Source organism: Salvelinus namaycush, chromosome 1 (assembly GCF_016432855.1).
Source record: "Salvelinus namaycush isolate Seneca chromosome 1, SaNama_1.0, whole genome shotgun sequence".
In the NCBI taxonomy this organism is placed as follows: domain Eukaryota; kingdom Metazoa; phylum Chordata; class Actinopteri; order Salmoniformes; family Salmonidae; genus Salvelinus; species Salvelinus namaycush.
Window position 1 is genome coordinate 2,294,706 of NC_052307.1, and position 72,089 is coordinate 2,366,794.

Below are 72,089 nucleotides of genomic sequence, written 5' to 3' on the forward strand. Positions count from 1 at the left end.
TGCATACTACCAGAGGAATATCCACTACCAAACGCTGAAGATCTGTTTGCCACTCTAGCTGGTGGGAAGGTTTTCAGTAAGCTGGACCTGGCATTCGCTTATCAGCAACTGAAGCTGGATCCGGAGTCAGAACAGTATCTGACCATCAATACACACAAGGGGCTATTCAGATTCAATCGCTTGGCCTATGGAATCTCGACAGCTCCAGCGATATTCCAACACACAATGGATCAGATCTTGGACGGTATAGACAACGTTGTGTGCTTCATGGACGACATCCTCGTGTCAGCACCAACCATTGGAGAGCACCTGGTAGTGCTGGACAAAGTGATGTCAAGACTGGAGAAATACGGAGTGAGAATGAAACGCAGCAAGTGTGAGTTCCTCCAGGACTCAGTGGAGTATCTCGGATACAAGATTGATGCACAAGGCCTGCACCCAACCAACAGCAAGGTGGAAGCAATTGTAAACGCACCAGCACCCACAAATATCTCAGAGCTGAGGTCATTTTTGGGGCTCCTGAACTATTACGGAAAGTTTGTGGCAAACATGTCCACATTGTTGCATCCGCTTCACCAACTGCTGCAAGCCGATACAAAGTGGAATTGGTCCCCGCAATGCGAAGAAGCATTCAAGACTTGCAAACAGCGTCTGCTAAAGAGCAAGTGGCTTGCCCACTACAACACAGAGATGAAGCTGAGACTCGCGTGTGATGCATCTCCATACGGAGTAGGAGCCGTCATCTCACATGTTCTATCGTCAGGTGAAGAACACCCTATTGCATTTGCATCACGGACTCTGTCACCAAGTGAGAAAAATTATGCTCAAATTGAGAAGGAAGCCCTGAGCATAATATTCGGAGTGAAGAAGTTTCACAAATACCTGTACGGAAGGAAGTTCCAACTGCTGACAGATCACAAGCCTCTGTTGGCCATCCTTGGACCAAAATCAGCTATACCAACCCTTGCTGCACTTCGAATGCAACGTTGGGCTCTGATATTGTTAGCCTACGACTACGAGATTGAGTACAGACGATCCAGTGATCACGCAAATGCAGATGCACTATCAAGACTACCATGCAATAGTGACTCCGACAGTGAAGATGATAGAGCAGTCTTCCAGATCTCTCTCATTGACGAACTGCCCATATCTGCTTCAGACATAGCAGAGGAAACAAGGAAAGATCCAGTGCTTTCCAAAGTCTTGGACTTAACATTAGGAGGTTGGCCAAACTTCGTAAATGACGATAACCTTCGTCCATTCATCGACAAGAAAGACCAGTTGTCCACTGATCAAGGATGTGTTCTGTGGGGATCAAGGGTGGTGGTACCTCAAAAATTCCAGAGGAGACTGCTATCTGACCTGCATGAGGGACATCCAGGGATCACTCGAATGAAAGCACTCGCTCGCAGTTATCTGTGGTGGCCTGGACTGGATCAGGACATTCAACAGCATGTAGGCCACTGCTCACCTTGTGAAGCTGTTCGCAACAAGCCTGCTGCTGCACCTCTTCATCCATGGTCCTGGGCTGCGACACCTTGGGAACGCATCCATGTGGATTACGCCGAGATTGACAAGCAACATTTCCTTGTTGTCGTCGATGTCCATTCCAAGTGGATGGAAGTGTTCCCTACTCAACTGACCACAGCTGAGAAGACCATCAATCTTCTCAGACACCTGTTCGCATCCTTTGGACTAGTCAAGGAGCTCGTATCGGACAATGGCCCTCCTTTCACGTCAAACGATTTTGAAATGTTTCTCAAGAACAATGGAGTAAGGCACATCCTGTCACCACCTTACCATCCGGCATCAAACGGAGCAGCGGAGAGAGCCGTGCAAACCTTTAAGAAGGCCTGGACTAGACTCGAGGTTCAGTCTGTGCCCACCCACCAAAGGCTTCCCCGGTTCCTGTTTACTTACCGTAACACACCACACACAGTAACGGAATGTACACCAGCTGAACTGTTTCTGAGACGCCAACCACGTACCCGCCTGACATTGTTGAAACCAGACTTGTCAAGCACTGTGGCAAAGCACCAGCTACAGCAGAAGAAAGCTCATGACAGACACTCAAAGACTGTCAGAGGATTCAAAGAGGGAGAGAGGGTGATGGTACGTGATTTCAGACACCCCAAGAGCCTGTGGAACTCAGGTGTGATCTTGCAACGCAAAGGACCTTTGACTTACCAAGTCCAAATTGGTCATCGCCAGGTCAACGTTCATGTGGATCATCTGCTACGGTCCAACGCCCCAGCAGAGACACGCCGAGAGAACAATAACGACCCCCAGGACTATTCTCCTGACTGTGGACGTACGGGAGAGACAGAGCCTGACCTTCCACCCGAACCTGGCCCACTACCGGAAGCCCAGGAGGAGCGGAGATATCCTATTCGACAGCGAAAGGCACCTCAAAAGCTTGACCTATGAGTTGAGCTGTTTAAGGTAACAGACAGTAAAACAAACAAACACTTTAAGATGTCCTAGATAAAAGGAAAGAAAAAGGACATTACCTGGGTTAGTTATTAGGACACAAACTCCATCTTCGGGGCAGAATAATCCCCTGGATTTGTGCTGGGCTCTGAAAAGTCTGCTTCAACCCAGTAGTTGAAAAATGTTAAGAATGCATTGTTCAGATATTGCATTAGTAGTTCCCTAATATATTTACCTTGTTCTCTGGGAGTTAAACACTATGGGGGAGGAGTGTAGTATCTGGGATCTACATCTGTTTATATTAGTTACTATGCTGTTACTAAGCAGTGATGTGTTACGACAGTGTACGTTACTACACCTAATAGGAAATGCACATGCGCACTAGTGTGCCCGGGAAACTGTAGAGCAGGAGAGGTTTTGACTAAACGAAAACTAACTGTACTCCGTCTCCTGCCTTGTTATTTCTCCACAACACAAATATTACAGCCTCCAGGATACTTTCCTGCTGGGTTCCACAGTAATGAGAGCTCTAAAAAGCTTCCTCATGCTTTCACCCAGTCTTCCCCTTTAGGCCCCAGGTTCTGAGAGGTGGTCCCAAGTCATGTCACTTTCACTTTGTTCCCCATTCCTCCATTTCACCTGATAGGCACGTCACCTGATATGCAAGTGCGTATCCCTAATCCACATTACATCCTCTTGAGGTAACTCAGCACTGTATCTGCTTTCACATCAATGCCTTCAACATGTTGTTCACAGTACAATTACCCCTCTATCCTCTATCATATGATGCATTAACCCATAAAGCTGCTAAACCCCAAACCAGCTATGATGTTTATAGTAGTTCCCAGACCCAACCCATCTGTATGTCTTACAGTGGAATCTAGTCTCTCTCTCTCTCCACTTCCTGTGTCATGGTGTCTTCACTCACCCATTATGCAGCTGGACTTCACTTCACGTGAGAACTATGCCCCCCCCCCCCCCCCCCCCCACCAAGGAGAGACACTACGATCTTAACCACTGCAGGTACTGTACGGAGTAGTGTGTCTCTCAAACCAACACTGTCCCAACACCTCCTCCCCCTGCTACAGAGACACTACGATCTTAACCACTGCAGGTACTGTACGGAGTAGTGTGTCTCTCAAACCAGCGCTGTCCCAACACCCCCTCCCCCTAATACAGAGACACTACGATCTTAACCACTGCAGGTACTGTACGGAGGAGTGTGTCTCTCAAACCAACGCTGTCCCAACACCCCTTCCCCCTGCTACAGAGACACTACGATCTTAACCACTGCAGGTACTGTACGGAGTAGTGTGACTCTCAAACCAACACTGTCCCAACACCCCCCCCTGGTGTCTCTTGATGAACACTCAATCTCCAGAATTCAGCCTGTGCCCTTGGTTATATCTCTGCTTTCACCTGAGGATTTACACACTGCAACACATGGGTCATTTCCTGACAACATCATTTGTGATATTTGAATAACCGCATCCCCTGTTCTCCCATTGGTCCCCCTAGTTACCAGTAACCAATCCATGTGACATGAGTCTTCATAACTGATATCCCTACAATGCTACTACAGTAACCACTGCTACTTCCAACATGACACATGACTATAGTCTCACAATACCCCTCATTTGTGTAGTAGTCCAGTTCCATGCTATCAATATAGCATCCTACGCTACTAGTACTGCTCCTTCAGTTACTGTCCCTACAGCTCCTTCAGTTACTGTCCCTACAGCTCCTTCAGTTACTATCCCTACAGCTCCTTCAGTTACTGTCCCTACAGCTCCTTCAGTTACTGTCCCTACAGCTCCTTCAGTTACTGACCCTACAGCTCCTTCAGTTACTGTTCCTACTGCTCCTTCAGTTACTGTCCCTACAGCTCCTTCAGTTACTGTCCCTATTGCTCCTTCAGTTACTGTCCCTATTGCTCCTTCAGTTACTGTCCCTACTGCTCCTTCAGTTACTGTCCCTACAGCCTCTGTCGTGAGAATACCTCCTGCATGTAATCTGTCAAATGTTCACCGGCTGTTAGAAATTGGAGAAAAATGAATGAGTTGTTAATAATATCCAACCTAACAAAACTCACAGGTGTCCTGAAGGTTTACCATAGTGTCTGAAATGCCACTGGTATCTCTTCTACTCTCACCATGATCTAGGTGTGTGTAATGTTCAACTAAATACCCATATTGTGTACAGTTAGCTGCTCTCCCTCTTCTATGAGCTATTTCCTGTAGCAATATACAGTCTCTGGGAATGATACTCCTCTATCACTACATCTAACCCATAACACACTATACTCTATCATTACATCTAACCCATAACACACTATACTCTATCATTACATCTAACCCATAACACACTATACTCTATCATTACATCTAACCCATAACACACTATACTCTATCATTACATCTAACCCATAACACACTATACTCTATCATTACATCTAACCCATAACACACTATACTCTATCATTACATCTACCCCATAACACACTATACTCTATCATTACATCTAACCCATAACACACTATACTCTATCATTACATCTAACCCATAACACACTATACTCTATCATTACATCTAACCCATAACACAATATACTCTATCATTACATCTAACCCATAACACACTATACTCCTCTATCAATACATCTAACCCATAACACACTGTACTCTATCATTACATCTAACCCATAACACACTATACTCCTCTATCATTACATCTAACCCATAACACACTATACTCTATCATTACATCTAACCCATAACACACTATACTCTATCATTACATCTAACCCATAACACACTGTACTCTATCATTACATCTAACCCATAACACACTGTACTCCTAATGCATTTTCTACAGTTATAAACATACTAACACATTCTCAAATCAGTTAGTCAATATACATCATTCCCTCCTCTGGAACAATGAACACCCTCATGTTCCACGAAACCTGAAAACATATTGACTTGAAAAGAAAAGAGAAACAAAGTACATGTTTAATAACTTAGCACCACTCATTGATGTGATGTAACATAAAAACTCTGAATACAGGGTCAAATAAAAAAACTTTCATGGTTGTCCGAAGCTGTCATCCAGTGATTCCCCCAAACAAACTACCTCCCCTCACGATGACACTTAGAGATAAGTGTCTGGAGACTCTCTGGGCCCCACCCCTCATCGTGCTTCAGCAGTTCTCTCTCGCTGTATCCCAATCACAACTAAAACATTTGATAAATTATCTTAGCTCTGAGACTAAGGATCATATTCCAGCTTATCAACTTCACACATCATCCCTGTTAGAACATACATTTATTAACAACTTTTTCTTCTCTCTTCTTCGTCTTCTTCTCATTTCTTCTCATGTCCCTGTTTCCCTGTCATGTTTTCCTGTTCAAAGGTAGGATTCATTCTGGTAGGTTAGGTAATACCTGGCAAAAGTCAACATTAACCGATACAACTACCTAGTAACGTTAACACGTAACACTCCCCTGTCTATTATTAGTCTATCTAGCTAGCTATGTTATCGTGTGTTATTTTACAGTTTGTCCGTTCCAGTAAACTAGGCCTGTCTAGTATTAGTCTATCTAGCTAGCTATGTTATCATGTGTTATTTTACAGTTTGTCCGTTCCAGTAAACTAGGCCTTTCTATTGCTATTATGTTGTGTTATGATGCTGACTTTTTCTTCAAATATCGCTTGAACATGAAGCGTTGTTGGACTGGACTGAACAAACTAAGGTTAGCTAGCTAACGATAGCAGCAGCTACCGTGGGGTGTGTGAGTCTGGGCGCCGTCGATTAGGCTGAGTGTCATTATTGTAACTTTTATAACGTTTGCACATGTCAGATTTCAGTCGTTCAGGAAACGGAATAATGCTGGAATCCAAAGGCGTCAACCCGGGAGAAGCAGGCTGATAACTATGAGGGTTTGTCTGATCGCTGAGCCTAACATCCAGCAGCTGAACAGGAGAGGTACATTTTCCCTTTATCCCTGCAGTACATGAGGACACAGTGTGGTCCACAGTGCTTGCTTTGTAAGTAAGCTAGGTGTGAATCTATCTTGTGATTTAACATAGACTTATTGAAGGTCATTTTATTGATTTAAAGATTATGGACCGTTTCCCTGTTTTAGATTAGGATGTTTTTCATTAGATTTAAATCATGTTTCCAAATCTCAGTATCTTTAGAGTCTCCTGTGAGGCAGATCAAGTTGCACTATGGTCAGGAGGAGATCAGCTTCTTGAAGGTTTTGGGGCAAACATTCCCCCAAATGAATCAAAATGTAGAGGCCTTTAAGACAGACAGGAGGAGGAGGCTCGTTCTCCTACAGCTGGACAGCATGTGTCCAGCAGCAATCAAATCAGCTGGACTATGGAGGTCTGCCCTGTACTTAAGATTGAAGGTATTTGATAGTTTATGTGTTAGGAATGGGGAGGTAGATTGAGATGGATTATGTCATGTGATGAATGTCAGAGGTAATGATTTAATTCTAAAAGAAACTGGAATGAATTAATTTGAAAATTAACTGAATTTCCCTCTGTATACAAACATTATAAAGTAATTGATCAACTGGTGATTTCTTGTATTTTAATGTTAAAGGAAACTGTAAGGGAGGACAGAACCTCGGAGACAGAGACTCCACCTCTGGAGACAGAGACTCCACCCATGGAGACAGAGACTCCACCTCTGGAGACAGAGACTCCACCTCTGGAGACAGAGACTCCACCTCTGGAGACAGAGACTCCACCTATGGAGACAGAGACTCCACCTATGGAGACAGAGACTCCACCCATGGAGACAGAGACTCCACCTCTGGAGACAGAGACTCCACCTCTGGAGACAGAGACTCCACCTCTGGAGACAGAGACTCCACCTCTGGAGACAGAGACTCTACCTATGGAGACAGAGACTCTACCTATGGAGACAGAGACTCCACCTAAGGAGACAGAGACTCCACCTAAGGAGACAGAGACTCCACCTATGGAGACAGAGACTCCACCTATGGAGACAGAGACTCCACCTCTGGAGACAGAGACTCCACCCCTGGAGACAGAGACTCCACCCCTGGAGACAGAGACTCCACCCCTGGAGACAGAGACTCCACCCCTGGAGACAGAGACTCCACCTCTGGAGACAGAGACTCCACGTATGGAGACAGAGACTCCACCTATGGACACAGAGACTCCACCTATGGAGACAGAGACTCCACCTATGGAGACAGGCCTCCCTGTTGACTCACCACAAACTTCAATGACACTAGAGGTTTGGAACAATAAATGACCTTTTCCACTTTTATCATTACATTTACATTTACATTTAAGTCATTTAGCAGACGCTCTTATCCAGAGCGACTTACAAATTTATCATCAAATGATAAAGTATATTATTAGTTCTAGGATTCTCATTGTAACTTAACAATCAGAATGGCTTTATTTATTACTGTACCTGTATTGATTTCAGTCTCTAGTGGAAATGCAGGAGATACGACGTCTCCAAGATGAGGCTACCATCTCTCTCTGGCTGCAGACCAGGAGAAGGTATGTATATAATATAGCTGAGTAAATCTGTTCAGATCACATCAACGGCATTCCAACAGGAAACACTTACTTTTTCAGACACAAAACAGATGAATTCAATACTTATTATTTGCCACAGGAGATTAAACGTTGTCGTTTTGAGGAGTAGGAGAGCAGGCGGAGGAAGGTAAGGGATTTCACCAAGTTGATATCATCTGTATATTATGTAAGAGATAAACGCAGACGTTCTGTACATTACCTTGGAGATAATGGACGACGCAGCGGGACAAGGTGGAGCCGAGTCCCTTTGTGGAGTTCATTTTACCAAGGTAATGTACAGAAAGGAGGCGTTTATCCTGCTAATACTACAGTTACCAAAGACAATAATACTAAAGCACACATTTATCTGCAGAAATCCTGCTGCTGCTTGCTGCTACTGCTACTATGGACTGGCTTCTTGCTCCCAGAACCACCCCAGACTCCACCTGTTAGGTTCTGGGTTCCTGACGGGGGCTTTGGTATAGCTTCCCACACTCACTGCTGTAGGCTATTTTATATTGACGCTTTTGTTCATCAATTTCTTCAACAGATGATCAGGTCTATCTTATCAGCAATTAAAATCTCAGAAGTGGGTTTGACTGAAACTTGACCTTTCATCACCAGTATCGGGTCATAACAAGGTGAACGAGTCCAAGCATCTTCTGACAGGTGTCTGTTTTCATCAGGCCTGCTGCAGCCTTGTGTTCTCAGACAACCAGTCGTATTGTCAGAACCTCAGATAGCCAGGTGGGGTCCAGACAGGAGGAGTATGAACGTAGGCTGGTTTCTACCTTCTGATAGTGTCTGAAGTGCACAACACTCAGAACAGGTGTTAATACACACACAGAGGTCTCCTAGAAGAGGAGACCTTACAGTTTATCATAACACCATTTATTAACCCTTTAAAAGGTATGAGACCTTGGTCCCCTTCACTTTGTTTGGGCAGTGAGCCTCCCTGAATGAGCAGAGCCTATATCACCAAGGCATTATTCATTACTAAATAAATGGTTAAATGTATTTCTACATGCTGTTTTCTTTCTGAACTGGTTTTAATGCCCATTCTAGAAATCAACAATGCTGTGGTATAAATATATTTATAACTCAACACTGACAGTAATGCATATTGTAGTCAATAGAGGAGAGAAGACAGAGGGTGGTCTCTCATCCAGAGCAGCCTGATGGAGGGCCCTTTAAGATCAAATACCAGGATGGAGCGGATTAGGAGATTCCTGCTCTCTGAATCCATTCAGGTAAATCATTACTTTACTTGTTGATAAACTCACTACTATTAATGTACATTTCAGGATGAATTACAATTGTTAATGTTGGTCTTTTGTTATATAGATGTTGTTTGAGTTTGTGGGGGAGGATGATGCCTGGAGTGAGGTTTTTACCCTCCAGGCAGCAGCGGGCTTCACAACCCTGAAGAGCACCATTAATGGGTCATTGGAGGACCATGACATTAGGGAGTCCACAACACTGTATGTATTGTGGTTGTCTGTGGAGGATGTACAGGTCACTAGCATGACAATACTTAATAATAATATATTTGATGTTTGTATCAGACTACATTTGAACTACTTGATAGTTATAACCTTTGTGTGTGGTTGTTTCTGTCCATTTACAGGCAATCCTATTGCCTCATCTCTCACCTGCCCCCTCTCCACACTTCTCACCTGTCCCCTCTCCTCACCTCTCACCTGTCCCCTCTCCTCACCTCTCACCTGTGCCCTCTCCTCACCTCTCACCTGCCCCCTCTCCTCACCTCTCACCTGTGCCCTCTCCTCACCTCTCACCTGTCCCCTCTCCTCACCTCTCACCTGTGCCCTCTCCTCACCTCTCACCTGTGCCCTCTCCTCACCTCTCACCTGCCCCCGCTCAACACTTCTCACCTGTCCCCTCTCCTCACCTGTCCCCTCTCCTCACCTCTCGCGTGTCCCCTCTCCTCACCTCTCGCCAGCCTCCTCTCCTCTCCACTCACCTCCTTCATCCTTTCCTTCTCATCACCCCTCACCCTGAACGTCCTCACTCTTTTCTTCTTTCCACCCCTCACCTTCTAACTCATTTTCTCCCTCACCTTCACCTCCCTCATCTCCATCACTTATGTTTTAGTGGTGTGTGTGTTTGGAGTATTCAGGAGTTGTGTTTTAGCTGTGTTTGGAGTATTCAGGAGTTGTGTGTGTGTGTGTGTGTGTGTGTGTGTGTGTGTGTGTGTGTGTGTGTGTGTGTGTGTGTAGGGTAGGTTAGGGCAGGGCAGGGCAGGGTAGGATATCGTACAGGTGTAGACAGATGTGGAAAGTGAAACTATTTAAATCATCATTATCCTGCCTTTTAAAATCATATAAAGAAAATGTGGCACAATCAGAATGTGGATCAGATCAAGACAAAGTACACATGTTAGCACCAGGTATAAACAAGGCTTTGGTGGCAGTGTGTCTGACAGTATCTGTGGTTGTCTTGGTGACAGGTGTTCCATGGTAACATTGACAACAACACCCACAGGAAGAACTTCATCCAGCCGCCCATATATGGACGTAAAGGTCACAGTAAGTGATTTGATTGGTTTATGTTATTTATTTATTGGCTTGTACAGTGCTGTACTTCAGCTCTTTAATGTTTTCCTTTATTGTGCTTCTGTGAGATACCATTTCCAAAAGTTGTAAAGTATTGTAATACCAAAACAATACAGGGTTAACTTTTCCATGGCCAACCTTCGACTGTTCCCTCCCCGATTACTAAGGGCCACAGATTCTGATGTAAAAACAGCCCTCTCAAAGGACAAAGCTCCACTAAATAACCAGAACATTTAAAAGGGGACATCTTACATACATCGTAAATTAACAGTTACAACATTATTCACACTATATTGTGAGTATCAAGGTATTTTTGGGGGACAGAAAATGTAATCCAAAGTGTTCTTACTACTGTACAACATAACCACTGATATGGTATTTAGTGATACTGATGTAATACAATATTGTTGAAGTAACATATACTATGTGTGATACAAAGCAACAAAACACTTTCTATATAGTAAAACAAGCAACATAATACTGATATTTCTCTGTGTGTCTGTTTGGATATCCAATAAAAAGAGTTGGAATCAAGTTTTGGAGTCAGGTGTTGAATGGACAACTGCTAGTGGTTAGAGCGTTGGACTAGCAACCCGAATGGTTGCAAGATCGAATCCCCGAGCTTACAAGGTAAAAATACGTTGTTCTGCCCCTGAACAAGGCAGTTAACCCACTGTTCCTCGGCCGTCACTGAAAATAAGAATTTGTTCTTAACTGACTTCCCTAGTTAAAAAAAGGTACAAAATAAATAACAAAAAATAAAGGACTATATTCATCTGGTTTCTCTCTGCTTCAACTCTGGCCTCTCCTTCATAGTTCTCCATCATCTCCTCTATCTCCTGTCTGTGTCTCTCCTCCATCTCCCTCCTCTCATTCTCTCTCTTCTCTTTCAATCTCTCCAGCTTTCTCTCCATCTCCTCCCTCCTATCAGACTCCCTCTTCAGCTCCCTCTCCAGTTCTATTTTCTTCTCCTCATCCCTCTCTTCTTTCACCTGTCTCTCCAGTTCTGTTATTCGTTCTCTGAGAATTCTGATATCTCTCTTGAGCTTCTGGATCTCTCCATCTTTCTCCTTCAGAGAATCCTGCATCTCCTTCTCAAGCCTCTCTCTCATCTCTCTCTCCTCCCTCTGTTTCCTCTCTCCTCTCTCTCTCTGGATCTTTCCCTCCATCTCTCTAGCCTGGTCCTCTGCCTCCTGGTAGGTCTGACTGCTGTAGAATCTCTCTCTGTTTCCTGCCACCATCTCCTCTACCTGATCCAGCAGCTCTGATAATTGAGTGCCATGGGCCCTGTCCTTAATGTTGAGGACATGGTACCTGCTCCCACATTTCTCTACAAGCTGCTGGAGGTCCTGACTTCCTGCTTGGAGAAACTCCTCAATGCTCTGCTCTTTCAGGCCATCATCATGAGTGAATAGAATCACAGTGTGTTCCCAACAACCCTCCCCAAACACCTCCTCTATTCTCTCCAGCACCCCTCTCTCCTCCCCCTTAGAGGGCTCCACTGGTATGACCAGGAGGAAGGCGTGGGGTCCCGGGGCAGACAGACGGACACAGAGCCCCACATCCTGTCTCATCTCCTCCAGAGAGAGTCCAGGACAGAACCAGTCTGGAGTGTCCACCAGCACCAGCCGTCTCCCACACACGTCCCCCTCTCTCCTCTTACTCCTCTGGGTCACTGCAGAGGGGCTGGCCTGGGCCCCAAACTCCTCTCTGCCCAGGATGGTGTTTCCTGCTGCACTCCTCCCAGCCCCAGTCCTCCCCAGCAGCACCAGTCTCAGCTCAGACACACTGGGAGACACTGGGGAGTCTGGACTGCTGCTCTCTCCTCCCACTGCAACACAACACACAGCACTGATCAACACACTGACTCTCTGGAGGATGTACAACAGAGTCAAATATAATATAATCTACATCCATAACTCACTATCTGGAGGATGTACAACAGAGTCAAATATAATATAATCTACATCCATAACTCACTATCTGGAGGATGTACAACAGAGTCAAATATAATAAAATCTACATCCATAACTCACTATCTGGAGGATGTACAACAGAGTCAAATATAATATAATCTACATCCATAACTCACCATCTGGAGGAAGTAACTCCATGCTGTTTGTCCTCCTCAGTGGAAGTGTGGGGTCTGTATCTGAGGTCTCTCCTCCCACTGTAACACAACATAGAGAACTGGTCAACATACTGACTCATCAGAGACACATTTAAAACATAGTATAAACAAACTACAAATACATTACACATCATAGTGAAATATAGATTATTGGAGAAAATAGAGAATATCAAGATTGATGACAGTTTGAGACAACATGTATAACTCACTAAGTGAAGGATGGTCCACTATAAACTAGAAACAGTAGGAGACAACAGGACAATATTGATAACTCACTAAGTGAAGGATGGTCCACTATAGACTAGAAACAGTAGGAGACAACAGGACAATATTGATAACTCACTAAGTGAAGGATGGTCCACTATAGACTAGAAACAGTAGGAGACAACAGGACAATATTGATAACTCACTAAGTGAAGGATGGTCCACTATAGACTAGAAACAGTAGGAGACAACAGGACAATATTGATAACTCACTAAGTGAAGGATGGTCCACTATAGACTAGAAACAGTAGGAGACAACAGGACAATAGTGATAACTCACTAAGTGAAGGATGGTCCACTATAGACTAGAAACAGTAGGAGACAACAGGACAATAGTGATAACTCACTAAGTGAAGGATGGTCCACTATAGACTAGAAACAGTAGGAGACAACAGGACAATAGTGATAACTCACTAAGTGAAGGATGGTCCACTATAGACTAGAAACAGTAGGAGACAACAGGACAATATTGATAACTCACTAAGTGAAGGATGGTCCACTATAGACTAGAAACAGTAGGAGACAACAGGACAATAGTGATAACTCACTAAGTGAAGGATGGTCCACTATAGACTAGAAACAGTAGGAGACAACAGGACAATATTGATAACTCACTAAGTGAAGGATGGTCCACTATAGACTAGAAACAGTAGGAGACAACAGGACAATAGTGATAACTCACTAAGTGAAGGATGGTCCACTATAGACTAGAAACAGTGATAACTCACTAAGTGAAGGATGATCCACTATAGACTAGAAACAGTAGGAGACAACAGGACAATATTGATAACTGACTAAGTGAAGGATGGTCCACTATAGACTAGAAACAGTGATAACTCACTAAGTGAAGGATGATCCACTATAGACTAGAAACAGTAGGAGACAACAGGACAATATTGATAACTGACTAAGTGAAAGATGGTCCACTATAGACTAGAAACAGTAGGAGACAACAGGACAATATTGATAACTCACTAAGTGAAGGATGGTCCACTATAGACTAGAAACAGTAGGAGACAACAGGACAATATTGATAACTCACTAAGTGAAGGATGGTCCACTATAGACTAGAAACAGTAGGAGACAACAGGACAATATTGATATCTCACTAAGTGAAGGATGGTCCACTATAGACTAGAAACAGTAGGAGACAACAGGACAATATTGATAACTCACTAAGTGAAGGATGGTCCACTATAGACTAGAAACAGTAGGAGACAACAGGACAATACTGATAACTCACTAAGTGAAGGATGGTCCACTATAGACTAGAAACAGTAGGAGACAACAGGACAATACTGATAACTCACTAAGTGAAGGATGGTCCACTATAGACTAGAAACAGTAGGAGACAACAGGACAATAGTGATAACTCACTAAGTGAAGGATGGTCCACTATAGACTAGAAACAGTAGGAGACAACAGGACAATAGTGATAACTCACTAAGTGAAGGATGGTCCACTATAGACTAGAAACAGTAGGAGACAACAGGACAATATTGATAACTCACTGTCTGGAGGAAGGTCCTTGCTCTGTCTCCTCCTGACTGGGAGTATGGAACCTGTATCTGACGTCTCTCCAGGTTCTAAAATAATAGAACAACCATTTAGAATGGGAACATTTACCTCAGTGACACATGAAGGCACATAGACATACTGAAGGGGAGTTCTGGGTTTCTATTGAAATGTTAAGTATCACATATCTCACTCACCAGTCATCTGGCCTGAGATCTCTCTTCTCAGTCTCTCTACCTCAGTCTTCACATCACATATCTGTTGAGCTGAAATAACAAACGAGGACTAGGATCTGAATTCTGTGTTAAAGACTTTAGACAGAAATATGATGCAGAGGGAAAGTATGAAGTGATGTAAAACAATATTCACAACTCAGTGGAGAGTCGACAATAACCTGAGAATTGAGGAAAGTACAGAAGACTAAATGTATTAATGGTGTGAATAATCTTACCCAGTTCAGCATTTTTATTGTTGACATCCTCCAGCTGTTTGTCTCTTTCCTTTAACTGCTTCTCTCTCTCCTCTAGTAGGTTATCTTTCTCTTCTACTTCCTGCCTCCTCTCTTTTAGTTCATTTGCTTTTCCCTCCAGTTGTCTGTCTTTCTCTTCCAGTAGTTTCATCATCTCTTTTTTAAACATCTTCAACTCTGAGAGTAATTAACATATTTAATTGGTTGTTTGAATAAGTAATGTATTAATTCATTCAATAGTATGCCTATAAAGACATTATCATCTGATGGAGGTCGTACATTTATTAGTAAGTATTTCCTTCAGTCAACAGTTATCTGAGCTGAACCAATCATCAACTGGTCTATTGACTATTTGATACATTACAAATGAATTAGTCTGAAAAACTGAATGACATCACTCATGTTCCCTGATTCAATCCTCTCTCCTCCAGACTCTCTCATACTTACCAAGCTCACCAGCTGATGCCTCCCTCTTCAGCTTGTCCTCCTGGGTCTCATGTTGGAAATACCATGAAACTGAGTCTATGGTGTAAAACAGAGAGGTGAGGTCTGTGTGGTAGACTATATCACTATGTACAGAACAAACAGGACCAATCAGATTTCTCCTGTCACCCTCCCTCATGTAGGGACTGTGGGCACCAATGATATCTGGTTAACTTCATATATAATGTTGTTTTGTTATTGTCCTATCTCTGATCAAATTATTATGTTCATTGTTAGTGATAACTAATGCATTGGGCTCTATGGCAGATACAGGATATTGTGTCAGGAGGCAGGGTTCTATGGAATATACATTCAGTAGAATCTGAAGAACATCTGACATCATAATCCAACCTACCTTGAGAACATTTGGTGAGAGTATTGATGAATGTAAAGAAACGTATTTAATTTGTAGCCTTGAAGAAGACACACTGCTGTTCACAAGGCCTGTAGTTTTTATAGTATCAGATTAACACTCTGGTCTGTTCTTTGTCTTGTGTTATTGGTTGTCAATAAACAAAACAGACAAATAAGTAATTACTTACCCCGTTCTGATCATCCATTATCCAAGATGGAGAGTCATGAATAATGATCATGTAAAACAGAATGCATTAGTTATTATTGTTCGAAAAAGGAGGAAGGGAAGCGCTACTAAGGTACACTATAGTATATTTTGGTAGATAGAAGGTGCTCTTTGGTAAAAGGTGTAAATTGGTCATCAAAAAGAACGGAGGACCAAGGCACTCTTCATATAATTAATTAAAATGCCTTTATTAGTATGGCATGTTCAATAGAAACAAAGTTGTTTAAAAACCGACGCGTTTCGGCTGCATGGCCTTCGTCAGGGAGTACAAAAAAAGAGAATACAATGTCCTCTTTTGAAAGGCTTTTCCAATTAGCCCTAATTAGAAGAGGGAGTGGTTACCAAATTGGACACACCTAGTAAGCAATAATATACACATGAAAAGGTGAACTACTGTAGCTATGTTATCATGAGCATACAACTCCAAGCTAGAAGCATCAGAACACCCAGAGAGGCAGTTCCAACCCTAACCATGACTGGGAGAAGTGTCCAGAACAAGAAAGCAATATATTCCACAGTACACCAGACCACAGCAAAACATGAACAACAGTCCAAACATAGTTGAGGGCAATTTGAGCAAAATGTCCACTAGATGACAGCAAATGGACCCATCACGACCCTACAGGAAGGGTGAGAAATCCATATCTTCATTTAAACCAGGGTACTTAGTGGCCTGTAGTTTGTAAATCCAAAAACTTTCCCTTTGGTTTAACTGTTTAAGACGGTCCCCTTTTCTAATAGAGGCCGGAACATGATCAATACCCATAGCTTGTAGGGAGGCAGGGTTACCATGGTGTAAGGACTTGTAGTGCCTTGCCATGGGGTAGTCTTCATTGCCTACCCGTATGGCGTACTTGTGTTCCGCCAATCGATCTTGAAGGCGTCTCTTTGTCCGTCCAATGTAGAACACCTTGCACTGTGGACATTCCAATCTATAGATGACATGAGTGGTTTTGCAGTTAATAAAATGCTTGAGGTAATACTCCATTTTAGAAGCATTTTATTAACTGCAAAACCACTCATGTCATCTATAGATTGGAATGTCCACAGTGCAAGGTGTTCTACATTGGACGGACAAAGAGACGCCTTCAAGATCGATTGGCGGAACACAAGTACGCCATACGGGTAGGCAATGAAGACTACCCCATGGCAAGGCACTACAAGTCCTTACACCATGGTAACCCTGCCTCCCTACAAGCTATGGGTATTGATCATGTTCCGGCCTCTATTAGAAAAGGGGACCGTCTTAAACAGTTAAACCAAAGGGAAAGTTTTTGGATTTACAAACTACAGGCCACTAAGTACCCTGGTTTAAATGAAGATATGGATTTCTCACCCTTCCTGTAGGGTCGTGATGGGTCCATTTGCTGTCATCTAGTGGACATTTTGCTCAAATTGCCCTCAACTATGTTTGGACTGTTGTTCATGTTTTGCTGTGGTCTGGTGTACTGTGGAATATATTGCTTTCTTGTTCTGGACACTTCTCCCAGTCATGGTTAGGGTTGGAACTGCCTCTCTGGGTGTTCTGATGCTTCTAGCTTGGAGTTGTATGCTCATGATAACATAGCTACAGTAGTTCACCTTTTCATGTGTATATTATTGCTTACTAGGTGTGTCCAATTTGGTAACCACTCCCTCTTCTAATTAGGGCTAATTGGAAAAGCCTTTCAAAAGAGGACATTGTATTCTCTTTTTTTGTACTCCCTGACGAAGGCCATGCAGCCGAAACGCGTCGGTTTTTAAACAACTTTGTTTCTATTGAACATGCCATACTAATAAAGGCATTTTAATTAATTATATGAAGAGTGCCTTGGTCCTCCGTTCTTTTTGATGAGTTATTATTGTTCATTGAATTTCTGTCTCATGACATAATTTAATGAAATACCATACATCAAATTGGAATGACTGTTCATCACATTCATTACTAATGTAAATCTAGGGAAAGGGCTGTAAGCAGTGCTACTATTGGAACAGTCTAAACATCACAGATTGATTCATACTAGGATATCAAACTGAATTCAAGCTGATTCCATGTTCATTTTGGAGTGTTAAATGTTGACCTCTATGGCAGATATATTGTGGGAGGGCTATGTGAAATGTTGACCTCTATGGCAGATATTTTGTGGGAGGACTATGTGAAATATTGAACTCTATGGCAGACATATTGTGGGAGGACTATGTGAAAGGGAAAGGAAAGGGGGGGATACCTAGTCAGTTGTCTAACTGAATGTATTCAACTGAAATGTTGAGGGCAATGTACAATATCGACCACTATGACAGATGTATTTTGTGGGAGGACTATGTGAAATATTGAACTCTATGGCAGATATATGATCATCCATTATCCAAGATGGAAAGTCATGAATAATGATCATGTAAAACAGAATGCATTAGTTATTATTGTTCATTGAATTTCACTGCTATGCGGATGACACACACCTGTACATTTCAATGAAACATGGTGAAGCCCCAAAATTGCCCTCTCTAGAAGCCTGTGTTTCAGACATAAGGAAGTGGATGGCTGCAAACTTTCTACTTTTAAACTCGGACAAAACAGAGATGCTTGTTCTAGGGCCCAAGAAACAAAGAGATCTTCTGTTGAATCGGATAATTCATCTTGATGGTTGTACAGTCGTCTCAAATAAAACTGTGAAGGACCTCGGCGTTACTCTGGACCCTGATCTCTCTTTTGACGAACATATCAAGACTATTGCAAGGACAGCTTTTTTCCCATCTACGTAACATTGCAAAAAATCCGAAACTTTCTGTTCAAAAATGATGCATAAAAATTAATCCATGCTTTTGTTACTTCTTGGTTAGACTACTGCAATGCTCTACTTTCCGGCTACCCGGATAAAGCACTAAATAAACTTCAGTTAGTGCTAAATACGGCTGCTAGAATCCTGACTAGAACCCAAAAATTTGATCATATTACTCCAGTGCTAGCCTCCCTACACTGGCTTCCTATTAATTAAGGCAATGGCTGATTTCAAGGTTTTCCTGCTAACCTACAAAGCATTACATAGGCTTGCTCCTACCTATCTTTCCAATTTGGTCCTCCCGTACATACCTACACGTACACTACGGTCACAAGACGCAGGCCTCCTAATTGTCCCTAGAATTTCTAAGCAAACAGCTGGAGGCAGGTCTTTCTCCTATAGAGCTCAATTTTTATGGAATGGTCTGCCTACCCATGTGAGAGAAGCAGACTCGGTCTCAACCTTTAAGTCTTTACTGAAGACTCATCTCTTCAGTGGGTCATATGATTGAGTGTAGTCTGGCCCAGGAGTGTGAAGGTGAACGGAAAGGCTCTGGAGCAATGAACCGCCCTTGCTGTCTCTGCCTGGCCGGTTCCCCTCTCTCCACTGGGATTCTCTGCCTCTAACCCTATTACAGGGGCTGAGTCACTGGCTTACTGGTGCTCTTTCATGCCGTCCCTAGGAGGGGTGCGTCACTTGAGTGAGTTGAGTCACTGACGTGATCTTCCTGTCTGGGTTGGCGCCCCCCCTTGGGTTGTGTCGTGGCGGAGATCTTTGTGGGCTATACTCAGCCTTGTCTCAGGATTGTAAGTTGGTGGCTGAAGATTTCCCTCTAGTGGTGTGGGGGCTGTGCTTTGGCAAAGTGGGTGGGGTTATATCCTTCCTGTTTGGCCCTGTCCGGGGGTATCATCGGATGGGGCCACAGTGTCTCCTGACCCCTCCTGTCTCAGCCTCCAGTATTTATGCTGCAGTAGTTTATGTGTCGGGGGGCTAGGGTCAGTTTGTTATATCTGGAGTTCTTCTCCTGTCTTATCCGGTGTCCTGTGTGAATTGAAGTATGCTCTCTCTAATTCTCTCTTTCTCTCTCTCAGAGGACCTGAGCCCTAGGACCATGCCTCAGGACTACCTGGCATGATGACTCCTTGCTGTCCCCAGTCCACCTGGCCCTGCTGCTGCTCCAGTTTCAACTGTTCTGCCTGCGGCTATGGAACCCTGACCTGTCCACCGGACGTGCTACCTGTCCCAGACCTGCTGTTTTCAACTCTCTAGAGGCAGCAGGAGTGGTAGAGATACTCTTAATGATCGGCTATGAAAAGCCAACTGACATTTACTCCTGAGGTGCTGACTTGCTGCATCCTCGACAACTGCTGGGATTATTATTATTTGACCATGATGGTCAGTTATGAACATTTGAACATCTTGGCCATGTTCTGTTATAATCTCCACCCGGCACAGCCAGAAGAGGACTGGCCACCCCTCATAGCCTGGTTCCTCTCTAAGTTTCTTCCTAGGTTTTGGCCTTTCTAGGGAGTTTTTCCTAGCCACCGTGCTTCTACACCTGCATTGCTTGCTGTTTGGGGTTTTAGGCTGGGTTTCTGTACAGCACTTTGAGATATCAGCTGATGTAAGAAGGGCTATATAAATACATTTGATTTTGATTTGATTTGTATTTCTGTCTCATTACATCATTTTATGAAATACCATACATCATTTTGGAATGACTGTTCATCACATTCATTACTAATGTACATCTAGGGAAAGGGATGTAAGCAGCACTACTATGTGAGCAGTCTGAGAATGACTGAATGCTTCATAATAAGACATCAAGCTAAATTCAAGCTGATTCAATTTTAATTTTGGTGTGTGAAATGTTGAGCTATATGGCAGATATATTGTGGGAGGTTTATGGGAAATGTTGACCTCTATGGCAGATATATTGTGGGAGGGCAATGTGAAATGTTGACCTCTATGCCAGATATATTGTGGCAGGACTATGTGAAATGTTGACCTCTATGCCAGATATATTGTGGCAGGACTATGTGAAATGTTGACCTCTATAGCAGATATATTGTGGGAGGGCTATGTGAAATATTGACCTCTGTAGCAGATTATATAGAGGCCGGACTATGTGAAATGTTGACCTCTATAGCAGATATATTGTGGCAGGACTATGTGAAATGTTGACCTCTATGCCAGATATATTGTGGCAGGACTATGTGAAATATTGACCTCTATGCCAGATATGTTGTGGCAGGACTATGTGAAATGTTGACCTCTATGCCAGATATATTGTGGCAGGACTATGTGAAATGTTGACCACTATGGCAGATATATTGTGGCAGGACTATGTGAAATATTGACCTCTATGCCAGATATATTGTGGCAGGACTATGTGAAATGTTGACCTCTATGCCAGATATATTGTGGCAGGACTATGTGAAATGTTGACCTCTATAGCAGATACTTGTGGGAGGACTATGTGAAAGGGGGATACCTTGTCAGTTGTCCAACTGAATGTATTCAACTGAAATGTGTCTTCAATATTTAACTCAACCCCTCTGAAATATTGACCTCTATAGGATATATATTGTGGGAGGGATATGGTATGTAAATTCTGGATAATTTGAAGAACATCTATACATCTTAATCCAACCTACCATGAGAACATTTGGGGAGAGTATTGATAAATGTAAAGAAACTGATTTAATTTGTAGCCTTGAAGAAGTCACAAAGCTGTTCACAAGGCCTGTAGTTTTTATAGTATCAGATTAACACTCTGGTCTGTTCTTTGTCTTGTGTCATTGGTTGTCAATAAACAAAACAGACAAATAAGTAATTACTCACGTGAAACTGATCATCCATTATCCAAGATGGAGAGTCATGAATAATGATCATGTAAAACAGAATGCATTAGTTATTATTGTTCATTGAATTTCTGTCTCATTACATAATTTAATGAAATACCATACATCATTTTGGAATGACTGTTCATCACATTCATTACTAATGTACATCTAGGGAAAGGGATGTAAGCAGCAATACTATGTGAGCAGTCTGAGAATGACTGAATGCTTCATAATAAGACATCAAGATAAATTCAAGCTGATTCTTTTTTCATTTGGTGTGTGAAATGTTGACCTCAATGGCAGATATATTGTGGGAGGACTAGGTGAAAGGGAAAGGGGGATACCTCGTCAGTTGTCCAACTGAATGTATTCAACTGAAATGTGTATTCTGCATTTAACTCAACACCTCTGAAATGTTGACCTCTATGGCAGATATTTCATCTATACATCTTAATCCAACCTACCTTGAGAACATTTGGGGAGAGTATTGATAAATGTAAAGAAACTGATTTAATTCGTAGTCTTGAAGAAGACACACTGCTGTTCACAAGGCCTGTAGTTTTTATAGTATCAGATTAACACTCTGGTCTGTTCTTTGTCTTCTGTTATTGGTTGTCAATAAACAAACAGACAAATAAGTAATTACTCACCCTCTTCTGATCATCCATTATCCAAGATGGAGAGTGATGAATAATGATCATGTAAAACAGAATACATTAGTTATTATTGTTCAATGAATTTCTGTCTCATTACATAATTTAATGAAATACCATACATCATATTGGAATGACTGTTCATCACATTCATTACTAATGTACATCTAGGGAAAGGGATGTAAGCAGCACTACTATGTGAGCAGTCTGAGAATGACTGAATGCTTCATAATAAGACATCAAGATAAATTCAAGCTGATTCTATTTTAATGTTGGTGTGTGAAATGTTGAGCTATATGGCAGATATATTGTGGGAGGTTTATGGTAATGCTCCTGATCATCCATTATCCAAGATGGAGAGGAATGAATATTGATAATGCATAACAAAATGTATGAATAATTACAGTTACATTCAATCCAATTTCAGTTACATTACATTATTCAATCAAATACCATAGATCATATTGATATGACTGTTCATCACATTCATTACTAATGTACATCTAGGGAAAGGGATGTAAGCAGTGCTACTATTGGAACAGTCTAAACATCACAGATTGCATCATACTAGGACATCAGAAATATTGACCTCTATGCCAGATATATTGTGGGAGAACTATGTGAAATATTGACATCTATGGCAGATATATTGTGGGAGATCTATGGTAGGAAAATTCTTGATAATTTGAAGAACATCTATACATCTTAATCCAACCTACCTTGAGAACATTTGGGGAGAGTATTGATAAATGTAAAGAAACGGATTTAATTTGTAGCCTTGAAGAAGACACACTGCTGTTCACAAGGCCTGTAGTTTTTATAGTATCAGATTAACACTCTGGTCTGTTCCTTGTCTTGTGTTATTTGTTGTCAATAAACAAAACAGACAAATAAGTAATTACTCACCCAATCCTGATCATCCATTATCCAAGATGGAGAGTCATGAATAATGATCATGTAAAACAGAATGCATTAGTTATTATTGTTCATTGAATTTCTGTCTCATTACATAATTTAATGAAATACCATACATCATATTGGAATGACTGTTCATCACATTCATTACTAATGTACATCTAGGGAAAGGGATGTAAGCAGTGCTACTATTGGAACAGTCTAAACATCACAGATTGATTCATACTAGGACATCAAACTGAATTCAAGATGATTCCATGTTCATTTTGGAGTGTGATATGTTGAGGTCTATGGCAGATATATTGTGGGAGGACTTTGTACAATATCGACCACTATGCCAGCTGTATTTTGTGGGAGGACTATGTGAAATGTTGACCTCTTTGGCAGATATATTGTGGGAGGGCAATGTACAATATCGACCACTATGCCAGCTGTATTTTGTGGGAGGACTATGTGAAATATTGAACTCTATGGCAGATATATGATCATCCATTATCCAAGATGGAAAGTCATGAATAATGATCATGTAAAACAGAATGCATTAGTTATTATTGTTCATTGAATTTCACTGCTATGCGGATGACACACAGCTGTACATTTCAATAAAACATGGTGAAGCCCCAAAATTGCCCTCGCTAGAAGCCTGTGTTTCAGACATAAGGAAGTGGATGGCTGCAAACTTTCTACTTTTAAACTCGGACAAAACAGAGATGCTTGTTCTAGGGCCCAAGAAACAAAGAGATCTTCTGTTGAATCGGATAATTCATCTTGATGGTTGTACAGTCGTCTCAAATAAAACTGTGAAGGACCTCGGCGTTACTCTGGACCCTGATCTCTCTTTTGACGAACATATCAAGACTATTGCAAGGACAGCTTTTTTCCCATCTACGTAACATTGCAAAAAATCAGAAACTTTCTGTTAAAAAATGATGCATAAAAATTAATCCATGCTTTTGTTACTTCTAGGTTAGACTACTGCAATGCTCTACTTTCCGGCTACCCGGATAAAGCACTAAATAAACTTCAGTTAGTGCTAAATACGGCTGCTGGAATCCTGACTAGAACCAAAAAATGTGATCATATTACTCCAGTGCTAGCCTCCCTACACTGGCTTCCTATTAAGGAAAGGGCTGATTTCAAGGTTTTCCTGCTAACCTACAAAGCATTACATAGGCTTGCTCCTACCTATCTTTCCAATTTGGTCCTCCCGTACATACCTACACGTACACTACGGTCACAAGACGCAGGCCTCCTAATTGTCCCTAGAATTTCTAAGCAAACAGCTGGAGGCAGGTCTTTCTCCTATAGAGCTCAATTTTTATGGAATGGTCTGCCTACCCATGTGAGAGAGGCAGACTCGGTCTCAACCTTTAAGTCTTTACTGAAGACTCATCTCTTCAGTGGGTCATATGATTGAGTGTAGTCTGGCCCAGGAGTGTGAAGGTGAACGGAAAGGCTCTGGAGCAATGAACCGCCCTTGCTGTCTCTGCCTGGCCGGTTCCCCTCTCTCCACTGGGATTCTCTGCCTCTAACCCTATTACAGGGGCTGAGTCACTGGCTTACTGGTGCTCTTTCATGCCGTGGAGGGGTGCGTCACTTGAGTTGGTTGAGTCACTGACGTGATCTTCCTGTCTGGGTTGGCGCCCCCCCCTTGGGTTGTGCCGTGGCGGAGATCTTTGTGGGCTATACTCAGCCTTGTCTCAGGATGGTAAGTTGGTGGCTGAATATATCCCTCTAGTGGTGTGGGGGCTGTGCTTTGGCAAAGTGGGTGGGGTTATATCCTTCCTGTTTGGCCCTGTCCGGGGGTATCATCGGATGGGGCCACAGTGTCTCCTGACCCCTCCTGTCTCAGCCTCCAGTATTTATGCTGCACTAGTTTATGTGTCGGGGGGTTAGGGTCCGTTTGTTATATCTGGAGTACTTCTCCTGTCTTATCCGGTGTCCTGTGTGAATTTAAGTATGCTCTCTCTAATTCTCTCTTTCTCTCTCTCGGAGGACTTGAGCCCTAGGACCATGCCTCAGGACTACCTGGCATGATGACTCCTTGCTGTCCCCAGTCCACCTGGCCGTCTGCTGCTCCAGTTTCAACTGTTCTGCCTGCGGCTATGGAACCCTGACCTGTTCACCGGACTTGCTATCTGTCCCAGACCTGCTGTTTTCAACTCTCTAGAGACAGCAGGAGTGGTAGAGATACTCTTAATGATCGGCTATGAAAAGCCAACTGACATTTACTCCTGAGGTGCTGACTTGCTGCATCCTCGACAACTGCTGGGATTATTATTATTTGACCATGCTGGTCAGTTATGAACATTTGAACATCTTGGCCATGTTCTGTTATAATCTCCACCCGGCACAGCCAGAAGAGGACTGGCCACCCCTCATAGCCTGGTTCCTCTCTAAGTTTCTTCCTAGGTTTTGGCCTTTCTAGGGAGTTTTTCCTAGCCACCGTGCTTCTACACCTGCATTGCTTGCTGTTTGGGGTTTTAGGCTGGGTTTCTGTACAGCACTTTGAGATATTAGCTGATGTAAGAAGGGCTATATAAATACATTTGATTTTGATTTGATTTGTATTTCTGTCTCATTACATCATTTTATGAAATACCATACATCATTTTGGAATGACTGTTCATCACATTCATTACTAATGTACATCTAGGGAAAGGGATGTAAGCAGCACTACTATGTGAGCAGTCTGAGAATGACTGAATGCTTCATAATAAGACATCAAGCTAAATTCAAGCTGATTCTATTTTAATTTTGGTGTGTGAAATGTTGACCTGTATGGCAGATATATTGTGGGAGATCTATGTGAAATATTGACCTCTATAGCAGATATATTGTGGAAGGACTATGTGAAAGGGGGATATCTAGTCAGTTCTCCAACTGAATGTATTCAACTGAAATGTGTCTTCAATATTTAACTCAACCCCTCTGAAATGTTGAGCTCTATAGCAGATATATATTGTGGGAGATCTATGATATGTAAATTCTGGATAATTTGAAGAACATCTATACATCTTAATCCAACCTACCTTGAGAACATTTGGGGAGAGTATTGATAAATGTAAAGAAACTGATTTAATTTGTAGCCTTGAAGAAGACACACTGCTGTTCACAAGTCCTGTAGTTCTTATAGTATCAGATTAACACTCTGGTCTGTTCTTTGTCTTGTGTTATTGGTTGTCAATAAACAAAACAGACAAATACGTAATTACTCACCCCGTACTGATCATCCATTATCCAAGATGGAGAGTCATGATTAATGATCATGTAAAACAGAATACATTAGTTATTATTGTTAATTGAATTTCTGTCTCATTACATAAACTAATGAAATACCATACATCATATTGGAATGACTGTTCATCACATTCATTACTAATGTACATCTAGGGAAAGGGATGTAAGCAGCACTACTATGTGAGCAGTCTGAGAATGACTGAATGCTTCATAATAAGACATCAAGCTAAATTCAAGCTGATTCTATTTTAATTTTCGTGTGTGAAATGTTGACCTCTATGGCAGATATATTGTGGCAGGACTATGTGAAATGTTGACCTCTATAGCAAATATTTTGTGGGAGGGCTATGTGAAATATTGACCTCTGTCGTGTCTTTGCTATCATTAAATTGAAGACTTATATTTTTATCAAAGATTCCTGTAATTAGGGATTACGTGATCAACTGAGTAATAACGTAACTAATTAACTATGAATTTGGGAGCACCAGGGAAAGTAGTCAGATTACAAAGTTATAATTTCCCAATATAACCTTTCAGATATTTTCATATCTGATCAATAGTCTTCTGATTAATGATTTATTTATTTTACCTCACGTTAGTCTCATTCCAAACGTCGTAAATTGTTGGTTATCTGCACGAACCCAGTCTTCACTATGAGTCATCCATACATCAATTGTCTTGAATCATTTATTTATTACTAACTAATTAATTCACAGAAATGCATAAACAAACAAACAAACTTAAAATGGTTACATGAAACGATGGGAGAAATATGCCCTAGTGGGCTGAACCGGCATGGCGGCTTGTTAGACAAAGGGAAAATTGGGGGTCGATTCAGAAGTCACTAGAGTTCATAATTATAACAATTGACATGCTAATCCTTACACATGAACGCTCACTCATTCGGGAACAACTGCAATCAATATATATATATTTACGCTCGATGTGTCGTCTTCACCGCTGGAGAAAAGTTAGTTTCTGTTGGAGTTCCTCCTGTCTCTGTCCTGGTTATTGTGGATAGTTCAGAGTGACATTCGTTATAGAATGGATGTTTCGGCGGTTGTCTTTCTTCGCGATCAATGATACCGAATTCCTAGCTGCAGACTAGTAGTCAATATCAAAGACTTGTTCTTATTCGTCTAAGAGTTTAACCACGTGTTATGGTTAAAGATTCAGCAATTGTACTTAACCTTCGTTCTCCTCCCATGGAGAGAAACATGGTGTAATGATCATTTCTCAGAGTTGGTTTTTATTCGGATAGCAGGAAGGGGCTGTCCTTGGATGTCTGACCCTAACTGGGCTCAGGGGCGGTCCTTGGATTTAGTTCAAATACAAAAGGGATTTGTATTTTTCTTCATTAAACAGTCCAAAATCATATTACACAATTATACAAACAGTATCATACTCACTCATTCATTTTATACAACAAACAGATGTAAACCTCATATCTGAGGTTATTATATAAACAGCGGTATGGTAATGTAGTCCCACAGTCTCACATGAGTTTCCCACGTGGTGACAAATGGGCACGTTAATAGCTGGACTCTCCACCGATCTTTAATACTTTTGCAGGAACATGAAATCTGTTCGTTCCTCAAGTTCTGTGAGGTGGAAGAAAATTCCTTTGTCCTGAAAGTTTACCCTCTCTCTAATACTGTTCGGCCATGAGGAGATTCTCAGGAATTTACGACGTCTCTCTGTGATCACAGCATGGGTTGAAGGAGGAAAGGGAGAGGCAGGGAGAGGGGGATGGGGTTTGCTATACCCAAGCAGGCAACGTCATGACACCTCTATGGCAGATTTATTATGTAAGGACTATGTGAAATATTGACCTCTGTAGCAGATTATATAGAGGCAGGACTATGTGAAATGTTGACCTCTATAGCAGATATATAATGGGAGGACTATGTGAAACAACCTAGTCAGTTGTCCAACTGAATGTATTCAACTGAAATGTGTCTTCAATATTTAACTCAACCCCTCTGAAATGTTGAGCTCTATAGCAGATATATATTGTGGGAGGGATATGGTATGTAAATTCTGGATAATTTGAAGAACATCTATACATCTTAATCCAACCTACCTTGAGAACATTTGGGGAGAGTATTGATAAATGTAAAGAAACTGATTTAATTTGGAGCCTTGAAGAAGACACACTGCTGTTCACAAGGCCTGTAGTTTTTTATAGTATCAGATTAACACTCTGGTCTGTACTTTGTCTTGTGTTTTTGGTTGTCAATAAACAAAACAGACAAATAAGTAATTACTCACCCCATCCTGATCATCCATTATCCAAGATGGAGAGTCATGAATAATGATCATGTAAAACAGAATGCATTAGTTATTATTGTTCATTGAATTTCTGTCTCATGACATGATTTAATGAAATACCATACATAATTTTGGAATGACTGTTCATCCCATTCATTACTAATGTACATCTAGGGAAAGGGATGTAAGCAGCACTACTATGTGAGCAGTCTGAGAATGACTGAATGCTTCATAATAAAACATCAAGCTGAATTCAAGCTGATTCTATTTTAATTTTGGTGTGTGAAATGTTGAGCTATATGGCAGATATATTGTGGAAGGACTATGTGAAAGGGGGATACCTAGTCAGTTCTCCAACTGAATGTATTCAACTGAAATGTGTCTTCAATATTTAACTCAACCCCTCTGAAATATTGACCTCTATGGCAGATATATTGTGGGAGGACTATGGTATGTAATTTCTGGATAATTTGAAGAACATCTATACATCTTAATCCAACCAACCTTGAGAACATTTGGGGAGAGAATTGATAAATGTAAAGAAACTGATTTAATTTGTAGCCTTGAAGAAGACACACTGCTGCTCACAAGGCCTGTAGTTTTTATACTATCAGATTAACACTCTGGTCTGTTCTTTGTCTTGTGTGTAACGTCCTGACCAGAGTTCTTATGTGTTTTGCTTGTTTAGTGTTGGTCAGGACGTGAGCTGGGTGGGAATTCTATGTTGTGTGTCTAGTTTGTCTGTTTCTGTGTCCAGCCTAATATGGTTCTCAATCAGAGGCAGCTGTCAATCGTTGTCACCGATTGAGAATTATATATAGGAGGCTTGTTTTGTGTTGGGATTTTGTGGGTGATTGTTTCCTGTCTCTGTGTTTGTGTTCTGCACCAGATAGGACTGTTTTCGGTTTTCACATTTATTGTTTTTGTTGTTTGTAGTGTTCACACATTCTTTATTAAATATGTTGAACACTAGCCGCGCTGCATTTTGGTCCTCTCCTTCACCAATGGAAGAAAACCGTTACATTGTGTTTTTGGTTGTCAATAAACAAAACAGACAAATAAGTAATTACTCACCCAATCCTGATCATCCATTATCCAAGATGGAGAGTCATGAATAATGATCATGTAAAACAGAATACATTAGTTATTATTGTTCATTGAATTTCTGTCTCATTACATAATTTAATGAAATACCATACATCATAATGGAATGACTGTTCATCACATTCATTACTAATGTACATCTAGGGAAAGGGATGTAAGCAGCACTACTATGTGAGCAGTCTGAGAATGACTGAATGCTTCATAATAAGACATCAAGCTAAATTCAAGCTGATTCTATTTTAGTTTTGGTGTGTGAAATGTTGAGCTATATGGCAGATGTATTGTGGGAGATCTATGATATGTAAATTCTGGATAATTTGAAGAACATCTATACATCTTAATCCAACCTACCTTGAGAACATTTGGGGAGAGTATTGATAAATGTAAAGAAACTGATTTAATTTGTAGCCTTGAAGAAGACACACTGCTGTTCACAAGGCCTGTAGTTTTTATAGTATCAGATTAACACTCTGGTCTGTTCTTTGTCTTGTGCTATTGGTTGTCAACAAAGAAAACAGATAAGTAATTACTCACCTAATCCTGATCATCCATTATCCAAGATGGAGAGTCATGAATAATGATCATGTAAAACAGAATGCATTAGTTATTATTGTTCATTGAATTTCTGTCTCATTACATAATTTAATGAAATACCATACATCATATTGGAATGACTGTTCATCACATTCATTACTAATGTACATCTAGGGAAAGGGATGTAAGCAGTGCTACTATTGGAACAGTTTAAACATCACAGAATGCTTCATACTAGGACATCAAACTGAATTAGGACATCAAACTGAATTCAAGGTGATTACATGTTCATTTTTGGAGTGTGAAATGTTGACCTCTGTGGCAGATATATTGTGGGAGGGCAATGTGAAAGGGAAAGGAAAGGGGGGGATACCTAGTCAGTTGTCTAACTGAATGTATTCAACTGAAATGTTGAGGGCAATGTACAATATCGACCACTTTGACAGATGTATTTTGTGGGAGGACTATGTGAAATATTGACCTCTATGGCAGATATATTGTGGGAGGGCTATAAGAAATATTGACCTCTATAGCAGATATATTGTGGGAGATCTATGATATGAAAATTCTGTATAATTTGAAGAACATCTATACATCTTAATCCAACCTACTTTAAGAACATTTGGGGAGAGTTTTGGTAAATGTAAAGAAACTGATTTAATTTGTAGCCTTGAAGAAGACACACTGCTGCTCACAAGGCCTGTAGTTTTTATACTATCAGATTAACACTCTGGTCTGTTCTTTGTCTTGTGTGTAACGTCCTGACCAGAGTTCTTATGTGTTTTGCTTGTTTAGTGTTGGTCAGGACGTGAGCTGGGTGGGAATTCTATGTTGTGTGTCTAGTTTGTCTGTTTCTGTGTCCAGCCTAATATGGTTCTCAATCAGAGGCAGCTGTCAATCGTTGTCACCGATTGAGAATTATATATAGGAGGCTTGTTTTGTGTTGGGATTTTGTGGGTGATTGTTTCCTGTCTCTGTGTTTGTGTTCTGCACCAGATAGGACTGTTTTCGGTTTTCACATTTATTGTTTTTGTTGTTTGTAGTGTTCACACATTCTTTATTAAATATGTTGAACACTAGCCGCGCTGCATTTTGGTCCTCTCCTTCACCAATGGAAGAAAACCGTTACATTGTGTTTTTGGTTGTCAATAAACAAAACAGACAAATAAGTAATTACTCACCCAATCCTGATCATCCATTATCCAAGATGGAGAGTCATGAATAATGATCATGTAAAACAGAATACATTAGTTATTATTGTTCATTGAATTTCTGTCTCATTACATAATTTAATGAAATACCATACATCATAATGGAATGACTGTTAATCACATTCATTACAAATATACATCTAGGGAAAGGGATGTAAGCAGCACTACTATGTGAGCAGTCTGAGAATGACTGAATGCTTCATAATAAGACATCAAGCTAAATTCAAGCTGATTCTATTTTAGTTTTGGTGTGTGAAATGTTGAGCTATATGGCAGATATATTGTGGGAGGACTATGGTATGTAAATTCTGGATAATTTGAAGAACATCTATACATCTTAATCCAACCTACCTTGAGAACATTTGGGGAGAGTATTGATAAATGTAAAGAAACTGATTTAATTTGTAGCCTTGAAGAAGACACACTGCTGTTCACAAGGCCTGTAGTTTTTATAGTATCAGATTAACACTCTGGTCTGTTCTTTGTCTTGTGCTATTGGTTGTCAACAAAGAAAACAGATAAGTAATTACTCACCTAATCCTGATCATCCATTATCCAAGATGGAGAGTCATGAATAATGATCATGTAAAACAGAATGCATTAGTTATTATTGTTCATTGAATTTCTGTCTCATTACATAATTTAATGAAATACCATACATCATATTGGAATGACTGTTCATCACATTCATTACTAATGTACATCTAGGGAAAGGGATGTAAGCAGTGCTACTATTGGAACAGTTTAAACATCACAGATTGATTAGGACTCAAACTGAATTAGGACATCAAAGGACATCAAACTGAATTCAAGCTGATTACATGTTCATTTTTGGAGTGTGAAATGTTGACCTCTGTGGCAGATATATTGTGGGAGGGCAATGTGAAAGGGAAAGGAAAGGGGGGGATACCTAGTCAGTTGTCTAACTGAATGTATTCAACTGAAATGTTGAGGGCAATGTACAATATCGACCACTTTGACAGATGTATTTTGTGGGAGGACTATGTGAAATATTGACCTCTATGGCAGATATATTGTGGGAGGGCTATAAGAAATATTGACCTCTATAGCAGATATATTGTGGGAGATCTATGATATGAAAATTCTGTATAATTTGAAGAACATCTATACATCTTAATCCAACCTACTTTAAGAACATTTGGGGAGAGTTTTGGTAAATGTAAAGAAACTGATTTAATTTGTAGCCTTGAAGAAGACACACTGCTGTTCACAAGGCCTGTAGTTTTTATAGTATCAGATTAACACTCTGGTCTGTTCTTTGTCTTGTGTTATTGGTTGTCAATAAACAAAACAGACAAAACAGTAATTACTCACGTGGTGCTGATCATCCATTATCCAAGATGGAGAGTCATGAATAATGATAATGTAAAACAGAATGTATTAGTTATTATCATTACCTTCAAATCACCATCTATCACATTATCCTCTCAAATACCATAGTGATGTGATGTACATCAGAGGGGTATGAGTGTTCATCACGTTCATTACTAATGACAATCAAGGGACGTGACAGTAATGTTGGAATGGTTCTAATGCTTTAGGACCAGCTCAAAGCTCAGAGTGATGGTAATATGCATTGTAACTAGTTGATATTCAGAATGAATCTAGTCTATTCATACATTTACATTTAAGTCATTTAGCAGACGCTCTTATCCAGAGCGACTTACAAATTGGAAAGTTCATACATATTCATCCTGGTCCCCCCGTGGGGAATGAACCCACAACCCTGGCGTTGCAAGCGCCATGCTCTACCAACTGAGGCACACGGGACCATGTTTATTCATCTGTAACTTCTACTATGAACTCCTACCTACATGAGAAAGTACAAGTGTTCTGTACAGGGAAAGAGACTGGTTGTTATTGTTGTTGTTTAGGTGTTTAGAAACATTACTGGAGTTCTAGAACACTTACCTTCTCTGACCCATAAACCCACTCCAGCCTCCTCCTTCTGTTCTCCATGGATGACCTGACATATGTAGACTCCTCTATCTGACCTCCTGAAGTCTCTCAGCCTCAGAGACACGTTGCCTCTCTCCAGCTCCTGGGTGATCAGACTCACTCTGCCCTCATAGCCACTCCTCTCTGTCACCTGACCATTCTTATACAGGTAAATACACTCTGTCCTTTTAAACCACCTGATCGTCGTGGCAACAGCACTGGTGTCAGGTGAGAGGTGACAGGGGAGGGTGACCTCTTTACCAACATCAGCCCTCACATAGTTTTTAGAGATGAGTTTAAACTGATCTGTTCAGAAAGAGAGAACATTTCATGTTTAATGACATCATCTGTGTCAGAAACACAAATCCTCTCAGTACATTTATAAACACAGCTGAATTAAAAACTACAATAGACATACAACAACCAGGACCATGTCAATTCCAAGACCATACAATCAAGTACAGATGCAGGCATATCCTGGCCCTAAATGACCAGTGTGTTACTCAAGACCCCAGGTCCTTTGCCAATACACCTCATCCCTGTTACTTTCCTATCTCAGTCCTGTTACCCACTTTCCTTAGGCCTGTATTCCCCAAGTCACCAACAGTAACCTATATCCAGCTATTCGCTGCACACCCCAACCCTGTTATCGGCATGTTTTAGTCCTGTGACCTCTGACCTGTATACACTAATCATTTCATAGATAAACTAATAGTACAGTGGTATAACACATGTGTCCCAGCCCCAATCTCTTGTTTCTACCACAAACGTTGTTGCCAGGAAGGATTTGTTTAGACAATAGACGTCCATCCATCCCCATTACCTGTATGAACCTTGTGTATCCCTACACCCCATTATAAACCAGGGATATCCATGGGCATACTCATATAAAACAGGTCTACCCCAGTGTCCAAGCCTCAACATTCATACTAACCAGGTCTACCCCAGTGTCCAAGCCTCAACATTCATACTAACCAGGTCTACCATTGTGCATGAGACACTAAACAAACTTAATAACATTAAATATAACTTCAATTATTATACTAATTCACTTTATGGGTCTATACACGGCCAATTCCCCCTGAAATAACAACATATGATGTTTTACAGTAAAGATCCCTGATTTAAACATCAGTAAAGGTAATGGATAATGGTAAAATCATCTGTAACATCATTTAGAACAAGTAAATCCTGAACTGAACTCAACTTAAATCTACTGAAGAAAGAAAACGATCTGCTATGACTAAATATATAGAATAAATCAGAGGCACTGTATTTTCCCGTTAGTCAGACATGTTTGGCAGGTAGCCTAGCGCTTAAGAGCATTGGGCCAGTAACCGAAACGTCGCTGGTTTGAATCCCTGAAGCAACTAGGAAAACATTTGTTGATATGCCCTTGAGCAAGGCACTTAATCCTAATTGCTCTGGTTACATATTTTATTTATTTAACGAGGCAAGTCAGTTAAGAACAAATTCGTATTTACAATGACAGCCAACCCCGGGACAACGCAAACCAATTGTCCTCCCCCCTATGAGACACCCAATCATGGGAAGTTGTGATACAGCCTGGAATTGAACCAGAGTCTGTAGAGACACCTCTCGCACTGAGATGCAGTGCCTTAAACCGCTGCCACCCGGGAACCCAACTCATGTGTTGATATGTACAACTTTAACTTCTCTAGAGCCAGTAAAGTACAAAAGGTTTTTTATCTTCCATATTGTGTCCGACTGGATTAAATGGGTTCTATAATAAAATAGATGTTTGGAGGGAGAGGTCACTGTGGAGCAGTAGAGCTGTTTCTCACAGACACAAACTCAGCTACAACTCCTCATGTTACAAACACATTTCATCCAGACACACATTTACACATAAAGACAAATAAAATCACAAACACATTTCATTTTCAATAGTTGGTTTAGTTCTGATCTCCCAGATACATGAAAGAAAAGTTCATCATTAATTATAGCATGTTGACTTACAATGAAATCTGGACTCTGCCATTTTAACTGCAATAAAAAGAGAAAACATTCATATTTACATCATTACCATTCATCAAATTCTCTCTTTTGCTCAATCACACAGATACAAACAACACTTCCTCTTTCTCCAGTCCTCATTGTTTTAAAACAGGACTGTTGTGTCTAGTTTGGAAGGTGAAATATACTGACATCTCCTCTTACCTTCACTGGTCTTCACGTCCTCCACTTCACATTCAAAATAGTTTATTTAAATCCATAACCACTCTAATAGTCACTATATGTGCATATTTACACGTTTTTACAGAACAATCTACACCTCAGGCCTATACTGAGACACAACTTTCACTTTCACCTGTGCACAGGTACTTGGAGTAAACTCCTCCCCCCAGCCTCTCTGGTTATTAGAAAACCCAGTCACAAAGTCTAAATTGTCTACAGGCCTATCATAACATGTCATGAAAACAAAAATGTACATTTCTGATCTTAATTTAGGTTTAAGGTTAGGCATAAGGTTAGCAGTGTGTAGAATAGGGTTCAAATCAGAAGACCGATCCAGCCAGCAGATGGTAGTGATGTTCTTTAATTATAGTCATATTATCCTGAGCTGTAAAGATTTAACAGTGCCTATAAATATTAGCTTCTCTTATCTCTTTGGACCCATTCACATGAGTAAATGAGTGAAATTGCTTCCATGACAAATAGTCTCAATGCTTTTCCATCCCCTCCTAACAAAATAAATGTAGTTGACTGGTGGTCATTTACTGTCTGAGAAGAGAGTATCATTGCCACCTGCTGGTAAATTTTGGAAACTGCAGTGAATTTACAAATCAGAAAGTCAGACATACCATATATGGGACTGGGAGTAAAGGCTGATTTTGGGTTAGGGTGTGCAGGGGACAGGGCTGGGGGTAAAGACTGAGTTTGGGTTAGGGTGTGCAGGGGACAGGGCTGGGGGTTAAGACTGAGTTTGGGTTAGGGTGTGCAGGGGACAGGGCTGGGGGTTAAGGCTGAGTTTGGGTTAGGGTGTGTAGGGGACAGGGGACAGGGCTGGGGGTAAAGACTGTGTTTGGGTTAGGGTGTACAGGGGACAGGGCTGGGGGTAAAGGCTGAGTTTGGGTTAGGGTGTGCAGGGGACAGGGCTGGGGGTAAAGGCTGAGTTTGGGTTAGGGTGTGCAGGGGACAGGGCTGGGGGTAAAGGCTGTGTTTGGATTAGGGTGTGCAGGGGACAGGGCTGGGGGTAAAGGCTGAGTTTGGGTTAGGGTGTGCAGGGGACAGGGCTGGGGGTAAAGACTGAGTTTGGGTTAGGGTGTGCTGGGGACAGGGCTGGGGGTAAAGGCTGAGTTTGGGTTAGGGTGTGCAGGGGACAGGGCTGGGGGTAAAGACTGAGTTTGGGTTAGGGTGTGCAGGGGACAGGGCTGGAGGTAAAGACTGAGTTTGGGTTAGGGTGTGCAGGGGACAGGGCTGGAGGTAAAGACTGAGTTTGGGTTAGGGTGTGCAGGGGACAGGGCTGGGGGTAAAGGCTGAGTTTGGGTTAGGGTGTACAGTGGACAAGGCTGGGGGTAAAGGCTTAGTTTGGGTTAGGTTGTACAGGGGACAAGGCTGGGGGTAAAGACTGAGTTTGGGTTAAAACCATTACAATCTGGGCACTTACAGACAGTATCCATGTCAGCACCTTAAGTTAATCAAGACTTTACTTTTCAAAAAAGGCACCGGAAACCATATACTTTTTTTGGTCAATTATCTTTAAATTTAGTCTCAGTATGAGTATTTTCATCAAGTTTCTACTGTGACATTCTGTACAATGCTGTGTCATGTGGTAGCCCCTGGCAACAGTGTTTAACCCTGTTCATCCTCAAACCCAAACCAGTATGTTCTGACCCATTTGTAGATGTGCAGTATAGCAGCTATTAACTAGAATAGGAGGCTTTTTCTGACACTGAGTTCAATGTAAATATTATAGATTTATTTTGTCATGTTTTTTATTTTGAGTCCAAAATATACAAGTGATACTAGATCTTATGTTTTACAAGTAGATATTTAAAGTTGCATTTGATTTCAACTGTTTGTTTTTAAGTTAATTGCCTGAATTACCACTAGCCATGTTTGTTAACAGCTGATCTGCCGTTCTCTATCTAGACAATATTACCATGTTGTCTTAGAAGGTTACTGGTGATTTGTCATGAACTATTTCTCATTGAGCCCCATTCAGTGAAACAGTTCATTCAGCCTCATTTACTGCCTTTAAAAAAACATAGCTGATATGGCTGACTTGCTTAAACAAATGTGGTTTCTACTGACAATGGAGATGTACAAACTATGGCATAAGGGGACGACAAGCAGATAAGAGGCAATCCGTAATTTAGATGAAGACATTAATGAGCGAGCTAGGACGGACGTAGTCAATATATAAAATGGCGCCGATAGAGAGGGCAGCCGTGCTTCTAGCCCCGAGGCAACTTTACAGTGTTATTTCTTACATTGTTAGCCCAGACATTTTAGAGTGTTATTACATACAGCCGGGAAGAAGAAGGGCGGGGTGTATGTTTCATTTCTCAATAAAAAGAGAAAACATTCATATTTACATCATTACCATTCATCAAATTCTCTCTTTTGCTCAATCACACAGATACAAACATCACTTCCTCTTTCTCCAGTCCTCATTGTTTTAAAACAGGACTGTTGTGTCTAGTTTGGAAAGTGAAATATACTGACATCTCCTCTTACCTTCACTGGTCTTCACGTCCTCCACTTCACATTCAAAATAGTTGATTGAAATCCACAAGCACTCTAATAGTCACTATATGTGCGTATGTAAACGTTTTTAAAGAACAATCTACACCTATACTGAGACACAACTTTCACTTTCACCTGTGCACAGGTACTTGGAGGAAACTCCTCCCCCTAGCCTCTCTGGTTATTAGAAAACCCAGTCACAAAGTCTAAATTGTCTACAGGCCTATCGTAACATGTCATGAAAACAAAAATTTACATTTCTGATCTTAATTTAGGTTTAAGGTTAGACATTAGGTTAGCAGTGTGTAGAATAGGGTTCAAATCAGAAGACCGATCCAGCCAGCAGATGGTAGTGATGTTCTTTAATTATAGTCATATTATCCTGAGCTGTAAAGATTTAACAGTGCCTATCAATATTAGCTTCTCTTATCTCTTTTGACTCATTCACATGAGTAAATTAGTGAAATTGCTTCCATGACAAATAGTCTCAATGCTTTTCCATCCCCTCCTAACAAAATATGTGTAGCTGACTGGTGGTCAATTACTGTCTGAGAAGAGAGTATCATTGCTACCTGCTGGTCAATGTTGGGAACTGCGGTGAAATTACAAATCAGAAAGTCAGACGTATGATTTAGGGGGCTGTTGTTGTGGGCAGTCCGGGTGTTTTTGGCTCCCAAACGGCTCTTTAATAAAAATATGTTTTGTATTTTTTCCAAGTCAAACAGTTTGCGATAGTTTGACTATGATTGGTGTGAAAACAATTCTAATTAGATTATTAAATGAAATCATTCTCTACCTTAACCACAATGTATTTAAAAATGCATTCTACCCCACCCATGCTATTAAACATGTGCATTTAAAGTATAACTTTTTAATGTAAATAAACAAAGTGCATAATAATGTAACAATTCAAAACGAATACAATCTGAACAACATAATAATAGAATATTGCACCATATCAAAGAAAAATAAATAACAATGTGCAAAACTGCAGCATCCCACTTAAAACATTAAACTGGTCCCTCTTTTCTCTCTCTTCTTTATTACCATGTTATAACCAGCATCCCACTAAAACATTAAACTGGTCCCTCTTTTCTCTCTCTTCTTTATTGCCATGTTATAACCAGCATCCCACTTAAAACATTATACTGGTCCCTCTTTTCTCTCTTCTTTATTGCCATGTTATAACCAGCATCCCACTTAAAACATTAAACTGGTCCCTCTTTTCTCTCTCTTCTTTATTGCCATGTTATAACCAGCATCCCACTTAAAACATTAAACTGGTCCCTCTTTTCTCTCTCTTCTTTATTACCATGTTATAACCAGCAGCACACAGTAATGCTGACTATATTTTGCTTTTATGAGAGGTTTGCATTCAGAAATGCAAGCTGCCTCACTTTCGAGGGGCTGATGTGGTTTCTTCTCTCAGTAATTATTTGTCCTGTTTTCGAGAAGACCCTCTCAGAGGGAAGGGATGTGGCCACTATGCAGTCTCCCTGTCATGACTTTAGTAAGCCGTGGGTAGACAGAGGCCCTGTTCTTCCACCAGCTCAGAGGATCTGCAGATCGTTGGAGGAGCTCCTCCAAATAGGATCAGACCTCCATTATGGCATCTGCTGAGGGATTCCTTCGTCCTGCATCCCCAGATGCTCTCTCGTCAAACAGCATCCAAACAGCAGACGTTGGCTCGTTCTAGCATCTATCTGCATGTTTCCGTTAGGGAAAGCCTACGTTGTGAAGTGCGCATGTGCATTAACTCAATTCTCCTGTGCACTCCTTCAAATCAGCACAATTTTGAAAAACCTTTGCAAAGCGTAAAGTCTACAAAACTTAGTCCACTCTGTTCATAACAGATTCTAGTTTTGGGAACAAAAAAACGGTATTGCGATAAATAGTTTAATCGATGAGAAAATGTGCCACTTCAACAGTAACATCTGTTACTGCACAATAACCTTCAACCTGGCATTTCTGCTTTCCACAAACCCGAGTCGGATTGATAACCTTACCAATAAAAGCTATGAAGTCAACTTGATTCATTATCAAAGTGTCCTTTGATGCAGCACATTCATGAGCACCAGATTGCTGAACAGGCGTCGAAACAATGACAAGGCTGTTGTGTCTAGTTTGGAAAGTGAAATATACTGACATCTCCTCTTACCTTTACTGGTCTTCACGTCCTCCACTTCACATTTAAAATAGTTGATTTAAATCCATAACCACTCTAATAGTCACTATATGTGCAAATCTACACGTTTTTACAGAACAATCTACACCTCAGGCCCAGGGGCGAAAATCTGATATCAACCTTGGAGGGGACAATTACATGACATTTTCTCAAGAGCAATTCCTGAGGGGGACACCAAAAGTAGTGCTGTAACACATAGCCTACGTTGTAATATGTTAAATGTATACTGAGGAACCATAATTCCTACAACTGAATAATTGTAGTTACAGTAGTTAACTGAAGGGTTTTCCCAACTTGTTCAAATGTTTAAATCATTATAATACTACTACTAATAATAGTTATAGCAGTGCTCCTTACTAGTCCAGTATGTATGCAGGTATTCGTACTTACAACTAGCAATATCAAGAAAGGCCAGTAGGTAGCAATGGTACTGTACACTGTATGGGTGCAGTTTTCATAAATACAATGAACATGGTGTGATCTCATCTAAAAGAGTCTCCATTGAGAACCATCACAAAGTTGGTCTCCGTATTGAATTGACCTTTTAATTTTACTTTTTCTGTTACATTTATATAGTCATTAAATGTGCCACTGGCCTGAGTCTACTACAATATCTTTACAAGAACAAAAAGCTTAAAATAAGTACAGTTCTAAAAGCAAAATAACTACTTTAATGAAAAACCCAAATAAATCAAACAAAATATCCTTCAGTCAGTGTCTCAACTCTTCAAACAGCAGCTATGGACAAGTATGTCGAACAAAGTATGCAATTTTAAATAAAATAACAGGAAATAAATCATTTGTAAGTGTACTGTCATGTACTAAAAACTACTAAACAAAATAACAAATATCAATTACACCAGGGGTTCTCAAACAGGGGTTCATGGACTAATGGCAAGGTGTCCGTGAAATAAAAAAGTGTAATGAATATAGTCAGTACCACAAGGTTTCCAGTAAGTTTACATATATTATAGAGTTGAGGTCCCTGAGGACCGCTCAAAACCTTGCCTGCCTTGCCTCTGAATATGCAGAGGTTCCAGTACCCAAAAAGGTTGAGAACCACTGCTATACACATTACTGATCAAAAGAACCGAACATATGTTTGAGGGTTTCAATGGATCCAACAAATTGCTGGCAGATATTTTCCCTCTTGAGACTGTCCAGTCTTTATGTACATTACAGACAACTACGCCGTTCAGTCTCTCTTGGCCCATGCTAGCCCGTAGCCAAGTCTTTAACCTGCGGAGTGCACTGAAACTCCTCTCAGCCTCACATGAAGACACTGGCACCACAAACAAAATTCTGATCAGCACCTCAACTTGGTCAAACAACCCCCGCACCTCCACTGGAAGCCTCCTGAGGACCTCTGCTGCCTCTCCACTGCTGCTACAGGGGTATTTGTTGTGAAAGAGAGGAATCTGCACTGAAAGAGAATCTATGTTCAGTTCTGGGTACTGATCTAGAGACTCATCCAACTCCCCCGTGAGAAGCGCTCTTTCCAACTTTTGCAGGATGTTTAGACCGTCCTGGTCAAAACGGTCGCCAAACTGAAACTCCACACCATCCAACACTTAAAAAAATTCTGCCCTATAGTGATCCACTGCTTTGCCAGCAAATCGCCTTGAGTGTGTCTCAATGGATTCAATAGAGTCAATCAATGTTGCTTTCTCATACAGTGCAAGGTAGCTTTCGTCATTTCTCGTGCCCCTAAAAGATGACCGCACACACTCGACTGCAGCCTGCATACCAGAGACAGTCTGAGTTTTCTTCTGCAGTGAAATGTTTAGACATTCAAGCTCTCCAAGAACAGCAGAGGCAAGTGTGAGGCCCAACACAGTCTTGCCTTTGCTGAAGTGCTCGAATAAGCCACTGGCAGTTGAAGCTGTCTTGGATGCAGATTTTGCCATCTCCTCTAGGCTGCTTAGTACCCGCTCATACTGCCCTAGCACAGCTCTAATAGCAGTATTCCGCACAGTCCACCTAGTTGGACATAGGGGTTTCAGGGTGGGCAGATTTGTTTCTTTGGACGTGGCAATTGATTCAAACATGCTCTTAAACTTTCCTGACTGGCCATAGAGGACACCTAACTGATGGACCCAAGAAAGGGAATCCCGGATCAGTGGGGAGGCTGAGCAGCCAGCCTGTGTAATCAGATTTACACAGTGTGCTCCACAATGGACATAGAGGGCTAATGGGTGCTGCCTCCTCACATTGCCTGTGCACCCGTGTATTTTCCTGCCATGTTTGAGGCACCATCGTAACTCTGTCCACGTAAGCCAGACATGGGCAAATTGAGCCTCAACAACACATCAGTTGCCACTTCCGCAATGCCCTCGCCTGTTGTCTCCGACACCCTGAACAGCCCAATAAACTCCTTGTGAGGGACAAGGTCATGGTCAACATAACGCAGACAGACACTCTCCTGTTCAGCACCAGAGACATCTTGAGTACCATCAACAATTACTGAAAATTATACAATCGGAAGAGACCTAATCTCAGCTGCAATGCCTCGAATGATTGTATTGGCCATGATGTTCAGAATTTCATTCTGTGCTTTGGGGCCTCTTGAAACGTCAACACTCTGTTGGCAAGAGTTTGCGGTTCAAAAATTGTGGGTGTGGCTGATATGGTTTTGTGCCATCACTGAGGTAACTGGACATTGCTGTGCCACTGTCCCCTATACTGGTGCTGCTGGCAACAAGGGTGACACCTGGTCCTGCCGTGGCTGTGACATTGTTCTCTGAAGTCTCTCTCCCTGGCTCTTTCCCTTTCACCACCCTCACTGACTCACAGTCTGTCTCTTAGAAAATAAATAAGGTGATTGCTGTACTCGTAACTACCGGTACCCAAAACTACACAATTAATCACAACAGCAATACCATTGCCATAAACAAATCTTAGTTTAGTCATCAGTTTAAGTTGAGAGTGGGGGTATCCATGGCATTTTCCAATTATGTCCCTATTTTACAAGTCAAAAAAATTGAGAACCTTTCATAATGTTGCCAAACAAAGACTCAACAAACTTACCTGAGACTCCCTGTCTCTGCCAGTCTGTCCCTGCATATCTGTCCCCAGCTCTGCTGTCTGTGTGCCATCTGTTGCCTGCTCTGCCTAATGACATCATTGTGAAACATTTCCATTAGCATTTCACTTCTTTCTTATGAACATTTTATCAACTAGTCTTTGAGATATTAGGCTACTAGAGTTCTTACTTTGCGTTTTGGTGTAATGAAAAATACTCCGATGTCCGTCTTTTTTACCTGACTGGCTGGCTGGCTGGCCGGTCTAGCTGCACACACACACATTTACACAACATATGCTGCAACCTTTTCTAATTTTAATATAGTTTGTTTCATATTGGCTGGCTTCCAACAATAGCTGAATTTGTAAAGCTAGCGAGCACCAATTCCGTTTCTGTGGTGTTTGCTATAATCTTTGCTACCTGGTTAAATAAAGGTGAAATAAAATAAATGTAAAAACTTTCACTAGCGACAATTTAGGTTTTGCAACGAGACCATTAAATATATTTAAGACAATGGTATACGAGAGTGTAGTTCTGTTCAGTTTGGACTTCAGTTTATCGCTAACCTTATCACAGGGACTTTGAAGCACTACAGCTGCATGCTGATCTTGGAATAAACTGACGATAGCAAAGATTCCATATTTGACGACGCCACATTAATGGAATAGGTACTAGCTAGCTTGATAGTTAATGTTTGCTTTAGTTTGCGCGCTAGCTCTGCAAATGCAGCTAGTGTGTGAACCCTGCCAACATAAAAAAAAAATTGCTATGGCGCGATTGACTGGATTAACCTCACGTCAGTTACGTACATTGAGTGCCTTTCAGACAGTAGATACGAGCCCTCCATTACCTTGCCAGCTAAAGAACTGGCAGTGGATCAAACCATCGTGAGGCATGAGTAAATGAGTGAAATTGCTTCCATGACAAATAGCCTCAATGCTTTTCCATCACCTCATAACAAAATAAATGTAGCTGACTGGTGGTCATTTACTGTCTGAGAAGAGAGTATCATTGCCACCTGCTGGTCAATGTTGGGAACTGCAGTGAATTTACAAATCAGAAAGTCAGACATATGATTTAGGGGGCTGTTGTTGTGGGCAGTCCGGCTCTTTTTGGCCCCCAAACGGCTCTTTAATAAAAATATGTTTTGTATTTTTTCCAAGTCAAACAGTTTGCGATTGTTTGACTATGATTGGTGTTAAAACAATTCTAATTCAATTATTAAATGAAATCATACTACACCTTAACTACAATGTATTTAAAAATGCATTCTACCACACCCATGCTATTAAACATGTGCATTTAAAGTATAACTTTTTAATGTATATAAACAAAGTGCATATAAATGTAACAATTCATAACGAATACAATCTGATACAACTTAAAACATTAAACTGGTCCCTCTTTTCTCTCTCTTCTTTATTGCCATGTTATAACCAGCAGCACACAGTAATGCTGACCATATTTTGCTTTTATGAGAGGTTTGCATTCAGAAATGCAAGCTGCCTCACTTTCGAGGGGCTGATGAGGTTTCTTCTCTCTTCTTCTTCTCTCTTCTTCTTCTATGATGTCATGGCGGACCGCAAACAATCGTTTAAGTGCATGACGTCACCTACTGTACTAGATAGTACTATCAATCATGATATGCCCAATTCTGTATAATCATGAAAATAAAATGAAAACCAAATAAATCCCTACTAACTTCTACCACACCCCCCCCCTTTCCTTGTCCCATTGCGCGCTAGTGACTCCTGTGGCAGGCCCGGGCGCAGTGCACGCTGACACTGTCGCCAGGTGTACGGTGTTTCCTCGACACATTGGTGCGGCTGGCTTCCGGGTTAAGTGGGCATTGTGTCAAGAAGCAGTGTGGCGTGGATGGGTTGTGTTTCGGAGGATAAACGGCTCTCGACCTTCACCTCTCCCGAGTCCGTACAGGAGTTGCAGCGATGAGACAAGACTGAAACTACCAATTGGACACCAAGAAATTAGGGAGATTTTTTTTTAAGTAACACCAGCCCGACTGTAGGTCCTCTTACTACAGGAGCAGCCATGGAAGCTCCATCAGTCTGACAGTAGGTCCTCTTACTACAGGAGCAGCCATGGAAGCTCCATCAGTCTGACAGTAGGTTCACTTACTACAGGAGCAGCCATGGAATCTCCATCAGTCTGACTGTAGGTCCTCTTACTACAGGAGCAGCCATGGAAGCTCCATCAGTCTGACAGTAGGTTCTCTTACTACAGGAGCAGCCATGGAAGCTCCAACAGTCTGACGGTAGGTCCTCTTACTACAGGAGCAGCCATGGAAGCTCCAACAGTCTGACGGTAGGTCCTCTTACTACAGGAGCAGCCATGGAAGCTCCATCAGTCTGACAGTAGGTTCACTGACTACAGGAGCAGCCATGGAAGCTCCATCAGTCTGACAGTAGGTTCACTTACTGCAGGAGCAGCCATGGAAGCTCCATCAGTCTGACATTAGGTTCACTTACTACAGGAGCAGCCATGGAAGCTCCATCAGTCTGACAGTAGGTCCACTTACTACAGGAGCAGCCATGGAGGCTCCATCAGTCTGACAGTAGGTCCACTTACTACAGGAGCAGCCATGGAAGCTCCATCAGTCCACACTGCAATTCCACCAATCTGTTTTACAGCCTCTACATACGATACATCATGACTAAATCTATATCACTGAGCCTCTCTAGCCTCTTTCTGTACCACCCCCCCCCCCCCCCCCCCCCCCCCCCCACACACACACAGTTACAGCACTTGTCCTTCACATTGCTTCCACATTCACCGTAATCATGTTCCCCTCCACACATATATTTTCTTACCTTTACACTTAGCAGCTACATGTCCCATTATTTGGCATTTAAAACACTGCAGTGCATATGGGACAAATTCTCTAACATTGAAATTAAGGAATCCTATCTGTACTTTTCCAGGCAAAACCTTCTCAAACCTCAGCAGCACTGATAGGCTTTCACTTCTTCGACCCTCTTTCCTGCTGATCAACCTTTTGGTCTCAGTCATTCTGCCTCCCTTCACATGTTCTTTAATATCATCTGTAGACATAGATATAGGGACACCAGTGATGACTCCCCTCAACCTAGCATAAACAACAGGGACATGGCTTTTAATTCTTTAATCCATTAAGCTTTTCCATTTTCACAATCTTCTCTTGCTGAGCCTGGCTACCACAAAATATGAACAATCGCTAAGTCACACTCAAAATCTCTCAAGTTTAATTTGCGCGCACCACGCTGGCCTGCTGCTCACGACACCATCCTCTGCTCGATTTACCACAGTTCTTCTCTCTCCACTCAAGTGTTTGCTAGTGCAATGATGTTTCATCTTGCTCGCGGGGGCCATCTTGCACCCGGTCGCCTCTTGAACCGGGAATTGACACCACAGATCAGCCTGACCATCATTAATACCACACCACAAAATGCACTTCAGTTTGGTTTCAAAGTCATACTGATGGTCACAAAAAAAAAAAAGTGTTTTCCTCAACTCATCAAACAGAGGCAGTGCCCAGGATAGTGATATTAGTAGGTTAACTGAAAAGGCCTGCTGTCTCTGGTCTGCAGCCATTCAACACACACATAATTTCTACTCTGGACTTCCTCTTGTCACTATGGGCGGCCTAGCGGGTAAGAGTGTTGGGCCAGTGAGTGTTAAAGGTCTCTGGTTCGAATCCCCGAGCATACTAGGTGAAAAATCTTTCGATATGCCACTGAGCAAAGCACTTAACCCTAATCTGCTCCTGTAAGTCCCTCTGGATAAAAATGTCTGCTAAATGACTAAGCTGTAACTATATGGGCCTAACAAACCAGGCAGAAGCACGCCAACGTATAAATGTCAAAGTGCGGTGAACGTGTTGGTTCTGGTATGTCTAACTTGTCCCACCGAGCTATCTTCAGATGAACACACTAAACTGTAAGTCTCACTGGATAAGAGCGTCTGCTAACAGTCCTTTAGTGTGGGAGCCGGCAGCAGCCAACCGTATGAAACAGATGAGGTTAGGTTCACACTCATCATTTCCAATGGAAACTACTGGGACCAACATGCCTGATAGTTACAGTATGAGCTGCAATAGTTTCCACTGAATGAAACAGTGTGATTCTCACAGTTAGTGTTATAATGTCTATATAACAGTGTTATAATGTCTATATAACAGTTAGTGTTATAATGTCTATATAACAGTGTTATAATGTCTATATAACAGTGTTATAATGTCTATATAACAGTGTTATAATGTCTATATAACAGTGTTATAATGTCTCTATAACAGTGTTATAATGTCTATATAACAGTGTTATAATGTCTATATAACAGTGTTATAATGTCTATATAACAGTGTTATGATGTCTATATAACAGTGTTATGATGTCTATATAACAGTGTTATAATGTCTATATAACAGTGTTATAATGGCTATATAACAGTGTTATAATGTCTATATAAAAGTGTTATTATGTCTATATAACAGTGTTATAATGTGTATATAACAGTTAGTGTTATAATGTCTATATAACAGTGTTATAATGTCTATATAACAGTGTTATAATGTCTATATAACAATGTTATAATGTCTATATAACAGTGTTATAATGTCTATATAACAGTGCTATAATGTCTATATAACAGTTAGTGTTATAATGTCTATATAACAGTGTTATAATGTCTATATAACAGTGCTATAATGTCTATATAACAGTGTTATAATGTCTATATAACAGTGTTATGATGTCTATATAACAGTGTTATAATGTCTATATAACAGTGTTATAATGTCTATATAACAGTTAGTGTTATAATGTCTATATAACAGTGATATAATGTCTATATAACAGTGTTATAATGTCTATATAACAGTTAGTGTTATAATGTCTATACAACAGTGTTATAATGTCTATATAACAGTGTTATAATGTCTATATAACAGTGTTATAATGTCTATATAACAGTTAGTGTTATAATGTCTATACAACAGTGTTATAATGTCTATATAACAGTGATATAATGTCTATATAACAGTGTTATAATGTCTATATAACAGTTAGTGTTATAATGTCTATACAACAGTGTTATAATATCTATATAACAGTGTTATAATGTCTATATAACAGTGTTATAATGTCTATATAACAGTGTTATAATGTCTATATAACAGTGTTATAATGTCTATATAACAGTATTATAATGTCTATGTAACAGTGTTATAATGTCTATATAACAGTGTTATAATGTCTATATGACAGTGTTATAATGTCTATATAACAGTGTTATAATGTCTATATAACAGTGTTATAATGTCTATATAACAGTGTTATAATCTCTATAAAACAGTGTTATAATGTCTATATAACAGTGTTATAATGTCTATATAACAGTTAGTGCTGTTTGCACGAGCACTCAGACTTGATTCAACTAATCAAGTCATCATCAAACCTCTGATTTGAATCAGGTTTGTGAGTGCTCCCCTTTGGGTCTCCAGAACCAGGATTGGGAGACACTGGTCTTAACACCCAGAGGTCTGTTCATTCAGAACAAAACCGTAGCAAACAGTTTGTAACGGAAACCATTAACGTTGAACAAAAACATGCTTTTCAATAAAAATTTAAGTTTATTTTGGACAAATTCAGGTTGGTCCCCTCCCCTTTTCCTTCTGTTTGCTTCTGCTGGTTTCCGTGTGGGTTTGAGTGGTAGTGAAAACACCCCAGGTTTCCACTGACCCACCATGCTCATCATACTCAGATCATAGAAGGTGGCACAGACATGGGCTGGCTGCATGTTGTCTACACACGGTGTTCAGGTTCATTATAATGCCTAACTTTCTATTCTGGTTCAGAGGGGAAAGTGAAATCCAGAAAGTGAAATGCTGTGCTTTCTTCCTCCTTTGGTCGATTTGGAGTTTTTTGGTTCTGCAAAGCCATAAAACCTGTATTATAATGATGGTACTGATATAATAGGCTTCCTATCTACTAGACTCACTGTCAGTCTGGGACTATTAAACTATGGTAATATAGTAATACTAACACAGCTAATATTACATTATTACTTTGTTATAAACTTGTATTAGCCTTCATCTAATCCTATTTTATCTGACCATAATAGCCTTTATTATAAGACATATGTTATTCTACCCATGTTATTCTACCCATGTTATTCAAACGCATGTTATTCAACCCATGTTATTCTACCCATGTTATTCTACCCATGTTATTCTACCCATGTTATTCAACCAATGATATTCAACCCATGTTATTCAACCCCATGTTTTTAAACCCATGTTTTCAACCCATGTTATTCAACCCATGTTATTCAAACCCATGTTATTCAACCCATTGTATTCTACCCATGACTGTACTATTGTGTTATTGACTGGATGTTTGCTTATTGTGTAACTCTGTGTTGTTGTTTTTGTCGAACTGCTTTGCTTTATCTTGGCCAGGTCGCAGTTGTAAATGAGAACTTGTTCTCAACTGGTCTACCTGGTTAAATTAAAATATAAAAGGATTGTTATTAGATGATAATAAGAAGAGATACATGCTTACCACAAACAAGTCTTACGAAATTTGAAACATCTTGCTATTTTTGATGAACGGGAATTCCAAGGAGACTAATTAATTCAGTGTTTTTTTCTTCCTGACACTAATTCTGCTTTTTTGAAAATGGACTACTGGAAGTCGTTGTTCTCCCTGCTAAATTTAGGCCTAGTTGAATGCACTAAAACCTTGCTCACACTGCAGGCCTTAATGCTCAAATCAGTTATGTTTTTCAAATCCGTTTTGGAATTTTCTCACTGTCCAAACAGCAAGTTACAAGTGACCACATCGGATTAGTATGTGTTCAGACAGCATTCATTTGATGGTATGGCTAGTTGTCATAGTAACAATGGGTTTGTATTCAGACAACATTCATTTGATGACATGGCTAGTTGTCATAGTAACGATGGGTTTGTGTTCAGACAACATTCATTTGATGACATGGCTAGTTGTCATAGTAACGATGGGTGTGTGTTCAGACAGCATTCAATTGATGACATGGCTAGTTGTCATAGTAACGATGGGTTTGTATTCAGACAGCATTCATTTGATGACATGGCTAGTTGTCATAGTAACGATGGGTGTGTGTTCAGACAGCATTCATTTGATAACATGGCTAGTTGTCATAGTAATGATGGGTTTGTGTTCAGACAGCATTCATTTGATGACATGGCTAGTTGTCATAGTAACGATGGGTGTGTGTTCAGACAGCAGTCATTTGATGAAATGGCTAGTTGTCACACTAACAATGGGTGTATGTGCGGTGTTGTAGGCTGATTGGTGCTCCTGCTTCCTCTCACTCAGAAGTTATGTATCAAGCTAAGATGACAACAATGCCTGCCAGGGATGTTTCGCCCCATACTTTGAATGTTCAAAATCATAGTGTCAGAACACCTTTAAAGCCTCAAAGGAAAAGTTGATCCAACTTTCAAAACAAGTAATTTTTTGGCCACAGCAGTCAACTAGCTAGCCACAGCAGTCAGCTAGCTAGCCACAACAGTCAACTAGCTAGCCACAACAGTCAACTAGCTAGCCACAGCAGTCTGCTCGCTAGCCACAACAGTCAACTTGCTAGCCACAGCAGTCATCTAGCTAGCCACAACAGTCAACTAGCTAGCCACAGCAGTCATCTAGCTAGCCACAACAGTCAACTAGCTAGCCACAGCAGTCAGCTAGCTAGCCACAGCAGTCAACTAGCTAGCCACAACAGTCAACTAGCTAGCTGTTTACTTTTCTACCACATTCACTCATTTGTTTGTAAACAACTAACAAGCTAGTTAGCTCTCTCATGTTCTTGTCAAACTGTCAACAGAGTAGCTGGGAAGCAACAAGATATGCCAAACAACAGCCTAAAAACCACTTGAGGGCAAATAAATCAGATTTGACCGTTCAGACACAAGTCTCATGGCCAGGAATCAGATTTGTATCTGACTTAAAACCACCGATGAAGGTGGTTTGAAATGTGACTTGAAATGTCCAATTCCATGTGCTTTTTGCTGTTCAGACTGCAGGAAAAATAACAGAATATGCAATTTTTGGGGGATTTGAGTCATTTCAAACTGACAATGGGCACAAGCCTTATATGTAAGTTGCTCTGGATAAGAGCGTCTGATAAATGACCACAATGTAAAATTAGATGTGAACTTCACCGGGCAGTCCACTGCCAATAGAGAGCTATTTCCATCAGTCTGCTAATGGAAAAAACATTGTCTGGCTTCCTAATGCTTGTTGGAATCTTCAGTTCCTTATTCTAGGTTCCTTGGACCCGATCAAGTGAAATTAATCTAAATTAAACACAAGTGATATGAAGCTATCAGCCTTGATAAATGTGTTGCAGAATGATTCTGAAAAAATAAAGATACAACAGGGTAATAATAGTATTAATGTATTCGGCCTGTTAATATATTGTAATAGTTCCTGTGTGTAGCTGGTGTGGAGGAGTCAGGCGCAGGACAGCAGATATGAGTAAAAAACTTTATTTACTCAAAGAATCAATAAATACAATACAACAAACTAGCCCAAAATAATGGACCGTATACATAAAAACAATCACTCACTAACAACCATGGGGGAACAGAGGGTTAAATAATGAACAAGTAATTGGAGGATGGAAACCAGGTGTGTAAAACAAAGACAAAACAAATGGAAAATGAAAAGTGGATCGGCGATGGCTAGAAGGCCGGTGATGTCGACCGCCGAACGCCGCCCGAACAAGGAGAGGGACCGAAAAGAACACAAGTGATATGAAGCTATCAGCCTTGATAAATGTGTGGCAGAATGATTCTGACAGGGAAAAGAACACACGTGATATGAAGCTATCAGCCTTGATAAATGTGTTGCAGAATGATTCTGATAGGGAAAAGATACGACAGGGTAATAATAGTACTGTATTAACTCCCTAGGAGATATTGTTACATATGCAGTGTATAAAGTCAGGTCCACAATTATTGACACTCTTGATAAAGGTCCACAATTATTGACACCCTTGATAAAGGGCCACAATTATTGACACCCTTGATAAAGGTCCACAATTATTGACACCCTTGATAAAGGTCCACAATTATTGACACCCTTGATAAAGGTCCACAATTATTGACACCCTTGATAAAGATGAGAAGAAACATAGGAGCTTTATTTTCATGTCATCTGAACATAGTACAGGTTCCGATCGCGCCCGTTGCCGTTTATCAAACTGCAGGTGTTTACATTTGTTGGATGACATTAAAAAGGAGCCTCATACCAACTGTAAAATATGGTCGTGGATCTTTGATGTTATGGGACTATTTTGCTTGTTCTTTTTTTGTTGTCCACAAAGTCATAAACTCTGCCTATTTCTACCATTTATCTTCTGAAAAATGAGATTTTTAAACCTAACCTTAACCCTAACCTTAAATGAAGACCAAAAATATAATTTTTTGTTTTGTCCTGGGGCCCTTGTTACGGTCAACGGCAACATCAAATTTGCCAAGTACCAGGCCATTTTAGCCGAAAACCTGGTTGACTTCTCCAGGAGTCTGAAACTTGGCCACAAGTGGATCTTCCAGTAAGACAAGTGATATCAAGGATCTGGAAAGTCTCTGTTATAGAGGAATGGTCTAAGATCCCTCCCGATGTGTTCTTCATTCTCATAACCTAACGTAGCAGGTCTAAGATCCCTCCTGATGTGTTCTTCATTCTCATAACCTAACGTAGCAGGTGTAAGACCCCTCCTGATGTGTTCTTCATTCTCATAACCTAACGTAGCAGGTCTAAGATCCCTCCTGATGTGTTCTTCATTCTCATAACCTAACGTAGCAGGTCTAAGATCCCTCCCGATGTGTTCTTCATTCTCATAACCTAACGTAGCAGGTCTAAGATCCCTCCCGATGTGTTCTTCATTCTCATAACCTAACGTAGCAGGTCTAAGATCCCTCCTGATGTGTTCTTCATTCTCATAACCTAACGTAGCAGGCATAAAAGAAGATCCTATAAAACATTGTAGAAAAAGGCTCAGTGGCCATTATCCTCTCAAGGTGAGGTATTGAAAACAGCAGTGCCAATCATTTTAACCCCCATCTTTTTGGGGGTTAAAATGATTTGTGAAAAAAATATGACTTGTGAAACAAAATCACTTTCACTGAGCAATTGTATTAGTATAAAATAATATAATTTCCCTTTTTTTTGCATACAATATAGCTCAGTGTTTGTATTATTGATTTCATACAGTCTTTTATTGTTAATCTTTATCAAGGCCAATAATTATGGACCTGTCTGTATGTCTACGAGAAATTCAGTTTTTAAACGCTATCCAATCTTAACCACTGAATATCTACTTGTTCTACTCAGCATTTACCATGTTTTGACTAGATTGCTGAAGTATTAATTGATTATATTATCATTAAAATCCTCTTTACAATTGTAACAAGACAGATTCTCAATATGGCATGTTTAATTTAGAATGAATCACTAGGCTAGAAATTAAGGATAAAGTTAAAATAGTGAATATATATAGACATTTTTATAAACTCCAAAAGTCTGATCATCATTTTGCGTGAAGACGAGGGATTCCCCCACACTTCCTTTTTTCAGCAATATAAACCCAGAGACAACATCATTCAGTTTCAGTAGACACCAGCCGACCACAGCCAACACAGACTCAAGATGCCTTTCAAGCCACACTACCTGTTGGTCTCCCTGACTCTCTGCTGGTTCGTGGCTCTTCAAGGTGAGATATTGCATTTTTATCTATATATATCTATGAATCTGTTCAACTTGACTCTTGAACAATCAACAAACCAAACCTATTATAATTTATTTTTTAAACAATTTAATTCCAATTATCACAATCAATCCATTGCAGTTTTAAGAGTCTCAGAGTAGGGTCAGTATTCAATCCGTATGGCAGAAGTTCTGCGTTGCAGCTTGAGTGAAATTTAAAGGTAATGTTCCTTAGCGGAAACTGCATTCACGGTAAACGCTGCATGTCGGCTCAATCAGATATTACCGTTACATTGCTGTCACGCAGTCACTGTCTTTTTACTGTTGTTTTTAGTTCTTTACTTACCTATTGTTCACTTAATACCTTTTTTGCACTATTGGTTAGAGCCTGTAATCATTTCACTGTAAGCTCTACTACACCTGTTGTATTCGGCGCACGAGACAAATAAAATTTGATTTGATTTAATCTGTAACACTTCAGCGATGATACAGACTGAATAGAGCCCTAAGAGTGCTGATCTAGAATCAGTTTTGTTTTTGTAACATTCACATGTTTCAAAGTGCAACTTTTAGTGATGATAAAAAGGTTTTAACCCTATCCCTTAAACCTTAACCTGTAACCCCAAATTGGAACAATACTATATTGTTATTGTATGTAATATTGACGGTCTTCATCCCAGCAGCATTCCCCATGAACGGCTGTGCTGCATGTCAGAAGTGTCGCTGCATCCGGACGTCCTCTGCTTTCATCTCTCCTAGGCAGTTCCACAGGATAGAGATCCTACCTCCAGGTGCCCACTGTCGTCAAACAGAGATCATGTGAGTCAACTAACACCACCTAACAACCAGTCAAGAACACTTTCACAGTGAACAAGCAAACCAAGATCTATTTCTGAAATATATATATTTTTAAACATGACTTTAAAAAAAGTTACATTAAGCTAATAAAAACTCTTCTGTATGAATGAGGTTTGTACAGTAGCCCTGATACATTACCTGGTCTGCCTAATACATTTTCACAGCATTCCTAATACATTATTACAGTAGCCCTAAAACATTACCTGGTCTGCCTAATACATTATAACAGCATTCCTAAAACATTATCACAGCATGCCTAATACATTATCACAGTTTGCCCAACACATTATCACAGTATGCCTAATACATTATCACAATATGCCTAATACATTATCACATCATATTGGCTACATATTGGCTACACTCTTAGAAAAAAGGTGCTATCTAGAACCCAAAAGGGTTCTTCAGCTGTCCCCATAGGAGAACCCTTTGAATAAATCCCTTCCTGCTTCCAGGTAGAACCCTTTTGAGTTCCATGTAGAACCCTCTGTGGAAAGGGTTCTACATGGAACTCAAAAGGGTTCTACCTGGAACTAATGAGTTCTACCTGGAACCAAAAAGGGTTCTCCTATGGGGACAGCTGAAGAACCCTTTTGGAACCCTTTTTTCTACGTGTACATATGACTGTCCTGCCAATATTGTTATTCTCAGACAATATTATATTTCAAAACTCGAGCTTTGATTACAAAACAGATCAGTTGGTGTAGCACTTGCTCAACTGAGCATAAATTGAAACAATTGGCTTTTATTTTACTGGGCTGATGGTATCTGCATCTGTCATTGTGCTTTCAAGACAACTGGGAACTCGGGGGAAAAACTAGGTCAAAACATGAAGTCAGTGAACTTCAGGTCGGAAAGTTGGAGTCTAGAAAGATGCCCCAGTTTCCGACTTGGATTTTCAAGTCGGATGAGCGTTCAAAACGATTTTTCCTAATCGGGTCTCGTTTTTTTCAGTATCCAGTTGTCTTGAACACACTGAAGTCGGAAGTCTGAGATTTCAGAGTTCCCAGTAGTTTTGAACACCGCATTAGTCTCAGCGGAGGGAGGGAGAGAACAGCAGAGTTGAAAACAGCAGGTCTGGGACAGGTAGCACGTCCGGTGGACAGGTCAGGGTTCGATAGCCACAGGCAGAACAGTTGAACCCTTCCCACAGAGGGTTCTACATGCCAACTCAAAAGGGTTCTACCTGGGACTAATAGTTCTACCTGGAACCAAAAAGGGTTCTCCTATGGGGACAGCTGAAGAACCCTTTTGGAACCCTTTTTTCTACGTGTGTATATGCCTGTCCTGACAATAGTGTTATTCTCAGACAATATTATATTTCAAAACTTGAGCTTTGATTACAAAACAGATCAGTTGGTGTACCACTTGCGAGGCACAGCTGAGCAGAAATTGAAACAATTGGCTTTTATGTTACTGGACTGATGGTATCTGCATCTGTCATGGTGCTTTCAGGAAAACTGGGAACTCTGGGGATAAAACTAGGTCAAATCATGAAGTCAGTGAACTTCAGGTCAGAAAGTTGGAGTCTAGAAAGATGCCCCAGTTTCCGACTTGGATTTTCAAGTCGGATGACCGTTCAAAACGATTTTTCCTAATCGGGTCTCGTTTTTTTCAGTATCCAGTTCTCTTGAACACACTGAAGTCGGAGATTTTAGAGTTCCCATTAGTTTTGAACACCACATTAGTCTCAGCGGAGGGAGGGAGAGAACAGCAGAGGGTCCGCCTCACACCGTCCTGCTCTCTCCTTCCTTTCCTCCCGGTGAGACTGACCAGAGAGAGGGGACAACGTCTTCCACCTGATGGCTAAAGTCGAGTCACACCGCATCTGCCTCATGCACAAATTCATGTTGTTCCTATGACCAGAGACAGTTAAATATCCCTCCCTATTAAAATAGACAGGACGAGCTGCTAATAATAATAACAACAGCGCTATCGATACACTTGGCTACTCATTCATTACAGTGTGAGTGGAAGTAGAGAGAAACATGTTTTATGTTTTGTAATAGTGTTGAATAAAAAACAGTGACAGAGCAGAATGAAAACTTAAACATGATCTCACTCATAAAAAAACAGCAGCTCTATTCTTTGATAATTTCTCTCTGGTCATGGTTTTAAAAGTTATGAAATCTTACATAGGCTGGTATCAAACTTTTCTGTGGCAAGAGTCGTGGAAGTCGTAGGCACAGTGATTTGAGCTATCTGATTGGCCAGCGCAGCAGGATCACTAGATTTATCCACAGATCTTCCTGTCCGCCGGTCAGGCGGAGTTTGTCTTTTCTGACAAATTAAATTGTTTAAAATGGGAACACTTTGCCAACCCGGTGCGCAAGGCTTCTGAATAAAGTGCACCTACCGGTAACAGCGCAACACGATAAAAAAAAAAAAGAGTCGCAAGACTTTTATCGTCGGCTTTTCTACAGAAATGTTTGGTGATCGACTAGGAATGCCTTGAAGTTGATCGCGATCGATTGGTTGGTAACCACAGGCCCAGTGGAATCTCCATGCTTTTTTGTTGTTGTTGTCCAGGCTTCATCTGTGTCTTGGTAACCGCCCTAAAACCCATGGTGGCTGTCATTGTCTCCACACATAGATCATGTGAGTCAGTCAGCGAGGTCTTGAACGAAGCGCTAAACTGTGGTTTTCTAACGCATAGGGGGAAGAAGCGTGGGGGATAGGTCGTGGTGGAGGGGAAATTAATTAGTCAGTATAGTCGCTTTACTGCATGCCATGCAAACCAATCATTAGTCACTGATGATGAGTTCAATGTTCCTATTCGTAACCAAGGCTAAGACATTGTAATAAATGTGTGCATTTGCAGTGGTAGTCTATAGCAATTCCCCCCGAAACTCAGTATGTGGCAGGGACTCCAGACAATCACAGATTACAAATAGGTTTTTCTAGTCAAGGCTATCCTATTCAACTATTGCTGTACATATACTATTATATCCTACCTATTCTACAGATATACTATATATTCTATCCACATACTGTCCACAATGACTATACATTCAATCACACATGTATATATACATACAGTGCATTCAGAAAGTATTCAGACCCCTTGACTTTTTCCACATTTTATTATGTTTACAGCCTTTTTCTAAAATGGATTAAATAAAAAATTGTCCTCATCAATTTACACACAATACTCCATAACAACAAAGCAAAAACAGGTTTTAGACATTTTAACAAATGTATTAAAAATAAAAAACAGAAACACCTTATTTACATAAGTATTCCGACGCTTAGCTATGAGACTCTAAATTGAGTTTAGATTCATCCTGTTTCCATTGATTATCCTTGAGATGTTTCTACAACTTGATTGGAGTCCACCTGTGGTAAATTCAATTGATTAGACATGATTTGGAACATCTCACACCTGTCTATATAAAGTTCCTAGAGTTGTCAGTGCATTTCAGAGCAAAAACCAGCCATGAGGTGGAAGGAATGCCAAGAGTGTGTAAAGCTATCGTCAAGGCAAAGGGTGGCTACTTTGAACAATCTCAAAAATAAAATATATTTTGATTTGTTTAACACTTTTTTGGATTACAACATGATTCCATATGTGTTATTTCATAGTTTTGATGTCTTCACTATTATTCTACAATGTAGAAACGAGTAAAAATAAATAAAAACCCTGAAATGAGTAGGTGTCCAAACCTTTGACTGGTACTGTATCTATACATACATTTACATATACAGTACTCAGACTTTGCTCGTCCTAATATTTATAGATTTCTTCATTCCATTCTTTGACTCAGATTTGTGTGTATTGTTAGATATTACTGCACTGTTGGAGCTGGGAACACAACCATTTCACTACAGCCGTAATAACATCTGCTAAATATGTGTACGTTCATATTGACATTTTCTGATAGGTTTTATTCTGCAGTGTATGATATGTAACCATGGTGACGCTGTAATATATATCCCTCCCTTCATTCATCAGCGTTACCAAGAAGGACAAAGCCACCGTCTGTGTGACTCCAGATGCAAGATGGATCAACAAAGTCATTGCCAAGTTACAAAGGTAAATACAACACACACACACACACACACACACACACACACACACACACACACACACACACACACACACACACACACACACACACACACACACACACACACACACACACACACACACACACACACACACTTCTGTTGACTTTAACACAGACCATCTCTTTCTACAGAACCAACAAGAAGAAGAGAAGTGCAGAACTTCCCATCTCAACCACCATTGAGTGAATTGGAACAGGAATGTATCAAGTTGGAGCTAAATGGAAATGTGATGCCAATGTGATACCAATGTAATACCAATGTGATGCCAATGTAATACCAATGTGATACCAATGTGATACCAATGTAATACCAATGTGATACCAATGTAATACCAATGTAATACCAATGTGATACCAATGTAATACCAATGTGATGCCAATGTAATACCAATGTGATACCAATGTGATACCAATGTAATACCAATGTGATACCAATGTGATACCAATGTAATACCAATGTGATACCAATGTAATACCAATGTGATACCAATGTAATACCAATGTAATACCAATGTGATGCCAATGTAATGCCAATGTGATGCCAATGTGATGCCAATGTGATACCAATTGAAATATGATTCTAATACCAAGTTAATTAGTTTATCTTAAATTATTTCAGTATGTATTGAATGTGAATATTTCATTTTTTTTAATCATGTATTGGGTCTAACCTAGAAAAATAAACACAACCTATACAATATGTACAAAAAATGAGCATTTTATTGCCTGAGGAGGAGGAAGGGTGAAATGCACATGTTTACTATCTTGTTGATGTGAGTTTCATTATCCCATAAAGTAAGTCATCACGTCTACAGCTCTGATGGGTTGACAGATAAGATTCCACTCCCAGTAAGGGGTGGGACTGGGACAGGACTGGGGTGGGACTGGGGCGGGACTGGGGCGGCTGTAGTTTGCCTGCTCTTTGGGGAGCATAAGTCCTTTTCAAACTTCCTGGTGGTAGTTAAGGCCTTGTGTCTTACCCACAGAGATAGAGTAATGTAGATGGATATAACCTGGTTTTACCATGGACATTGCCATTGAGGACTTCCACCATTTTAAAGTAGTCAACTGGGAGGGAATTCCTATGGTTTGGGAGCGATCAGCCAATGAACAGAGCATTGTCTTCTTCTTCTTCATATTGGGTTGGTGATGGTTTGTAAACGCTATATCACCGCCATCTAGTGGCCACAATAAATAAAGGACAATATGTTGTTCTGGACTCCAGCACTGCAGGCGGCATTTAAATCACACTTTTTCTTTTTCAAACACAAAAGAAGAAGAAAATGGAATACTTTTAAAATGGAGACAGCAACAATGGCGCTGCCCATGCTCTCACAGACGATAATATAATGGCATTGATACAAAGATGAGTCCTCTGTATAATGGTCTTACCCAAACACTAATGAACAACTAAAAAAACACAACTTTCTCTTTAGTCAGATCAACATGATCACCACTTCTGACTTCTACATTCAGAAAACACATGATCACCACTTCTGACTTCTACATTCAGAAAACACATGATCACCACTTCTGACTTCTACATTCAGAAAACACATGATCACCACTTCTGACTTCTACATTCAGAAAACACATGATCACCACTTCTGACTTCTACATTCAGAAAACACATGATCACCACTTCTGACTTCTACATTCAGAAAACACATGATCACCACTTCTGACTTCTACATTCAGAAAACACATGATCACCACTTCTGACTTCTACATTCAGAAAACACATGATCACCACTTCTGACTTCTACATTCAGAAAACACATGATCACCACTTCTGACTTCTACATTCAGAAAACACATGATCACCACTTCTGACTTCTACATTCAGAAAACACATGATCACCACTTCTGACTTCTACATTCAGAAAACACATGATCACCACTTCTGACTTCTACATTCAGAAAACACATGATCACCACTTCTGACTTCTACATTCAGAAAACACATGATCACCACTTCTGACTTCTACATTCAGAAAACACATGATCACCACTTCTGACTTCTACATTCAGAAAACACATGATCACCACTTCTGACTTCTACATTCAGAAAACACATGATCACCACTTCTGACTTCTACATTCAGAAAACACATGATCACCACTTCTGACTTCTACATTCAGAAAACACATGATCACCACTTCTGACTTCTACATTCAGAAAACACATGATCACCACTTCTGACTTCTACATTCAGAAAACACACGTGTGCAGTTGATTAAACATTGATTGCGTCCCAAATGGCATCCTATTCTCTATTTAGCGCTCTACCTTTTGAACAGAGAGCTCTACAGGGTAATAGCAAGGTCTCTGAGGAGGAGGCGCTATCTATCTATGACCACTCTCAATATGGCTGACACAAGCCACTGGATGATTGTTCCCACTGTCATGACTGGCCTGTTCGGGTCAGGTTACCGTGGATCACAGTCCTACAGAGACATCTCTCACCCCCCCCGCAGAGGGTGAGAGGGATGGATGGGGGAGGTTTATGACACCTCACGCCCATTGTAAATATTAAGGCAGCAGACAAATCCTTTGTCCTCTCAGTGTGGAGGATTGTAATGTATGATGGGTCTATGGAGAGTCTACCTCAGAATGGTAACACGCAATAAATGGACTTTGGGACAATATATTTCATCAGTCAAAATGGTGGTAACAACGATAGACGGAACATAAAAATGTATGTCGTTTTTGTTATGTTATTTAAAGTTAAATGACGACATTATAACGAAAACATTGTAACTTGAAGAGTTTTCATAATATGTACATGATGTTTACATACTGTGCGTTGTGTAGAAAATATCCCGATCAAAGATAATGTTTTTTGTAAAGATGAACTGTGAATTTAGTTGTCTAAACTAGATCAGAGTCTAATCCATACCTTGCCTCGTAACTAGATACGCCCCAGAGAACTTGCCATAAAGACGGAAACACACCTTTTTGACCCGGGGGTATAAAACATGCGAGTTAAGAATGTACATATCAGACTAAGTTGACCACGTGCTGCAGCCGAAGTCCACGACTAGTCGGGACCCCAAAACGCAACACGAGGTTGAAAAAGACAAAGGAAACCTCTTAACAATCAATGCTACAGTTGAGTATCTGTATCTGTATCTAAGAAGGTGAATTCAAGCAGAACTGCCCGGTTCTTCTCTCCAAGGAATCGTGTGTCTACACTGCTTTCATTCCCACTCTGGAACCATCTACACGGCTGATTAGCTGTCCTCAGAAGACCCCTCTTACAGAATGATTTAGGCGCCTTAGTTCCAGTGAAGGGAAATCTTAACCCTACAGCATACAATGACATTCTAGATGATTCTGTGCTTCCAACTAGATAGTATCGTGTACAAACTAGAGAAGGTATCCTGTACAAACTACAGATGGTATTCTGTACAAACTAGAGATGGTATCCTGTACAAACTAGATAAGGTATCCTGTACAAACTAGAGAAGGTATCCTGTGCAAACTACAGATGGTATCCTGTACAAACTAGAGAAGGTATCCTGTACAAACTACAGATGGTATCCTGTACAAACTACAGATGGTATCCTGTACAAACTACAGATGGTATCCTGTACAAACTACAGATGGTATCCTGTACAAACTACAGATGGTATCCTGTACAAACTACAGATGGTATCCTGTACAAATTAGAGATGGTATCCTGTACAAACTAGAGATGGTATCCTGTACAAACTACAGATGGTATCCTGTACAAACTACAGATGGTATCCTGTACAAACTACAGATGGTATCCTGTACAAACTACAGATGGTATCCTGTACAAACTAGAGGAGAAGGTATCCTGTACAAATTAGAGATGGTATCCTGTACAAACTAGAGGAGAAGGTATCCTGTACAAATTAGAGAAGGTATCCTAGAAAGTGGATGTGTTCATGATTGTCTGCGATATTTAATGAGACGACGTGGAGGTAAGATGCAGCTGAAGTTTAGAAGATGATTATGGTGTTTGGAAGTGGGAGTCCTTGTTCAAAAGCACAGCAGTAAAAGTCCTTGGGAAGGCTTGGAGATCATCAGATGAAAAAAGGGATAAAAAAATAACATCTCATAATATTTGACCATTCAGATTCATTTCACATTCAAATAATTCACTCACAAATAAATAAAAGCCATTTAGACAAAACATTTAAAAAAAAATCTAAAACATTTATCTCTTTTCAAAAGCTTGTAATACTATATCGTACAAAGTAGGAAATAGAAAAGGCTGTAGTTTGGGTGCAGCCAGTTTGGGTGCAGCCATTGGTTCTCACACCGCTGCTCTCAGTACTTTGTTGAGGTGGCACGATGACTGGGCATACAGATCAGATTGACAAACTTTGGTTTGGTGACAAAATCTAAATCACCACCCTAGTTGGACAATGGTAGCGTGGTCCCCAGATCTGATTTTTTGCCACGGCACAAATGAACACCGGAACTGGCAAGACAGCATGAACATACACGGGACCAGGAACATTTGATATCCCCCCCCACGATCACCAGTTATAGTGATCAGACAGTCACCAAAGATGATACTATGTGGCTTTGATATAGAACTGCTACAAATGTAGTTGTATCTGGGCAGTGAAGTATGGGCCCAGACACACAGACTCACTCTATCAACTCTGGGATGTTCAACGGAACAGGCTGAATACACTCACCTTGAGAAAGAGGAGATGGAAAGAAAGAGTGGGTGCTTTGACGTCTTCTCCTCCCCTCAACCTACCACGACTAGAGGAACTCAAGTATATGTCTACTGTAAATGTTAAATCATATAGAAACATTAATTAGAAAGGTAGTCTCTCTCTCTCACTCACTCACTCACTCACTCACTCACTCACTCACTCACTCACTCACTCACTCACTCACTCACTCAAGCTGGTTTCACAGAAGTCATTGAAAATCGGAGGCATAACGTGTCAGTTTGATCATGGGCAAATAAAGCAAAGCCAACGTTGCCAAGGCATGTTATGTTGACAACAGATTCAGACTACACACACACACACACACTACAGTGTTGCCATGGTATTAGTGTATCCACATTAGGGCAATACCTGGGAATTTCTGTAACTTTGAAGTCATATAAACTTAGCGTTTGTTCCCTCAGGGGTTTTAATGAAGACATACACTGTATTTATGGGTATGGGGATTAGGTTTGCAAAATTCTGGTAACTTTCTCAAAATTCCCAGGTTTTCCAGGAATCCTGGTTGAAGGATTCCACATGTCCTGGTTATTCCCTCTTGATTCTGAACATTTTCTAAAACAGGATTTCTGGATTTTTTGTTGTTGCAAGTTACCAAAAATATGAACGTAACATGTAAAGTGTTGGTCCCATGTTTCATGAGCTGAAATAAAAGATCCCAGAAATGTTCCATACTCACAACAAGCGTATGTCTGTTAGTGAGCATTTCTCCTTTGCCACGATAATAATCCATCCACCCAACAGGTGTGACATACCAACAAGCTGATTAAACAGCATGATCATTACACAGGTGCACCTTGTGCTGTGGACAATAAAAGGCCACTTTAAAATGTTTTGTCACACAACACAATGCCACAGATGTCTCAAGTTTTTTGGTATGCTGACTGCATGCATATCCACCAGAGCTGTTGCAAGAGAATATAATACAACTTGCCTTACAACCACAGACCAGGTGTGACCACACCAGCCAAGGACCTCCACATCCGGCTTCTTCACCTGTGGGATCATTTGAGGGGGGGGGGGGGGGTGCTGATGAGTATTTCTGTCTATAATAAAGCCGTTTTGTGGGGGAAAACGGATTCTGATTGGTTGGGCCTTGTTCCCCAGTGGGTGGGTCTGGTTGCCAAATGGGTGGGCCTATGCCCTCCCAGGCCCACCAATGGCTGCATCCCATAGATTATGGCATAATTTATTTATTTATTTATATTGACTGATTTCTGTATATGAACTGTAACTCAGTAAAATGTCTGAAATTCTTCCATGCTGCGTTTATGTTTTTGTTCAGTGTATATATACACACTCCTTCCATGACATAGCTTTCACCTGGATTTACCTGGTCGGTCTATGATCCCTTATTGACATCACTTTGTTAAATCCACTTCAAATCAGTGTAGATGAAGCGGAGGAGACAGGTTAAAGAAGGACTTTTTTGGCCTTCAGACATGGATTGTGTATGTGTGCCATTCAGAGGGTGAATAGGCAAGACAAAATATTTAAGTGCCTTTGAATGGGGGTATGGTAGTGGGAGACCAGGCGCACCGGTTTGAATGTGTCAAGAACTGCAACGCTGCTGGGTTTTTCACGCTCAACAGTTTCCCGTGTGCATCAAGAATGATCCACCACTCAAAGGACATCCAGCCAACTTGACGCAGCTGTGGGAAGCATTGGAGTCAACACGGGCAAGCATCCCTGTAGAACGCTTTCAACACCTTGTAGTCCATACCTGACAAATTTAGGCTGCTCTGAGGGCAAAAGGGGGTGACACTCAATATTAGGAAGGTGTTCCTAATGTTTTGTACACTCAGTGTATATGCCTTCAATCAAACACCCCAGGGGGAAAAAAAGCTACATTTGATCACTTCACAAAATCCAACTCCGTATGAATTTAAAGTTACAGAAATGACCAGGTATTGCCTAAGAATAAAGGACCCTAATAACCTATTCATGACGTATTCGCAGGGTGCTAGCCCAAACTCTGCCAGAAACAGTGAGGCCATCTAATACTAGGCACTACGACATACCAGTGACCTCTGCTAGCTATGTAGCCTATAACGAACATACAGGGAGATCCGAAATTATTGTCACCCTTGACAAAGATGAGAACTAATAACTGTATAAAAAATATCAATAAATCCAATACCGAGCTATATTATATGCAAACAAAATAAGAAAAATATATTATTTTATATTAATACAATTGCTCAGAGAAAGAGATTTTGTTTAACAATTAATACTGTGTTTTTCTTCTAAATTAATGTACCATGATAATCTTAAATTAATTGTGACTAATGATCGAGTGAGAAAGTTAGAGGGTCAACGATCATACCTCCAAGACATGCTAACCTCCCCTGTTATTGTAATGGTGAGAGGTTAGCATGTCTTGGGGCTATGATATAACATGCTAACCTCCCCTGTTATTGTAATGGTGAGAGGTTAGCATGTCTTGGGGCTATGATATAACATGCTAACCTCCCCTGTTATTGGTAATGGTGAGATGTTAGCATGTCTTGGGGCTTTGATATAACATGCTAATCTCCCCTGTTATTGGTAATGGTGAGAGGTTAGCATGTCTTGGGGCTATGATATAACATGCTAACCTCCCCTGTTATTGGTAATGGTGAGAGGTTAGCATGTCTTGGGGCTATGATATAAATGCTAACCTCCCCTGTTATTGGTAATGGTGCGAGGTTAGCATGTCTTGGGGTTATGATATAACATGCTAATCTCCCCTGTTATTGGTAATGGTGAGAGGTTAGCATGTCTTGGGGTTATGATATAACATGCTAATCTCCCCTGTTATTGGTAATTGTGAGAGGTTAGCATGTCTTGGGGCTATGATATAAATGCTAACCTCCCCTGTTATTAGTAATGGTGAGAGGTTAGCATGTCTTGGGGCTATGATATAACATGCTAACCTCCCCTGTTATTGGTAATGGTGAGAGGTTAGCATGTCTTGGGGCTATGATATAACATGCTAACCTCCCCTGTTATTGGTAATGGTGAGAGGTTAGCATGTTTTGGGGCTATGATATAACATGCTAACCTCCCCTGTTATTGGTAATGGTGAGAGGTTAGCATGTCTTGGGGCTATGATATAACATGCTAACCTCCCCTGTTATTGGTAGGCCCTAATGAGAGGTTAGCATATCTTGGGGTTATGATCTTTGACCCTCTAACTTTCTCACTCATGATTATTCACAATTCATTCAGGATTATCTGTAACCATGGTAGCATCCACATGAATGTAGAAGTGTTTAGAAACATATTATATTATTATTTACAATAAAAGTGACTCCAAAATGACACAATACATTATTTACCATTAATTTCTATTGGGCACAAAATAATCTGAAATACAACAAAAAACAAATTGCAAATACATCCAACAAGTTTATAGAGTCACAAGCTTGATGTAGTCATTGCATGCTAGGAATATGGGACCAAATACTAAACTTTTGACTACTTTATTTTTAAGAGTCTTCAGGGGTGTCAATAATTTTGACCCCTACCTTTTTGAGAGAAAAAAAATATTGTTAAACAAAATCTCTTTCTCTGAGCAATTGTATTAGTATAAAATAATATAATTTCACATTTTGTTGAGCATACAATATAGCTCAGTATTTGAATGGTTGATTTTATACAGGCACTATTTCTCATCTTTATCAAGGGTGTCAATAAATTCGGACCCCCCGTTCGACGTGATCCAAGTCATTGTAACGGACCTAGGGCTTTGAAAGTTTTCACAAAGCAACAGGTTTTTATTTGGTTTCACTCAAAAAGGAACTCTAGTCTAGGTGATGAACGGAAGCGGTAGCCCTGGATCCTACCTCAATAAGGGACTAACACTGATGAACGGAAGAGGTAGGCCTGGATCCTACCTCAATAAGGGGTTAACACTGATGAACAGAAGAGGTAGGCCTGGATCCTACCTCAATAAGGGGTTAACACTGATGAACAGAAGAGGTAGGCCTGGATCCTACCTCAATAAGGGGTTAACACTGATGAACGGAAGAGGTAGGCCTGGATCCTACCTCAATAAGGGGTTAACACTGATGAACGGAAGAAGTAGGCCTGGATTCTACCTCAATAAGGGGCTATCACTGACGAATGGAAGAGGTAGCCCTGGATCCTACCTCAGCAAGGGGCAATCACATTGAGTTAGGCTGTGTCCTAAATAGCAACCTATTCCCTACATAATGCACTACACAATGGGCCCTGGTTAAAAGTAATGCCCTGTATTAGGTAATAAGAATGCCATTTTGGATGGAACTGTAAAGTATTTTTCTTTATATAACTTACACAAAACACGTTTACAATGGTTTAGAAGCTAGTGCTATCTAGCTATAGCATAGACCTTTAAAACCCCTTGCAGTTGTCTCAAGCCTTTAGAAATATATTCAGCTCTGCGTTGTGGTTATAAGATCACTGATGTTATTATAAATGGCATCTGGCTTGGAAAACAAACCAAACCCTTTCTCATGTTAATAAATAGATATTGCAACACATGGCAAGCAAATCTGATTGGTTTTGGGAAGATTCTTCAATCAATCAATCTTTAAATTGATTGATGTTGGACTCTTGGGGGCTATGAGCCTCAGGGAAGTTGGGCTAATTAAGATGTTAAAGATATTTAAAAAACACTGCAGTTTAAAAGCTAAAGACTAAATATGATGATGGCTTTCTGTTTAAAATCTACTCTTGTAAGAGACATTTCTGGTGATTTCAAGGATCATTTCTGGGACATTTTGTTGCTGTAACTTTGTGGTATTTTGAAAAGGTGCAATCAAAGAAAAAAAAAAAGAAAAAAAAATCGGATAATTTTCTTTGGGTCAGGAGCACACACACCACTCAAACAGGCGAGGGAAAATCAATGCATAGTGTCAACTTACATAGCAGCATGAGAAGCTGAGAGCAAAGTATGTTAATACTGAAGCTGTGTTTCTGTTACAATAGTAATGCTGGGATCCTGTTCACTGATTGACCCTTATAGGCTTCCATAGACACATGTTAGAGATGACAACATTTCACATTTTGATAAAATAAAAAACTCTTCTTACCGTACTTAACTCCAAATAGAGCAGTAGTGAAAAGTCCCAAACACCACCGTCATTTTGGAGAAGGAAGAAGAAGAAGTCCTGTTTGGGTGTATGATGAAACGACGGTAACTTTAACATGATCAGCAAATGCAATTCAGTAGAACTCTGGATGTCCTAACTTGTCTTGAGGAGTGGATTTCTCAACCAGAGAGAAACCCGGATGGCGGCTGTCATCGTACTGTTATTAGATTATGGCAAAAAGCTTTTCTTACTCTCAGCCAGGCCACCCAGACCGGGCCCATCCAGACCGGGCCCACCCAGACCGGGCCCACCCAGACCGGGCCGAGGCAAAAACACATCAGGTGGCCTGACATCAGACCAGGATGACCTAAACTTGGGGCTTCCTCCCAAATGGAAACCTATTTCCTATATCGCATTGGGTCCTGGTCAAAAGTAGTGCACTATATAGGGAATAGGGTGCTATTTCTGACACAGAAGTTTCCAAGGAGACGGGCAGCAGCAGTAGCATATGACCAGAAAACAACACAAAACATGATTTGGTATCAAGCCGTTCAAATGGACGAGAAAAACGACAACAAGCAAAACAAAGAGAAATACAATCTGTGTTCAAAATGGAGGTTAAAAAAAGGAGCAGTACGGGGAGAATACTTCACTCCTTTGGGGAATGGGTTGTCTGCGTCGGAGCTCCTTGGATGGTTTGTGATTAGGGACACGATAAGAAAATGTACAAGGTCCTTTTCGGCAGAGGAGGCGGGGCATTAGGGGTTCAAAGGTCAGGGTTCAAAGGGGTCAGGGGTGAGTGGTCGGGACACCCACTACCTGTGGACAGGCAGGTGCAGGCCGTTGAGGGAGGAGGAGGAGGTGGTGAGGGGCGGGTGGAGCTCCAGCTGGGCGAGCAGAGAGAAGTGATCAGAGGGGATGGGGGTGGGGACAGCCGGTGATGTTGTTGTCCGTTAACCACTGAGACTCCAGGGGACCGAGCAAGCCGGCTACAGACATGTGAGTCTTGGAGAAGAAGATGTAGTCGATCACGCCCTGCACAGGGAGGGAGGAAGAAATACAGAAAGAACGGTGAAAGATCTTGTTAGCATTGCTATACGTTAAAAAATTCTAAAAATATATTTTAGCATCATGGATGCTCTGTAATGTTGACACTTTGCTCTACAGTATTGGGTGATGGAGAGAGAGAGAGAGAGGGAAGGAGGCAGAGAGAGAGAGATGGAGAGAAGGAGGGAGAACGACAGATGGACAGAGAGGAGGGAGAGAGATGGAAGGAGAGAGGACAGAAGGAGTACAGCGAGAGGGAGAGCGAGAGAGAGGAGGCAGAGAGAGAGACGGAGAGGAGGGAGAAAGGCGGAGGGACAGAGAGAGAGAGGAGGCAGAGAGAGAGACGGAGAGGAGGGAGAAAGGCAGAGGGACAGAGAGAGAGAGGAGGGAGAGAAATGGAAGGAGAGAGTAAGAAAAGAAGAGAAGGAGAGAGAGGAGAGAGAAGTACAGTAAGAGAGAGAGAGAGAGAAGGAGTGAGAGGGAAGGCGTGAGAGAGCGACAGTATCCAGTCAGCTTAACCTTGAAGTCGTATGTGTATTTGGTGTAAGTCAATGCGTATGTCCTTGTAGGGTCAGTGGTAGACTATAGAGGCTGTCCTTGTAGGGTCAGTGGTAGACTATAGAGGCTGTCCTTGTAGGGTCAGTGGTAGACTATAGAGGCTGTCCTCGTAGGGTCAGTGGTAGACTATAGAAGCTGTCCTTGTAGGGTCAGTGGTAGACTATAGAGGCTGTCCTCGTAGGGTCAGTGGTAGACTATAGAAGCTGTCCTTGTAGGGTCAGTGGTAGACTATAGAGGCTGTCCTTGTAGGGTCAGTGGTAGACTATAGAGGCTGTCCTTGTAGGGTCAGTGGTAGACTATAGAGGCTGTCCTTGTAGGGTCAGTGGTAGACTATAGAGGCTGTCCTTGTAGGGTCAGTGGTAGACTATAGAGGCTGTCCTTGTAGGGTCAGTGGTAGACTATAGAGGCTGTCCTTGTAGGGTCAGTGGTAGACTATAGAGGCTGTCCTTGTAGGGTCAGTGGTAGACTACAGAGGCTGTCCTTGTAGGGTCAGTGGTAGACTATAGAGGCTGTCCTCGTAGGGTTGAGATTAGTGGTAGACTATAGAGGCTGTCCTCGTAGGGCTAGGGTTAGTCTATAGAGGCTGTCCTCGTAGGGGTAGGGTTAGTCTATAGAGGCTGTCCTCGTAGGGTAGGGGTAGGGTTAGTCTATAGAGTCTGTCCTCGTAGGGCTAGGGGTAGGGTTAGTCTATAGAGGCTGTCCTCGTAGGGGTAGGGTTAGTCTATAGAGACTATCCTCGTAGGGTAGGGTTAGTCTATAGAGTCTGTCCTCGTAGGGGTAGGGTTAGTCTATAGAGGCTGTCCTCGTAGGGTAGGGGTAGGGTTAGTCTATAGAGGCTGTCCTCGTAGGGGTAGGGGTAGGGTTAGTTTATAGAGGCTGTCCTCGTAGGGTTAGGGGTAGGGTTAGTCTATAGAGGCTGTCCTCGTAGGGTAGGGGTAGGGTTAGTCTATAGAGGCTGTCCTCGTAGGGTTAGGGGTAGGGTTAGTCTATAGAGGCTGTCCTCGTAGGGGTAGGGTTAGTCTATAGAGTCTGTCCTCGTAGGGTAGGGGTAGGGTTAGTCTATAGAGGCTGTCCTTGTAGGGGTAGGGTTAGTCTATAGAGGCTGTCCTCGTAGGGGTAGGGTTAGTCTATAGAGACTATCCTCGTAGGGTAGGGTTAGTCTATAGAGTCTGTCCTCGTAGGGCTAGGGGTAGGGTTAGTCTATAGAGGCTGTCCTCGTAGGGGTAGGGTTAGTCTATAGAGGCTATCCTCGTAGGGTAGGGTTAGTCTATAGAGTCTGTCCTCGTAGGGCTAGGGGTAGGGTTAGTCTATAGAGGCTGTCCTCGTAGGGGTAGGGTTAGTCTATAGAGGCTATCCTCGTAGGGTAGGGTTAGTCTATAGAGGCTGTCCTCGTAGGGGTAGGGTTAGTCTATAGAGGCTGTCCTCGTAGGGTAGGGGTAGGGTTAGTCTATAGAGGCTGTCCTCGTAGGGCTAGGGGTAGGGTTAGTCTATAGAGGCTGTCCTCGTAGGGGTAGGGTTAGTCTATAGAGGCTATCCTCGTAGGGTAGGGTTAGTCTATAGAGGCTGTCCTCGTAGGGGTAGGGTTAGTCTATTGAGGCTGTTCTCGTAGGGTTAGGG

General features: G+C 41.0%; 2 protein-coding genes and 1 pseudogene across 2 annotated transcripts; 1 reads left to right on the plus strand and 2 right to left on the minus strand.

Moving 5' to 3' along the window:
- Positions 1 to 11,255: 11,255 nt before the first annotated feature.
- Positions 11,256 to 35,506, minus strand: LOC120050075 (scaffold attachment factor B2-like). Its single transcript, XM_038996711.1, has 8 exons — positions 35,485 to 35,506; positions 33,478 to 33,810; positions 15,397 to 15,498; positions 14,932 to 15,126; positions 14,678 to 14,746; positions 14,477 to 14,551; positions 12,663 to 12,740; positions 11,256 to 12,401 (listed from the first exon to the last, which is right to left on the minus strand). The coding sequence occupies exons 1-8, from the start codon at positions 35,504 to 35,506 to the stop codon at positions 11,281 to 11,283; spliced, it is 1,995 nt and encodes a 664-aa protein (XP_038852639.1). The 3' UTR covers positions 11,256 to 11,280.
- Positions 35,507 to 54,109: 18,603 nt separating this feature from the next.
- On the plus strand, positions 54,110 to 59,405 carry LOC120053546 (C-X-C motif chemokine 13-like). Its single transcript, XM_039000683.1, has 4 exons — positions 54,110 to 54,173; positions 54,850 to 54,985; positions 58,977 to 59,057; positions 59,224 to 59,405. Exons 1-4 carry the CDS (start codon positions 54,110 to 54,112, stop codon positions 59,276 to 59,278), a joined length of 336 nt encoding a protein of 111 aa, XP_038856611.1. The 3' UTR covers positions 59,279 to 59,405.
- A 9,472-nt stretch (positions 59,406 to 68,877) lies between these two features.
- Positions 68,878 to 72,089, minus strand: part of LOC120051005 — a 24,013-nt pseudogene continuing 20,801 nt past the window's right edge.

Excerpts from the sequence above, each read along its gene's own strand:
- LOC120053546 (XM_039000683.1), top strand. The coding sequence starts at position 54,110 with ATGCCTTTCAAGCCACACTACCTGTTGGTCTCCCTGACTCTCTGCTGG. Across the intron at positions 54,986-58,976 it reads TGTCGTCAAACAGAGATCAT|CGTTACCAAGAAGGACAAAG; the intron begins GTGAGTCAACTA and ends TTCATTCATCAG. Across the intron at positions 59,058-59,223 it reads GTCATTGCCAAGTTACAAAG|AACCAACAAGAAGAAGAGAA; the intron begins GTAAATACAACA and ends CTCTTTCTACAG.
- LOC120050075 (XM_038996711.1), bottom strand. The coding sequence starts at position 35,506 with ATGGCAGAGTCCAGATTTCATT. Across the intron at positions 15,127-15,396 it reads GGCATCAGCTGGTGAGCTTG|AGTTGAAGATGTTTAAAAAA; the intron begins GTAAGTATGAGA and ends AATTACTCTCAG. Across the intron at positions 14,552-14,677 it reads GATCTCAGGCCAGATGACTG|AACCTGGAGAGACGTCAGAT; the intron begins GTGAGTGAGATA and ends CTATTATTTTAG.